The following is a 72,089-nucleotide window of genomic DNA, read 5'->3' on the forward strand; positions in this document are numbered from 1 at the left end:
ACGACTAATTCAATGACTAATTTTCCGTGCACGTAGTATTAGCTGGTATCTTACACACTGTTATCCGGTATGTTCGCTACTGTTTTTCATACTTTAAATTTACTGGTGTGACATTGTTGAACTCAATCCATGAGAAATAGTTAAAAATGAAAAACCGGGTAGTATTACAAAAGCATGAGGATAATTCGACCATTGCCTTGTAATTGGTACAGAATGTATTTCCTACAGAATAAAAAAACTACAGCACAGAGAATAAAACTCATATGTAGCCGGTGAAACCCTACCTTTTGTGAGTTAGTACACGCACATTTTTAAACAAACGTACGTAAAAAGGAGGAATTCAGACATTAAATAAATAAAAAACAAACAATCGTTAGCAACAAAGGTGTCTGATAATCTGCAGGCGTAAAGCTGGGCCTTCAGAAGGTATCTCAAAGAATAGTTATCTCCATTGAAGTAATAGAGACGCCTCGGTCAGCTAGAAAAAAAGGTTTATGTTTCCTTAGCAAGAGCGATTCGTGTGCATTGTTTTTCTCGCTAAAGGTAATAAAGGCCCGCCACATTTGCTACACAACACAGACAAACAAAAGCCTATGTACTTGATGATCTACAACCCACTTCATAACTCAGTACTCCAGTTCACTCTTTCTCACATCTGGATTTCATGATGGGTGAGTTTTATTTTGTCGCGAAAGGTAATGAAGGCCCACAATATTTGTCACCTTTCTCACCGTGTTCCGGGGGCACAAATGACAACTCTTTCTTTCATGGATTTCTGAACTTTTCGAAGCACTTTTCCCCATCTTTTGTATACTTTTTACCTGTTATAAAACTGTTTTCTGACGCCCATGTTATAGTAAATTTAATCTAAATTAGCTTACCTAACATTTCTGACAGTTCACACAATACTAAAAGACTTTCTTTGCAGTTGGATATAGTAGTTAGAATTCGAAACTATCGTATTGCTCGATCGTTACATGACTTGTTCGAACAGTCATTGTACGGCAGTCGACTTCTAAGTCGAAGCTAGCTTGATTAACTTTTTCTGTTCTACCGCAGTTGGCTGTTCATTCTAAAAAAACACACGTAAAAATGCTTCCTTGTCAAAGACAGCTATTACTATGTGGTACCCTTTGTATATTTGTCATTTGTATTACACAGTGACATATATCAATTATCATGTATGCAAAACCTATGTTCCGTGGAACGCAAAACGTATGTCAACTGTAAAATATTTCATTTCATCGTTTTCTCCACTTCACAGAGGATTTTTCCTCTATACATTCAAACACAATATATTTAACGTGTTTGTCGTGTTAAATGTGAAAGAAGTTCGCTGCATTTTTGTCACTAACAAAGCCCAAGGTGGCCAACAGCTCCTCGCAGTAATTCATACTGAATGTAGGGAAATGTAGGGCCAACATTGCGGCTAACATTCCAATGGGAAAAGAAGGACGCTGTCGTTGTTATCTTCTCAAGTTAACAAAGGTATTTGAAAGTACGTGGATCTTTTAAATTCTTCACGCCTGGCATAAGAAAATAACATATAAATTTGACACCAGGACATCATGCAAGGGACTAAGAAATGCACTGGCGATGACTTTAATGATATTTTTTACACTAAGGATAAAGCGCATTATGGGTCGCAGGGAAATCTAGGCAGCTTAGCCTATTCAGAAGAATTGTAGATTGATTTACCAAAGTTAAAGTCAAAATTCATTAACAATGGCATGCGAATGCAATTATTTACAATGGAGGGAACAAAAAGATTTCAGTGACTGTATTTGGCGGAAAGCAGGGTGAATGTAAACTGAATAAATTCTTGTCAAGAGGAAATTAACTTTTCTGTGCATGCCCAGCTTTTACTTGTCTTTGTAATCTGTCCCCAGTTTTAGATTGTGGATGTTTCCGGACAATTTGCAGATAGAACCGCTCCCTATTCAGGGGTATGGTTTGATGTTCAGATTACAAGAAACAAAAAGCAGTAACATAGGTCTTATGTTCTGTGACTGGGTGTAAATATTCCACATTTCAGTGTCAGTTTCAAAATATTCTAAATTTTGAGTGTCGATTAAAGCAAAATAAATAAGTTGTTTACAGATATAGAAATATCAGATGACAATATATCAAAAATCTCTTCATACCGAACATTGGCGAAGTTACAAAGTGGCTTGGAACCAGACAACTAATCGACACTAATGCGTATCAATCTCTTACATCACCACCTCATCCGGAAAGTAAAAGGTCGGCTAGTTTTCAGCATTAGAACGCGCAAAGACTTGTATGTCTGACATAAAGATTTGACATTTCTGTTCCCAAAAGGCATTTTGAGCATAACAATCTTGGCTTACTGTAAATAGAACGTGGGTATACCATCTTCATAAATTGGATAGAACAGCATTACTATCTGCACTGATCAATAATAAAATCTCGGAGCGTCTGAGCTGTGTCTGAGAATATGAGATATGTATGGATCCGTGTCAGCCAGCCTGATCTTATTGTAATAAAATACCGTAATGTAATAAATATTAAACCACGACTAGCACTTGCTACCCGTCATGTAACGTAATCAAATTATGAGTAGCAAATGCTTCCAATGGTGTAAACATTGTATCGTATTACAATATGAATAATAATTACCCATTTTATGGCCATTATGTAGGACAATTTACTTGCTGCTACGCTAGTCTAATACATTTTCTTTTGTTTAAAAAGAATTCTTTTTGTAAATAAGTAATTATCTGTTCAAGGCAGAGTTTACTGCTGGTGTGACATGCGGTGCCATTAGACCGGGCTATTGTCTGGGTAGGTAATCTAAGCTGTTGGTCGTCCATGTGGATCAGAATCTCTTAGTCTGTGAGGGTGTATGTTTGCCTCCACCACCAGCTGATAACTATATAGGGGGTTTGCAATAATTGCGGGTACCTGTCGAAATGCTATGGTTTCCACCTGACTCTGGCCCGTTTCCCACCCCTATACCTTTGAAAAGGAACAATAGAAAATTCGTTTATAATTGTGAAGAAACCTATCCCTGGTTTATTAATACACAAGGTCTTGATATTGGAAATTACTGAAACATTTGTGCAGGTAGAGTCCGCATTGGTTTGTTTTGGTAAATTTGAAAGTAGAGTCCGGATGTCCAAAAATTCTACCATTCTCCAACATTTCCAAAAATAAATTAAAACAGCTAAGAAAACCTTAAAAGAAATGACCGGACATCATGTTGCTTAGTTTTGATTCATATATATTGTTTCATGTGTGTGCATTCGTGGTGTGCATTGACTGGACCACTGGTACATCCAGTCTGAAATGAAACTCTATTATTGCACTAAGTACCAGAGTAGTAAAAATCATTACCCAATTGTAATTAACCATAAGCATACACATGTTTATATTATGGAGGAGATGTATGCTAAGTTTCATGGTTGCGTAGAGAAAATCTGAGTCCATGGCAAAGCACTATTACACAAAGTCCTAAATGGAGTTAATTATACAAATGATAGCCTGATTGCCACTAAATTTAAGCAAGCACAAGGTTGTACGGTAGGTTTCGTCAACAATGGCCTAGTAGTTTGAAAGGAGTCCGGATACATGCAATAGTCCTAAATAGGGGTAATTATGAAAACAATTAACCCGACTACCGTTAAACTTCAGCATGGACAAGTTCAGATAACATCTTTCAGTGCTGGGAGCGGGGGGGGGGGGGGCTATAAATATGTCATTTACATCATAAAATCTACACGTAGGTAATAAAAATACAGCATTATGGAAAAGCGCCAGATGTGTTTAACAGAAAGTGTTTTTACAGAATTTAACATCAGGTCTACCTTGACAAGATCAAAGAGAAGAAAACAATGTTCAGAAGCTTGGCTGGGTTGGCCTACCCATAGTGTAACACACTCAACATATTGTACAGAATGCACATTGGGAAGGTTACCCATATTATAATAGTTCTTACACGATGTTACCTTCGTATGATAATGTTACACTGTGGGTAGCTCATGCTACTTATAATGTATAAATGATACGTTACAGGTGGAAGTTATTACATTAAGCGATTTATTGTAGCATGGCTGTACACAATGGTAGTTACTAAGCGTACAGGAGATCAAGGGAAAGAACAGGAGCTTAACTTACCTGTCATGCCTGTTTCTGGAGAGAACCAGTGCTGCTGGTTGGGCATTCCATTTGACATTTGTGTGATGAAGACCATAAAATCAATAATGTGGTCTGAAGTCAACATTCTCGGCATTACTTATCCATTTATCAGCCTGTATGGCAGGGTCGTACACCGACGTACATTGACATAGACCTACACAAGAGATCATGCTGGAGATATAACAAAACTCTGTGCATAGCGTACTGCACAGAGAGAAAAACCAGAGAGTGTGAGTGAGAGTGTGATAGATTGCAAATGGTCACACGTAACAGCTGAAACGCCGTCTCTTTTCAATTTACCTTGGTTAGGCTTTTACTCCAACTGTTCATGAAAATGCATAAATGTATCACCATGGCTTACGTACGTCCTACAGGAATTCAAAAATGACTGATGTGGAATCACACGCTGCGGGGCTTGAGCATCTCAAAAATACAGAGCACGATCGCGAAGAAGAAAAAACTCACATCTTACCCCGAAAACAGTAACGCCATACCTTCAGAGAGATTGTATTTTCAGCCAAAAAACAGCATATGACAGTGACATATCCGCACAGTGTGACAAAGTTATCAATCATTAGTACGAAAACATCGAGAAGAAGTAGCATGTTTTTTTCAGTCTAGTCAGGTTCCCTATGCATGGAAAATGACGAGAGGTCACTTTTCAGCAGGAAGAAAAAAAAACATGAAAAATTTCCAAGATTTTAGTATTGTCACGTACCCAACATGCACATAATAAATAAGCAAGACCCCATGGGCGTAGTTTTATCCAGTGCTGCTTTCCAAACTGTTGATCAGTTTCCCTTCTCACAAACCTGACTGGTGTCGTGTTACACTGTAAAACTTCTGACTGCGCTGTTAAACCTCAGTTTAGAAAATAAATACAAATTAGACAAGGTAAATATACCAGGAAGCAGATGATCCGGAAACATTTGTGTAAATCGCCAATTCAACCTTTCGTTGTTTCGACATGCCACTAATCATGGGGGTTTCACGGCATCTGCAATTCGCATATTCCCAATGATTAGTCTACAGCTGTATCTTCCTGTCATGTTTGTATAAATGTTCCATTAGAAAAAATATATGCACAATTGACGAAAACAAGTATCTATTACAAATATGTAGTGTTTTTTTTCTGTTATTCTGGTGACCACATCTGGAACACACATATATCAAGGTTATAATTTGTGTTCGAGCTGGTAATGTATTTGCACGAATCCATGTAAACATGAGAAATGTCAGACAGTGTCAGCATCATAATCTAGCCCAACATCGGAGAAATACAAAATGCAATATCAATATCATAAAAGCATGCTTCCATAACGGGTTTAATACTACAGTCGCATGAATAGAAGTGTGTATGTATAGCAGTTTTCATTAATGTCAGTCAGAAAGACACACATTTTGTAATATTAATGGACCAAATCCATTAAATCATAAATTCTATTTTTGACATGGGTATTAACACTGTTTACATTGCCTCTAATCCAGATCTAATCGCAGTTAACGAATGCATTCTAAGACGGTGTTTTAGAAATTTGTTATAATTTAATTTACAATCTTCAAAGATTCATTGTAAAATTGTTGGGCTTAATGTGCTTCATTTTTCCCCACTGGTAACATCAAGGGCGATTTACTGATGCATGGTTTTTGAGAAAAATTATAAGCTGTACTTTCAACGGAGAATGTGGACATTCTGGAATCAAGGGCTCACTATAAATTGTCATGGGAGTCACACCACTCTATATATCGGACAATACATTCGCAAGGGAAATATACAACTGACTTGCTTTCAACAGCAAATGAAAATATATGTTGAGATCGAGGTATATAGCTATGTTCCTTAGAAGATGGTTTTTCTTCGGGATGTTAGGACATGAGTTTAAATATGTGTTGTCGTAGTTTTGAAGTAATTCAAGAAACGCATAAATTCTTGAAATGTATAAAAGAATTCATATTCAAAATAAAAAAAATGTATTTTCCTAACATCGTCTTACTTTCGCTAAGTTGCCTCAGTGAAGCAGCACTAGATAAAAGAGCGGTGGAAATCCGTGCTGCAACAAGGAGGCACATTGCATGCACTCTGAGGATTCCTTTGTCGTCATATGACTGAAAAATTGTTAAGTACAAAAGTCCATTACCCAGAAGTATGCAACATCCCTATAGCTGGTCTCCACGGCACAGTAAACATGTTATGCCATCTGTAGAAGCTCGTGCCACCTGCTAGTCTTACACCAGGTGGAGAAATATGCCAACCTCTTGGGTGGAAATTGTGAACTGAATCATGGGAAATCTAATTATAAACCGCTGCTACACGAACTGGCCACACCTTGAAACCGAAACTCCGTATTTAAAACTACGATTTCGACAATCATTGTTGGAATGCAGTTATATACCAATGGGATATATTTATATTTCCAAAGAACTCTAAAACAATTACTATCCAAAAACATAGTTGTCCTTTTACAAAACTCTCGTTTGCCGTAATTTTTAAAAGTCTATTTCAACTACAACCACGTTTGGATCCCACCATGCATCAGCCGTTTGTCAAAAGTTAACTGCACAACAGAGAGAAAAATGCATGGCTGCGCAATTACGTCATATAATGTGTTAGCGATGGAAGAAAAATACAGTGTTACATTTAATAAACAGGGAGTTAGTTTTATGTGTTTCATAGGTGAGGTCGGTAAATCAGTGTTCAATATTAAAACCTCACAACAGACCGAGAATCACAGGCTACCCGTACCTCATACTTGGATTATATCGCACACAAAACCATATACAGGGTTAAACAATATCCTCCATCAAAGCGATGGTCTAACATTTCCTTTAGCTTTTTATGACGTATAGAACGAGACATTTTGAATTCATTTGTTTTCAAAGTTTCACAATCTACAAAGAATGGATCTATCTAGACAAAACATTATTGGTAGTGTCAACATGAGCGGGTTTTTGGCTTGGAACTAATGGCCCCGGACAATGGCAAGAGAGCTGGATATAGGTGTTTTGTTTATGATTTGCTATTGGCAATGTAAAACATGAGGAAGATAACTTGGGCAACATGATAACGTGTGTCAATATAAAATGCGTCATTGACAATTCTCTGATGTATATAAATCTCATTACAGGAGAATGGTATCACACTCGGATTTATTTATGTAGGCCTATTGTCTGGAGAACCCACTCATCACAATATTTCATATTACTTAAAAGTCCAATCAACACAGTTTTAAGTTCTACTATCAGTAGCTAAGAATGCATATATTAAAATGAACCACGAATATGTCAGTATGAACTTGAGCAAGGATCAACCAGTCCCATAACAAATCAAACCCGTAGCCCGCATAATTTAATACGTAATACATAATTTCTGTACCAACAACGAATGCGAAGGCCGCATTGTGTATAGAAAAGAAACAAAATTCGTTGCATCGAGGTGATGCTCGACCGAATTGATTCTTTCAGCGACACGCCCACGACGTGTAGGCCTACTGACGCAGATTCGTTGACAATCGGTTTTCATCTTTAACATCTAATGACACAGTGACGTGTAAGCATCTAATGACACAGTGACGTGTAAGGGACAGCCTTTCTACATTTCCAGTAAATGAACTAAAAGTGTGTCCAGGTCCAAATTGCAAATTTTGCCCGATTTTGATAGTTTGGTTGGTCATAGCAAGATGCTCCAAGGTTTGTTTGGAAGGTGGGAGGCATCCTAATGGCAAACGTGCATATTTTAGCAGCAAAACTAAAGTTTCATGACACTTACATGTCTTTCTTTCCTTAAAATGCTCGTTTAGGAGCAAACGTTTACGGGTTATATAGTACAAATCGATAGAAACGTGGGGCCGTGTACAATTCGTTATTATATGTCTCTGGACGACCGATAAACTGCAGTGGATGTTGTATACATCTGTTCCTAAAGGCCCATATACATGCAGGTACCAAATCAGTAAAGGGCTCCATTTTTTTCCAGCTAAATGACCAGTATTATTGGTTTAATTTATTGGATCTCATCTAATGTTGACCACGATGCCAACATTTCATGTATTCAATGGGTCATGCATGCTGTATGAGGAAATCAACGTCAAGAGACAATCATTCAGCAACCACACGCACGTTGGCATATGTGAACACTTTAGATTCACCTACATGTATCATCCATGTTTGTCTATCACATTGCATGTTTGTCGATTATTGGTCAAAACCATCAGTTATTTGCTTATCGAGCACAGATGTGGCCCCTAACTAGCTTGGATAATGGTTTACATAATGGTGATTTTCGATCAGAAACATTTAAAAGGTTATTGTTTAACCTGTTTAAGTATCATTTGTATACAATTCATCCACTCTAAATTCTTGATTAATTTTAAGATTGTAGCTTCCATCACGGTTCTGAACAGAACATCCCAAAAGCGAACTGGCAAAGTAAACGTCCTAAAACCAAGGAGAACCATGCAAAATGCAAAACAACTACACACAGAAATCGAGGAGATACCTTATTTATAGCTTCTGTTCTGAGTGCTCTTGTTATTTCTTGATATTTATAATAAGTACATGTATGTACACGACTATATGCACCGTGTTTGAATAATTTTCATGCAGTCCTTAAGAAAAATATTATTATTGCACGACGAACACACAAAGGTCGGGTACACAAATGTTATTGCAGTGCGATTATACACAACAGACTACTAACAGTCATAAGATGAAATGTATATGGTGTATTGGTCTGTATAAACCATACACAAACTACAGGCTTGGGCCGTTGACCCTGTATACAAGCGAGAGTTCATACGAGCGACGACCAACAGCTGTTGTGGGTTGATTCTAAATCATGTTGATTGGGACCATTGTGCCTGGAACACACAAGCAATCCCACCTGGCCGGAAGGACAAATGGTCAATTGTTGTCAAGTAACAGCCACCATCACGTATCGATCCACTTCATAACCCCTCAAATTCTAACATAACATAGCTATTGCGGGAAAATCTAGTGACGGGTAATTTTCAGCAAAACAACTCCAGTAATCAATAATTTTTAGGGCAACAGCATCGAAACCACCATACCAAGGACATTTGCTTGAGTAACAAGTCATCCTGGCAAGTGCCACAAGGCAACGCTCCGCCATCTTGCCAACAGGCAGTTTATCTTTCCACTCACAAAGAATGACATTGATTAAGTGACATGTAACTACTGGGAACGGGGTCATATCGAAGGTCACTCCACCAAGAATCACCAAGATTGGAATCCAATAGGCACCATTAGCCTGTAGAGTTGGATTGTATGCTAATCTTCCCCCGGGTTGGACCGAAAGCTGATAAAATCTCCCGCTGCCCACAGGGTCTAACTTTGAGCATCCCATATTTCTGTCAAAGATCACCCGTGTTGCCAGTGTTTGAACCTGGCAAATACAATTTTTATTGTCTAGCTATGAGTCATTCGCGTCAACAACTGACTAAAATTAATACCAAGACTGTATCTCTCTTTTGTTGTGCATATGAGACATACTAGTGTATATGCCTACACATGTGAATATAAGCAATGCACTTCTTCACCACGCACAGTTGCTTCTCTTGTTTTCTCTGGCCAGAATGAGAACAGGCTTATATTGCTAGCGCACTTGTTGAACACTTGTGGCGGTAAAACATTTCACCCTCATTACGACTTATCACGAGATACCAAATCTCAGATATGACATGGAATAATTCACCTTTAGATCCATGAAATCGGATGTTTTATGAAAAGTAATCAATGAACAGGTGATTGTTTCTACGTTCAATTCTTCAAAAGTCTGGATGATAACAATTTTTCAACTTGTAAGGTGCATGTTAGAAAATAACATTTAACAAAAAATAGTGCACTTTAGCATCATGGTAGATAATGGGTAAAATCCTGGTTGTTGAATTTTGAACGGGTCGTTTCGCAGAATGTAACATTTATTTCTTGTATTTGTTTTCTTTCACGTTCATCTCAATATCTTGAAGTATACCATATTGATGTAGGTCAGGTTATGGAATTCTGGTAAATGACAATGTTGTATCAAACATACGAACTCCTGGTACCGCAACTGTAAATAATAAATCTGGGCTAGTTGTTATTTTCTGACGCGCATTTATACATTTGAGGGTTGAATGGTTCCCACTGCGGTGGTGATACCAAACAGCCTTTGCTCTGTAAAGGCAATATGCACATCTCCCTGGGATACGTCATCATCGCTTATTTGACGTTCCACATCTGTGTTAGAAAAAAACAGTCTGTTTGCAAAGCGGCATAATTAGTTGAGGTGTTGGAAAAGAAATGCCTGTCGTTTTGTATAGATATTACTTGGAACAACACAGCGCCGCACTCGCTAATAAAGTCATTAATATGTGGGCGACTGATTGATGGCTAAAAACGGAATGTCTTGTTAAAAATGTACCACATGTATAATATCCTGGAAGAGGAAAAAATGGCGATGTAGACGTCTAAGAATAGCTTTCTCTTAGTTTACAAAAATATGCGTGGAATATGTTTTATAGAGAATAAATAGATGGAAAAAACGTTTCAAATTGCACGGAAGTCAGAAGAAAACCTGTCGAGAGCGTTCCTTGAGGACCGTCACAATGCGCCAAATGATTCTGTCAAGATCTTCGAATTTTGACATATCTTAACAACTTTGATATAATTGTGACACACCACAGAAGAAATCATACAGCATGATTGTGTAATTTTGAGCTTATTTAAAAATGTGAACTAAAAAAGCCAACGTCTGATAATTTTTATCAGAAAATAAATGAATAAACGTAAAATAATGGTTTTACACCACATGAGCAGCAATGGAAATATCAACGTATTAGTTTCTTTCTACTATTCATATATCTTTTATTAATACAAAATAAATACCACAAAGTCAGACATGGCAAAAACACACTTGTTCTGAATATACACACCTGTTCGCACATTTCTTCATTTCATTTAAGGAGGACTATTTGTTTGAATGTTGTCAAACATCACACCTAGAAATTTTTCACTTATAAATATGATGGTCGACAATTTTGGGTTTGGAGGGGGTGGGGTGGCGGATACGTTAAGTAGCCCGGATTAAACCACTAACCTTTAACAAGTTATAGAATGACTGTCTTTCCCACGTGCGACGTACACTTATGCACACCATATTGGTGGAAATTGAGTGGCGTTCAACGAACAATGGACTGTCCAAAAGGTCACCAAGTTGCCCCCAAATCCGGCGTTGAACCCGCGCCTCCTTTGCCCTCGCGATGCAAAAGACAAATATAGAAATTTATGCTAATCGTTGTATGACTTCTAATTCAACTAATGATACATGCTACCTCTGTATTGCCTAACCTTTAATCTTTGTTGGCCCTATTTGTCTCCCTTGAAATAAGAACACGAATCCGGCTAAGAGGTCATATTCACGTAACCGGTTTAATGGAACGTTTAATAGGCTCTGGGCTGTACATGTATGTTCAGCGTTAAGATGTAATAAAGATCTGTTTGCATAGTTATCACCATACTACGACCAGAAAAATATAATGCAATCGAGTTCTTATTATGCGTTCTGCAGTTCCCCTGTGGCCTAGTGGTTAACAATTACGCAGTATTCTCTCACCAATGCTGTCTCTTTGAGTTCAAGTCTAACTCATACTGGCTACCTCTCCGGTCGTACGTAGGAAGAACTTCCAGAAATTTAAAACATGCAATATTCATTTCTTTGGTCAGCAAGTGTTAGGATTTGTCCATAAAAGGTTTTACTATACAGGACATAGACTCGTGTAAGGTGGTCGAACATCTGCCGCAGAGATCCTTGACAGCTGGGTATTCTTGGAGGAATATGGCTCCAGTAGCCAATTCGCAATTTCTTTCCTTCCCCAACTCAAATTTCTTTGCCACTTAACACCGTGTCATGTCTAACTTGGAATACACACAATTCCAGCGGTTGGTAAGGGCATATATGGTTATAGGCACCTCAATATGGAAGTGTGTATATAAAGTGATGTGTGGATAATTATACAGGTTGTATTACTTACAGCTGTATATCGCTGGCTATTCTGTCACGTACGTAGTTTATTAACAACCCATTTGCTATCAGTAGCCTCTCTCTTGCTCTTATTCTCATACATTGTTATACAAGTGGGATTCAAACATCCGGCGAAAGAGGTTCCCCTGCATTCTACAAGGCAGAGCAGCTTGGTTTCATTTTCCGTCGGCTTAATTCGAAACTCATTGGCAGAAACTGAATGACTGATGGTTTTCACTTAGAGTGTATTCTCCTTCGGATTTACATCACTTTTTTGCAGTATTTAGAAAGAGATGGAGGATACTTAATCATGGTAAATGCATAAAAGAGGAGTTCAGAGCAGTAAAACGTTACCTGAGTTAAATTTTCTGAACACTTATTTCTTTCTTTCCAGCCAATGCATAATTGATTCCTGGAAATTTCTCTAGAAACAAGGGCGATAAATTTGAATGTTGCATTGGCTAGAATTGTTAGATTATGCAGATCCTGGCCGCTAATCAGGGTACTAAAGTTAACGAGAAACAGCTCTTGACCCAGATGAGCGTTGTTATTATCACGCACCCGGGACGAAGAGTCCAAACTACTTGATTTAGATCGCGACTACCGGAGCAGTCCCTTGCATTCGTTTTGACCTCTTTCTTGGAGGTCAATAGTGCACGGTTGCAGTACGTTATATATTCATTTCATTGGTGCTCCTCGCACTACTGGTTTTTTTTACACTTATAAGACGCTTGTAGCCTGGGACAAATCACCACCTTTCGCCGTGTTACTGACAAACGTCCTGAAAGCTGGACTGCCACGGGACATTCGAAAGCTGGGTTCGAGCCTGCGATTCATCGATCAGAGCTTTGACTAATACGCCAGCGCCTGTTTTGTGGCTCATGTAAACGGCGTCATAACTCATCAGTTTGTAAATACTTTTATCACCCGTTCGTTGCCGTTAATTTCTATCCTGCTGTCGCTGGTGGGTCCGGCTAGTCTCAAGTCATTAAACAATGCGTTTATTCATATTTTGTTTTTATACTTATTCATTTAGTTAACCTCCAAGAAACTCCAACACATAGAAACATGAAAAAAAATAACATTTTGAGGACAGGATTGTGGCCTTGTGCTGGTTATTTCGCAAAAAGAGCAAGGATCTAATGGGATTTTTCCAGTCAGAAACTCCACTTAAAATACACTTACGGCTTGAGCATTCATTACGGAGCCTAGCCACATTCCTTTTCTACTATCGAAAGAAAGGCAGGCTTTACGCAGTCAACTTCCATTCCTTAGGCTTTTTTGTGTTAATACTTTTTACCTTGTAATTTCCATTGAACTCTTTTTCATTATTTTCTGCTTGCCGGTAATAATTTTTACATAAGAATTTGACAATTCGCTTTACTGTAAAACACATTTAAGTTCATCATTACGATAAATCTGCGTGCAAAGTATAAAATGTTTGATAAATTATAACAGAACACAACACTAGCTAAGCGCGCGTATATATCAACTCATGTATATGGAAGATTTCTGAAATAGCAGGCTCTTCTGCGTACATGCCCAGAGCACGATATGCTATCGCACTTCTAATTGTATGTCTTTTCTGTTATAAAGAAATAAATAAAAAGGTTAGAGATTAATACACATCAGCACTGAAACCAGGCCACACTATAAAGGGTTTCCGTGATCAAACCAATTAGCCCACGGCATGAGTAAACCATGGTCAAACGCAAAAGAGCAGATGGTGCATGCATGCTGATCACTTCAATGATGCAGTAATAGCAGTTTATGGATAGATTTCAGATAGATACCTTTCGATAAAGCTGAATCTTCAGTGGATGTTTAAAGGTTAGCCCATATCCAACACATACGAATAAGCAGAAATCTCTACACTGACAAAAGCAAATATTTATCATTTAAACATATCTTTGCACCAGAAAAAAAGCATGCTTAACAAATTAATGCCTTTCAGTAAATGTCGGGCTCATACCTATACTATTTAGAGCGTTAAAATGATTCCAAAGTTTCAAAAAGTTATAAATTGATCCGTTTTATACTTTTTAGGAAATTCCTAAACTATTTTAATGGTTACACCTACACACACTATAATAAATGCTTACTTTAATAGTGTTAAAAGGTGCAGTATTTTATAAATACGTGCAGTATTTTATAAATACTCACGTTTATAGTCTACAAGCAAAGATTTATGAATGATTTATGGGTTTAATGCTTAAACGGAGTTATTAAAGTTTTTAATGTATATGATCAACATTATATAGCGTTCTTATTATCAATTGTTGGATAAACATGTTTAATTCTTGAAGTATTAAACATGTTACAATTAAACATTAAGTACGTTTAATATCTGTTGTAAAGCGATGTTTAAATGTTAAACATTTGTTTTTTCAGTGTAAAGACCAATGCCTCATGCAAGGGTAAACAAGAGACAGTTAACTAAACTGGGCCACAAAAGAGTTACACGTATAACTTTTTATCCATTGTGTAAAAATTGTCTGCATTTGGTCATGTTTGATTTCATTAAATACATGCGGAAAGTATAAGAAAACAATGAATGGTGGATACGAGGAGCAATATCGTACCAAAATTAGGGTACCAAAATCCATACGTCAAAACTGCAAAAGCTTAGAATAATAAACCTGACAATAGACAGTTATAATATTTATTTATTTATTGGATTGGTGTTTTACGGCGAACTCAAGAATATTTCATGGTGGGAAGAAAGGGGCAGAACCCGGAAGAAACCCACGACCATCCGCAAGTTGTTACCAGAACTTCCCACGTACGGCTGGAGAGGAAGCAAGCATGAGCTGGACTTGAACTCATGACCACATTGGTGAGAGGCTCCTGGGTCATTGCGCCGCTCTCGCGTGCTAACCCCCTCGGTCACCAAATTATAGTATAAAAGTTGTGGAGGAAGCATGTGCATTGACAGAACATTAGCTAACCATACAAACTTTAATCAAAAGGAAGTTAAACGCGTTTAACTACATTTACAGAAAGACAGCTGATCACATCTGCCAGTTTATTACACAGTTCTTTTTATTAGAATAAATGGATGAAATATGTGTGTCTTTGAGAGCTTACATTGGAATAGATGTTTCTACAGCTTGATTATGTTTAGCTACACTGAAAGAACTTTGAAAGTATAAGCTCTGGGCTGCGTAAATGGGAGAAAAGTTTGACTTCTTGTTGACATCAACAGTAATATTGATATTCAGATGCAGAATATTCTTAATTAAGTAGCACGTGAATCCATTAGACCCACTGATTAACTTCAGATAGTGAACTTTGCAGGTCACTCCGAGAAAGGACTTTAAACAGATCGATGGCAAACATCAATATTTCGACATCGAGAATCATGAGGATTATTTACAAGGCAACAACTGTTGAGGTCTTATGTACATTTGTCATATACATGTATAGACCTACAGTGAATTGCTATCACTATTAAAAACAAAACAGTTCTAAAAACAGTTCTTAAAAACAATAGTCGTAGCAACCGCAATATTAATAACAATGATAGCAATACCAGCCCAAGCTCAATGTATTGCTACCATTATCGGTGATATTGTTACTGTTACTGCTATTGCCTAATAGAACTGTTTTATTCTTAATTAAAGGTCAAGATCAAGGATTTTTGACTTGCTTTCAGATTTTTCTAGATCCTCTTTCATGACCATAAAATCCTCGCATATTTAAATTAATTTTAATATATTCCATTAATGAAGAAATTTATAAAACGGGAGTGACGCACGTGGTGCAAGTAAGCAGTACAAGAACATAATTCTATGTCAGCATATACACTGTCTGGCTATGAGGCAGAGGAGTGCTGTAGCTATCTGCCAAATACATGTGCGTATTAAGGGCACACCTAGCACAACGGACGTCGTATACATACGTAGCCTAGCCGTAAACCCTAACATAGGCTCATATACATGCAGGCCTTCAGCAGTGAAAGCATAGATTTTTTTTACATAATTTAGCTTTAAATGCAGGAAGTCACCTGTATATGTTATAACTCATTTTAATATGCGTTTTTATAACGGAATATGGCCAACTTTCAAAAACCATATGGTGTCTGACGATCTTACGTACCTAACTTCAGCTAAATCCCACCCAAGCCGTGTAACGTATATTCAACGATGGTCAAGTCATTTGATGTAGGCTTAATAATTTAAATCAGCTACACCATAATATAACTTTTTATCAATGAAGGCATTTACTTATATATCTAGATGCTTAGTTCGAGAAATTTCACCTAGATGGTCTTCTGTTCCTACGTCTTGGTTTTGGGCGAAGGAGGTAGGGATCAGGCCAATGGACTGACAAATATATATCATATATGCATGGATATACACGAATGATGAAGTAATCTTCTTGTTCTGCTGGTACATTTATCTACTGCCCTTATTAATTTTCTGTTTGGTTGATTTTATTGATACGGTTTGTACTTTATGTCTGCTGACACTATCATCTGATTATCTCAATAAAATACTATTTCGCCGCTGTTATTCCATAATACGTGGAAAACACAAATCCATAAAAGGCGGTGTGAGAACGGATTCGGCATCCACTTTTGTACTTATATATATATATATAGGTGAATGGTATATATGATAAATATGATTTAAAGTTTTCTTATCCGAGCCAAGTAGCACCAAGGCCCGAGCCTTTTTTTATTCGAATGTGGCCTATGTGCCAAATTTGAAAGAATGCATTTCTTGTACAAATTTCAGGCACTCTTAAGAATGAGTTTGTCTCCTCGGTTAATAAGATGATCAACGAATGCAAGGGTGGGGGTGGGGTGGGAGGGGGAGCGTTGATACATGAAACTTCTAAGAAAACTTCAGCTTCAAGTAACTACCATGGCAACCATCACTGTAGGCATTACGTCGCCATACTAGTTGCGTGCTCTTAACGCTAAGAAGGTTTCATGTATGTGGGCCCAGGTCTATATAACTCGATCAAGTTAGACCTCCTAGAAATAAGGCCTCGCTGTGCTATGCACTGTAAGGTGTGTATAGATGTAAACGGACAACGAGTTAAATTATGTCAGTCCACTTGCGTTCAACCTGAACGTCTATGCCAACGTCTATGCTAACTTAGATGCCAAGGGTAATGATCGCTAGCTAAAATACGGCAGACAAAACAATATACAGTCTAAGGCTAGCTTAGCTACTGAGTCAGAGATGCCCGAGAAAGATGTAATTTGTGCCATAGTGTGCGCTAGACAACAATCAACATGTCCACGTGATGGACTAAGTGTTGCTTAATTGTCTTTGATATGATGAATGTGTATATATTTTGGCATATAGCTACAGCACACCTCTGTTTCATCGACAGACAGTGTATGCTGACAGTATAGGTGTGTATTGATTTTGTACCTCCTACACGCACCACGTGCTTCACTTCCATTTAAGAAATTAGTTAATTAATCTCTTAAATTAAATCTGATTTAAGAGTGCCCGGGTTTTGTCTTCTTGAAATAAGATGTAGAAACAAGTGAAATGTAGATCTGCCTGAGCTGAGTATTCTATTCTTGTTCAGTGGCACATTGCCTTTGATGACAATCTGTGGGAAAGTTGAGAATTTAATACTTATGTATTACAGTAGAGCAACGGCCATTCCAGCTAGGACCCGAGTAGCCATTGCGTGGGAAAAGGTATCTCGTGCTTTTTCTCGTGAGCATAAGGATGGATAACTGAGCCAATGCAAAACCGCCCGTTTTTACATCCTATAATCTGGCTAAACGCATAAAACACCATTCGGTCGATATTTACATTCCACACTGGGTGAAAATCTCAAGCGAAGAGGTATACATATAGCTTGATCCACGATCCTCAGATTTAGTCAACAACCAGTTACAGCACATGTATAATATTGTACAGTAATCCAGGGACTGTGCGGGGCAGTTTTAGTATATGGCTAGTGTATCTTAGTCCATATGTACTCTTTACTTCTCGTGCTTCCAAGCCAACCATCCGTAGCAACAGACTGTAGATTTGGGGCAATCTGGAACAGATATAACAAAAGTCTTCAGACATTAACTGAAAGAAAAAGTGCTGGGATTAACTCGTGTCTGCTATCAGAGTGCTAATCTATGTATCCCTTCTGTCACGGCTGAATGTCTGCCTAAACACAGATGTTGAAGATCATCCAAAACGCATGGATCGTATATGCGAGAAATGATTGAACAATGATAAGGTTTAAGGCTACGCTAACAGTATTTCCGACAAATCGACGCGATTATATGTTACAAGCAGGAATGATACCATTAAAAATAGTAACAATCAGTAATCAGACGGCCTCTAAATCAGCCAAAATAAAAAAAAACTCATATGCAAAATAGTTCATAACCTTAACTACAAATGATTTGCAGAACATACACATTCTATATTTTCATTTTGTCGGGTGGAATGATCGCACGTGTGATGAACAACATGTTTGCAGCGATATTGACTGAACATCGGATACACTGAGCCGCCAACCGTCTGTGACGATTTGTAGCCGTCATAGCTGTATTAAATGTCACGCGATAAGCCACAATGTGCGCGATTTCCAGCCGAGCTAATAAACAGGGCGTAGGATGTAATCAATAATACCGCACTGTATAATTTATCAGGCCTGTGATCTAAAATCGATTCCCTGTGTCTTTACTCCGTACAATACTTACCACCAGATTTGTTTACTTCCCCTGTTAATTAAGCGTAGTCACATATTTTCATACAATTTTTTGTTATCCCTATAAAAATTTCTTGTTTGTTCTTTGTTGTTTTAGTTTTTTGTTTTGTTTTTTATTTTTTTTTTATTTATTTTTATTTTTATTTGTTTTTGCTAATTTAGCTCTTTGTCAGTTTTGCTTACTAACCTCAAGGTTTTTGTCAAGGACATCTCTGGCGTCAATTTATACTGTGGACGTAGACGATTAAGTCCGGCGCTTAAGCTGTGGAATCACCGGGCGGTCAGGCGAAAGAAGGGGACTGGCAATCTAACTCAATAAACAGGTTAATAAGAGAAACCCGTTGGTCACTCACGTCAGGCGAATTGGCTGCCGTTAGCCGTGGGCGACCTGAACAGGCTGCGAGAGCCGTGAGTGCATGGTTATGCATTTTTCCGTTGAGTTAGTTTCGTACACCATGCACCATAATATCTAGTGTACTCATGGCGCCATATCCTGCAATTTAGGTCACTGGCCTATGAAATTGGCCAATCACATGGCCTTTAATCTACGGACAGTGGTGAGCAAGTGTGAAGCTGTTTCTGAAGATAAACCCCGCGTTCCCGCGTACCTCCAGCCGAGCAGTTAAAGTTTCCGACAGAAAAGGGACTTTATGTTGTATTAAATCGTAGACACGTCACTCGACAGAGTGACGCCTTTGTTGTATAACACTAACATTTGAACATTGGTTCTGTGCGCTGGCAAAGCGGTGAATTGACAGGAGGTTACTTATAATAGAGGCAATGTATAAACCGCCCTGCAGTCACAGTGTGGTTTGCTGGAAACTGTCCAGGTGTGTTATTGCTGGTGTTGGAATATTAACACATCAGTCTTGTATGTTTTAGTCACTTTTTACGCCGATATGTCGACCAGTCCATTAGCTCTCAATGAATACTGGAAATAATGAACGGAATGTAACGGATTTTTGCCAATTAACTACTCAATGAATAAACCCAGTTGAATCAACGAACCATTAAATCAACAACTTGAAGAAGCCATTAATCAATCAAAGGAGCGAGCCTCTAATCAAATCATCCTGTCTCAATCACTCAATCGTCCCTCATCTCAAAAGAGCTGATACAGTGCCAGTATCCGTGCATCCCTATTGAGTCCGTGCGCCCATTAACCTCTTTTTTGTTTGTATTGCCTGACGCAGGTTAAAATGTTCTTTCTGTCTAATTATATAAAGGTATTTTCTAGCAGAAGACTGGACCTAATGACGCCACAATTATTGTGAGTATTCACGGTATTTAGACACCCAAAATGACGCCCCAACAGTGTACCGAAGGCTGATCTTTGTGGAATCGGTGGGGGTGTATATAGCATTTTTTGACTCTAGCTTTAACCCGCATGATGTTCCATCTCACTTGAAAAGAAACTCATTGACAGTAAAAAAAAAACTGTATGTGTCTGTGTTAATAGATGTCTTGCAAACTGCTGACTACCTTGAGGTCTATATTCTAGCACTACGGGGCAGGGTTAATCAAGTCTACCCCACTGGGCACAGTTCCGGGATGTAACGGCTAGGAATTATACCCTTTCCTCTAGATGTCCCGGCTATGTGACTATTAAGGAGGCCTGTAAGATTAATCATTGGGTATGTGTTCTGAACAGTGGGGGTGTTTTTTTTGGTCTTTTTTTTTAAATAATGGAAAAGGAACAGTGCGACAGAGGAAGGATGAAAACAAGGCTGTGTCGAAAGTAACACATATACCAGATAGCCTATTTGCGCTTGCAAAACAGGGATACATCTGATTGGCCATTTGAACGACCAATTGGCTTGTTTCAGGGAAATCCAGCCATAAGCCCAGGGTAACCGGCGAGCGGACTCTCCGTATACGCCCCAGGGAAACCAAGTCTATACATGTACCTCTGCGAAGATTGATTGAGATTAGGGAACCAACTGGCTGATGCGTGAGGCCCACTCGCGGCGATTCTGTCTACATTGTGTAATTGTCTCCGCGGAGAAGATACCTTGTTCTCCAGACCTATGTCAGTGTATTGATAAGCCGTGAATCTCAAGAGTAGTCAAATCAGTGTTGTTTATGGACACATTTATACGACAAGTGATTGCATATGGTGTCTCGTGACGCATGTCCTCCGAGGACGGTTAAATGCCATAACCGCGATGATCTATGGAACGCTCAAGGAGTGCAGTGCAGTAGTGAAGACGACACGATTTTATATAAGCAATCACTTGGGGTGTAAAGGAAGCTAAATTAGCTCTGAAGCAATCCAGAAAGCATCATCTCTGAGTGAATGCCGGTAATATGGCGATGCACTGATCATAAGAAGCAATCAGTGCAGCGTGGGTGAACTCACGAGGGCCCCTCATGATAGTCACGCGTTAACTGTTAACACACATCCCTCCGACAGATTGATTGCGTGGATAAAATAGTATGAAGTTGTGAGTGGGTTCAAATTTAAGTACCGACGTTTTTGCCAACGGTTTTATGTAGAGAAACTTGCCCGTCACAGCGGCGTGCTGCAAAGCTCCTTGAACTCAGCACCGTTTCTCACATTCTCTAGACACGAAAACCGCCATATGGGTTAACCACGCGTTTCCGTATGCTTTGGCAGGAAGCCCTGATTAATTATATCACCACACCACCTCAGGGATGACGGCAAATCGCCTATAACAGACACCATGTTGACTGTCCACGACAATCGTCTGACCATTACTAATCGTTGGCAGGGTCTATTACGGCCTGGTATTTTCATGCTGTGGATAGAAATGAGGGTAGGGTTAATAAAACTCACTACCTAACCTATAATACTTATAACAAATCACATCTCAATTTTAAGGTTGTGGTGTTAAGAGACAGTTTACTGTCCTTTTAAATGTTCGACTTGCACACGTACAGATGCCGCAAATTATGAAAATTTACATATAATTCTTTCCAACATTTCCGTCTTAATTACCATGTTGGGTGTAAATTACGAGATACTTTACTGTCATTTCGAAGGCTTGGTGACACGCATATACCGATATCACAAAGAATTATAATTCCGATGCTAATGGAACCCATGTATCCGCTTGTGGAATTCACTGTTCAAAACGGACACGGTATTTCAGATAGAGAGTGCAATGAAAATGAAGACAGCTGCTGTGAAAACGGTCGGTTGAAAAATCTAATTGATACACACTAGCATGCATATGAGTATTTATGCCAGATTAGCATATAACGCAACACAGAGCCATTTACGCCAGATTAGCATATAACACGCCACAGAGACATTGACGCCAGATTAGCACATAACGCGCCACAGAGCCATTTACTCCAGATTAGCACATAACGCGCCACAAAGGCATTGACGCCTGATTAGCACATAACACGCGACAGAGCCATTTACGCCAGTTTAGCATATAACGCACCACGGAGCCATTTACTCCAGATTAGCACATAACGCGCCACAAAGACATTGACGCCAGTTTAGCACATAACACGCCACAGAGCCATTTACGCCAGATTAGCATATAACGCTGTAGACTAACTTCAAACGTACACTAAATTATAAAGCAAGCGTGATATAAGATAAAACACTGTTATCCTTTGAAGTGTGCATCTAATCATGCATTATTGATATATGCCTACTTGCCGCATTGAAGACAGATTCCAGGATGTGCTGAAAGAGGGTATTAGTGCTAAACGCCTATGGCTTCACATAAGTAGTACAAACAGAGTGCCTCTACAATGAAGCTAACATGAAAAATCCCAATGCTTTCAAGGTGCGCTGCCTGTTAAAATCGGTTTTGTAACTTAACACCTAGCTTCCCCCTTTCGTACCCATCACGTGCTATGATGCCCCTCCCTGTGTGCTTGCTTACCCACTTCATGCTATCAAATAATTATCATGTATTTCATTTATTAGATGATTGGAGATAAGAGTAACTCGTCGCATCTGCCGGTCTAGGTTAGCACTGGCGCTGCCGAGACTAGCGATATACTCGTACAGGACTTCTGCTCAGCGCGCATGCACAGCTCCGTAAACGCACCGTTGTGCTTCGCACCGATAGACTGCTCTGAGCCAGTCAGTTACCCGCATGGATAGATAGATCCTGTTCCTGTCGGCTCTCTTAAAGTTCGTCGATTGTAGTCGGAGTAGACTGGTCTCGGAGAAACCGAACTGAGCCTTCCAGAGGAGCTCCCTATGAAGGCTGAGGAAGAACTACGATACCTGAGTCCGAGGAATATAACTTCTGCTGTAGGAAATGGGACAGCGGTGTTGTGGCACTGGCAAGCCGGGGCTAGTAGAGCGGAGAGTATGTTTACGGAAAACTCTACAACGATGGCCCCCATGGATGTCCAGGAATTATTGCTCAGTAGTATGGGCGCCAAGCGAAAAGACATTGGATCTGTGATAATTCTTACTTGTGTTTACTCCCTGATATTCTTAACAGGAGTGATTGGAAATGTAAGCACTTGTGTGGTTATTCTGCGGAATAGCTATATGCATACCTCAACAAACTACTATTTATTTAACCTGGCCATTTCAGATGTTCTCACTCTTTTCATAGGTAGGTACACATTGATCTTTTCTTTGTGACATTGACTAAAATTCATAAAAACTATTCTGTATCCTTAATATGAAAAAGCAAGAAATAGTTGCATGGTGCGAAATAGATGCCCTGCATATAATGGTTGTGTTGGATAAAGACATTAATGCCGTTTGAATGTGTCGATAAATACTCCGATTTACCTTTGGCGTTTTAACGGATTTGCGGTTTAAGGTTTGGATAGGCGGTTGGATTGTGGTGGAACCATTTACAGATGCCATAGACTGCTGAAGAGTAATTATACCACACCTCCAGTGAATTGTCTGCTGGCTGCGCGCTACCATTATTTATTGTATGGAAATAATCCCCAACGGTAGCACCTGATGGGTTTAGAAGCTCTAGGAGCGTGTTCAATTGTATTGCTTCGAGGAAGGTAAACTGGTACAGAGGGTAAATTGATCACCGTTTCTCCATCATACCTCTTCCTAAATACTAACACGTCTTCTTTAGAACTGACCAAATGAAGGATAATAGCAACACTACAGCCTTGTGTGAACGGAAACAGACCTATCCCAGAGCGCCAAACAAAGAAGGCGCGCACAAATTTAATGGGTCGACAGCGCCACACAAAACAGCACCTGCATCGGGCACTTGGGGAACTAAGCAAGCAAATGGGCAAGATGTTTTTGTTTTTTTTTCATACTTAGATACCACGTATGTACAGATCTGGTCAGTAAGACGGGGAACAGATGTTTCGCTAGGGTTTTGAAAATTTCGTTTTGCTTCTTTCTCTTTGCTCTATTTTCAACATCGCTTTGACGACAGGACCACCTTGTAAGACTTCACATGGAATTTTTTTTGCCATGTTGCTAGTCCTTGTTCCGTGTCTGTCCACTCGGAAGCAATTATGAGACTATACGTCCATCTGTAGATGACCATCTGTTTCATATAAACGTCTCGTACATCTACGAGGATCTAGTCCAAGTAAATTGGATGGTGGTCACAGTGGCTTTAAAAGTAACATCAATTAACTTCGCATTGCCCCTCTTTCCAGTAAGGGCAAGATTTACTTCTTTCAATGGCCCTTTTGCGCTACTTAGGGTGAATGGGATTGTGAGAGAGACGCGATTTCTTAAGGGTGTTTAACACTTTACCAGCTGCCAGACGTCCGTGAGAGTAAAAGACTTTAATGTGAAGTGCGAGCTGCAGGGAAGGCGAAATTACGACATGGTCTTTCATTGATCCAGGCAAGAAGATGATGCGACCATAAACGCAATTTTTACAGCCCATTAAAGAAAATCGCAAATTACAAAAGACATCTCCTGCATAAAATTGAAAAAAAAAAAACAAGAGAAGAAGAATGATTCGAGCAACGCTGACGACGTCTCCCTATACCTATACGCTGTGTGCTCTGATTTATTTACACTTTTTCCCCAATGCGTGGCGCAGTGGTCATTGACGAAACCACCATTGTCAGGTGGGCAGTTTAAGAGGCCGGGAAGCACATTAGTGTGGTGGTGACCTGGTGAAAATCTCATCAAAGACGGCTCATGGCGTAGCCTCTAGCCACTTTATATACCAGCAGCGAACAGAAGCTAAATGGGTACACCCCTTTGAAATGATTTGCACGTAGCAGTTTCTCTGACAATACGAAGTAAGATTCATCATATAGACAACTGAAAGCTGTGCATAATAATACTGTTATTTATTTTTTTTTCAAATTTTTTTAAGTGTTGAAAGGCCTTTAAATATTTTAGTACTATAGTGGGCTCTATGAGTCATACAGACAGTATCCAAGAATTCTGCCGTCACATACTTTTTTTTCCTGATGTTGACGAGAAGGAAGGAATTTTTGAAAATACTATTTCAGTAATGTTTTACTCTTGGATATGAAGAGTTATTTCACAATTCAGCATCGTAAATAGAATTGGATAACTTCCTGTGACATCAAAGTTCCTAAAATTTGAAAGAATGGTCCATAAAACCCACCTCAGAATATAAATGTTTGAACGTCCTGAAATCTTTTCCTTAAAATATAAAAAAATAAATGAAACTATATTTATGCATAGCTGTAAGCGGTCTATTCAGTGATGCCTACTTCGATTTTAGTGGTCTTTTCCTTTAAATGATGCTCTTTTCCTCTAACTGTGCAAGGCCTACAGCTCTGTAATATCAGCGGCATGTCAAACGCTCAAGTAAATTTGCAATGCAAAAGAAAAATTAAAAACACAATTCTAGTTCTCTCTCGAAGATGAGTCTAAATATTCATTTGTTTTTAACCAATTCTACTTTCCTATCGCAGAGGAGTTCAATTTTCAGTTTATTTTCATTTTGTATTCCTTTATTAAAAATCAGACAGCTCCTCTGCATTCTGTACCATCATGAAGTAAATATCGTTGAGATTTAAAGTTTGTCTACCACTGATCGCATCATATAGAAAACAATAACAAACATATACGAGGGCTTGAGCAAAATGCTGTGCGCATCAGAGGAAACAATCTTCGTCCGTCCACCCACGCTGAAATAGGCTTAATCACTTGACTACTATACGTGCTGAGGGAAAACTCCACTTAAATCGCAGTTATGCACCCTTTAGTCGTAATAGCAGAGATATCCGGCGACGTCGTGTTTAACAGAAGACGTTCTAACTGACAGCTGTCTCTCTCCAGATTAAGTAGCCTCTTATGACAATCGTGACAGCAATGGCTTTCAGCGTATTTGCCTTTATTTTAAATTGATCACTTATGTCTCTTCCAAGCTAGCACATCAAGGCTATGTTTATTGAAAACCCTTGACACATTGTTAATCAGCAGTTCATTTAGCGTATATGTGTGACATGAGAAGAAAGACGAGAACCCAGCATATAACCGTATGAAAAAGAAAAGTTCACTAAGCCAAACACAATCTTGAAAAAATGCATTGCAAAAGAACAAGATTTTTTTCGAACTGCTTTCACAGGATTTAAGGTTCGGGGTAATGTGTTTTAAAGTAAAATTTCCTCAAATAGATACTGATCACTGAAAAAGGTTTTTTCTTCAATTTATAAAGGCCAGAATTTCATGATGTCTTTTCTTTAACATTTGTTGTGTATGTAAACCATGAATTTTATGATGTCCTCTTTTGAAAACAAAATGTCTTAAATACCCGCACTTATTTATTGCAGCTTGTCTTGGGAAGGTGTACAGATCTGTCGTTAAGTCTGCAGGAATTTAATTTTGTTATTGTGAAGATGAAAGCAAATATTTGTTTAATGAACAATGTATTTCTTGTCAACCATGCGTTACGGGTGTTATTTATGATTAGTTATGACTTTTAAACGACGTCTGTGGTGAACGTGATGTGTAAAATCTCAAGATCTGCATTATACTCCATTTCACTTTTTAATTGTACGCCTTGATGCGATATATCCGTTTGCGGACAGCATGTAACATCAGTATTTGTCCATGTCTTTAATATGATAGATTCCATTAACAGATGACGTAGTTTTGACCACGTACACACTTATTCTAGGATGACATAGAACGGGTCTACAACGTGCAACTTATAAAACATGGAATGGAGTACAGTCAAACACATGTGTAATAGGTTATCTGCTAATATGTGTCGATTGTGGTTTCCTCGACGTTGACATTTCCCATTCTCTCGAGAAAAGCTCCTGTCAACATATATTGCTAGCACTATGATGTAGTGGCACAGAAAGTCAACAAAATCAGCAAAATTTTGCGTTATTTACAAAAACACACATGACAGTACACGTGACTAAAATCCTCCAATATGGTACTTTTTGACATGGCTGGCTTCTTGCTACGGATGTTGAGGACGATGTTTAACTAACTGTTTAACTTATGCTGGCTTCCTCTCCGGCCGTACGTGGGAGCAATCTGCGGATGGTCGTGGGTTTCCTCCGGGCGCTGCCCGGTTTCCACCCACCATATGGCTGGCCGCAGTCGTATAAGTGAAATATTCTGGAGTACGGTGTAAAACACCAAACAAATAAATAAATAAATAAATGAATACAGTTTTCTTGAAACATTAAGGTCTGAATGATTCTGTCAGGCCATGACACTTTGAATAAGGGAACTCCTATGTTTGGCTCAGCGTTAATTTAACGCTGACTGGCAAGTTTTGGATCTCGTAAAGAGGATTGTCATATTCCTGACAGCGTGCTGTGCTTTCTCTCCAGCTTGTTCCGCTCACAAACGTGGCTATTGTCATACTAGCGAAATACTTTTGACAACGGCTGAAAAGTACTCAAGTTTAAAAAGAAAAATGTATCTTTAATAGGTTTGCAGCAAAAGATTGTTGCATGAAAGTGGCACAGCCTAAATGTATGCTCTGGAAGAATAACGCCAACCTTTTACTACACTATAATTAACACCCCATAATCTGTCGCAAATTCCGTTATGTGCATCAGGTTTTGGCATTATTGTTTTCTTTATGATGTACCGATTAATGCAACCTGTTTTTTTTTTTTCAATCTGTCTTGGTTACTATTATACAACGTCTGCATGACTTCTTGTTATACCATTTATACTCGCCAAGACACATTAACTGTTATTCTTTTTCTGTATTAACAGCTCTTCCGCCGGAGTTATACGCTATTTGGGAAGCATATCCCTGGAGGTTTGGTGAGCCTTTTTGCATTGTGAAATCCTTTCTGTCGGAAATGACGTACTACTCTTCGGTGTTAACGCTGACAGCGTTTACGGTGGAAAGGTACGTGGCTATATGTCACCCAATACGGTCTCAGACATTGTCCGGTCTGTCCCGTGCTGTGAAGGCAATTATCATTACCTGGATTTTGGCTTGCCTATGTGCTTTGCCGTACGCCATATGTACCAGAGTGTTTTATTACGTCACTGATCATTCTGGAGAAGAGCTGAAGGAATCCTTACTGTGTAACATTCCACAAGTCTGGATCGAGGAAATGAAGTTTGTGTTTCAAGTGTCTACTTTTGCCTTCTTCGTTGGGCCAATGACGTTAATTACGGTGCTGTACATACAAATTGGCAGGAAGATACACAAGTCGGAAGTGTGCACTAATACAGCTGATAGGACCGCCATCACCGCTGCCTTCAGAGCTCGAAGGGCTGTTCTGCGAATGTTAGGTGTGTTTATGTGTTGTTTGTATAATTTGTTTCTTCCCTTGTTAGAGTGATTCCTTTTCATTGCGACAAATTGAAACTTCCTTCTCACTTTTTTATTTTTTCTTTCTGTGCGGCAAAACTGAGATAATGCTATACAGCAGAAGAGAGAAAAGGAAAAAATCAAAGAAATGAAGCAGTCATCAGTAGAGATTGCGCTAAAACAAATATCTGAAAATAAGTGTGCGTTCATTACTTTTACAGATTCATTTTTTTACTGAAGTAAACGCTGTCAAATGTTTGAATTGAAAATGCAATTGGACATATGCTTTATTCATCTATTTCTTTTTTCCCAGTTGCTGTTGTAGTAGCGTTCTTTATTTGCTGGGCACCATTCCACGCCCAGCGACTAATGACGCTCTACATTAAACGAGACGACTGGAACGAAGAACTAATAGTGGTGCAAAGCCATCTGTTTTATGTATCAGGTACGTCAAGCGGTGTTTGCAACGTTGGAACCTTGCTTTACTTTAAGCTGGTTCTCAACATTACCTGTGTTTACATGTGCAGATGTCAGTACTAACAGAGCGCGTTCGCCCTCTTTCTGTGCCCTCATCGCTCAACAAAGTATTCAATATTATCGAAGCGTTCCCTTAGAACAAAGTGGCCATAAATCACTCACAAATAGTAAACAAGTCTTGCCATCCGAATTAAGGGGTTTCTGGACCACTTCCTATGTTTGCGTCAGTGTGGTTCAAGCTTTATCTGTTATAATACAATTCATTAAACAGCACACTCCCTATATTTGGAAAGCAGAGAGATCACTAATAATTTGTACGTTCATGTTTACGACAGACCAGGTCCCAGTTTCACATACATGTCGCTCATGTACGATAATCGCACATATAGGACAATGGTACGATAAATGTACGATAAAAATTGTCGTACGCCGCTTAGTGTGTCTGGGCCCAGGGTCCTATTATTGCATAAAGTGAAGCGGTAGATGACCCTCAACGGCAATATCAACAATATATAGGCTCAGGTATTTACCAGCATTGTAACATTTTGCGATATTTTACGAAACTATATCAATATTTAGAATTACGCACTCCATTGTGAAAAAGAGGGGATTGCAGTTGTTGTTATATGACCTGTCATATAAGCTGTCACTTGAAAAACGGTGTTGTGTATATCTCTACTCGCACTGACGTGTGGATTCGATGAATGCCTACAGGTGCATCGAGTCATGTGGTATGGAATGTACTCATGGTGTCAGCGGAAAGTTAATAATATATCGGAATACAGGATACTGACCTCTGTTATTCAATATCCTCTGGTAGATTCATGTTAAAAACTTTTGCAGTTTCATGCATTCCTCGCATGATCCATCACTAACACTAAACGTTGAAGATGACAAGTATAATAAGAAAAAGACGTGAAACTAAAATAGCCTTATTAAATTTTTAAAAAAAGGAAGAAAAAAATCTGAACAATTACCCTGCTATAGGTCGTGGAGTATTGATGTGTCAGCCATCAGTTGGGTTAAAATGTGCATTAATACTACAGTTCATGAATTGGCTCGACGACGCCTGACTCTCGAGCTCGTTTCAGGCAATGTGCGAGTTTGACAGATCTTTCTTCGGACTGTATTGTTCCTGTGAGATGACTGATCAGCTTCCGCGATTTGAGCCTCTATAACAATCAAACAGCACTGGAATTGCTAAAATACAATTACTAAATTCCCGAATACTCTGTCAGAAGTCACGTTGTTTTCTTTATGGATCTCCCGTCGGAGCGCTTAAATGTGAAATGCGATTTTATTCATCTTACAACGGGTTCTGTACTGAATTATACATAAAAAGCTACAAGAGAAACTACAACAGTGTGAAATTCATAACAGTAGATCGATCTTTTCAGATAGTCGCTGTTACCGGCGCCAGAATTCAGAAGAAATCCATCTATTTCTTTTGCGATGTGATTGCTACGATGCTAAGCCGACCACAATGGTTTAAGAATGAAAGGCTTCAAGAGTCAACAGGGTCGATTGAATCAGGTTTCTGAGAACGACTTTACCTGTGTTCACAACACTATCTTCTCGTTTGTAAGGTTTTCATCATTCACAAGTGAAATGACCTATTTCTCATTCGAATGGGCGTGGAAGATTCACATAGTTCGTTGATAACGGGCCACAATCCCAAATCGTGAATCACAGTAATTCGATACATATCGGTCTAGAGGAGCTCTGAGATACTAACTTGGAAACATGTCTCAAATTTTGTCCTGATAGACACAAGTATCACTGCATTTTTTTATTGTTGTGGCCCTGGTATTGTACCTCGTTAAGTTGATTGCTTTAATAGTGCCACACCCACCTTTCCCGCGCAAAATAAGAAGATGCACCCTCCCTTTCTGGAAAAAGAAGCACGTAAGCAGACATTGCTATGGCCAATGGCCATGCCAAAGCATGTATTCCAGTACATACTGTGAAATATTTCAAACTTCATTGTGTGATTCTTGCAACGCACAACATGTAAATTGACGAAATGCAATGTAATATCCATTAACATGTAACCCCGGGGGAATGTTTTAAATACATTTCTGTAGAGTTGCAGCGCTCGCCCAAAATAATGCCTGAGCTAAATCCATCATATGTGGTGGTGGCTCATCGACTGTATTAGAAAGTGTATTCTAATTGTCATTTGTATCATTAATGGCATGGTATTCGTAATGAAGTTTTTATTCTACCAGATAGAACATTCGTGAAACTGATCATGCCTTTTAAAAGAGTTACAGTATACGTGCAGGAAAGCCTTTGATCGGGCAATAAATTCACTTCGCCGCGTTTCTTGTGGAAAAATTTATTTCTAAAAAATAATGGAATGTTGTCAAACAAGTTCTACTTTTAGACATGCATGATCAAGAAAAGACGAACGTATGTATTCTGTGGGTTTTCCACGTCGTTACAGCTCGGACTGAAATATCTGCATGCTTAAACCAACAAATGGCGAACATAGAGGAAACAGCGTAAACAGTTTACCACCTGTATAGTTTGTTAAGGCATGTTGCCAGCCATGGCACAGTAAATAGCCATACTTCTCCTCGTCACTGCATAAGGCAAGACGGCTAGGCAATGATTACCTTACCTATTAGCCAAGACTTCAGTATATATTATTTCCTCAAGGAAATAAAGGTGTAGTTTATCAACAGGAGAGAGTAAACTGTTGGTTCCACGGGGATGGTATTTTGTGTGTTTCCTAAAACGCCTTTTAGTCATGAAGGCGTTGGTAATTTGAGTGTAGTTTTAATTAGCTATATGCCCAAGTACTCACATTCCTTTATCATGTGGTAGTCATATGCTTCCCTGCATCACTGAAAACTTCTGTTTGCTTCTCTCTTACATGTTACCAGCTTTATTTATTATTTATAAAATATTTTTCATGTATTCCTGTGGTGACGGGGGTTTAAGTTACTTTCGAAATAGCACATGTGATTATCGACTTGGAACGCCTTGCATGGTTTACAAGTGGTGTACGAATGCTGGACTTCATACTTTGATTTACACTCTACATAGGCTCTGTAGGCTTCAGCAGCTATAGCCTCTACACTCTCCGTACTCCAGTATATGTTTTATGCTCTAGTAGTCATAAGCTCTATTACACTGGTAGTCATAGGCTCTATACTCAATCCAACATAATCGCTATACTGTATGTGCATGGTCTCTCCACTGTGCTGTTCAGTGCGCTAGGCAAAAGAGACCTTATGACACCTGATCCCAGCAGGAATAACCTGAGAAATGCAATCAAACTCGTAGTGGCGTGTGTGTCATCCTCGTTATCTGGAGTATTTTGTAGTCAGGAGCAGCTTGCATTCATTAGAGCCGGTGAGCCACCTACGACAATGCAATCTGAGCGGTCAAACAAATGCCCAGATTGCAATGTCAGGAAGGAACACCTATTGTCCTCTTCGTCTCTACGCCGTTCTTTGCATCTCCCTAACCCCCTCCACCCCCTCCCCACCCCCTCAGTATCTGCGTTTGTCCGAGAAAACCAGGCATGATATCACATTTTAAAGCACAAATGAGTGTAACAAACAAAGTAACAAACAATAATTTCATAGACATATACACCAGGTGGCATAACTTTGACATTTGCGATAAGAAGACTCTTCGTCGTACGCAGTGATGAAACTAGTATATTATACTCTCCTACCCCAAGCACACGCACTCAAAATAGTATTTTAAACAGTTGTAGGGTTAACCCGACTTTGGCGTAAAGTTGCATGTTTTCTATTTTGTGTTGTCATACTTCCTTTTTATACGAGGGAATTATGTCTATGGTGTTTCAGATCAAGATAAAGAACATTCCGTTGTTAAACGGAGTATTTCTATTTAACTTGAAAATGTACCAAATCCAGCAAAATAAAAATCCTGCCTAGTGCATCTAACTATTTCTCTGGTTGTAATGCATTTTTATATACTTGGGCAAATGGAGTTTGTGCAGGTTATCAGTTTAATCCGCATAAAAGGATCTTAGGAAGGTGATGGCCTGGACGTGCTCCTCGGATCTGTACTTCGGGCAGTTATTGGATTGACCGAGTCGGAGACTGGTTGGCCCCTTGGTGATTGACTCCCAGTCAGAGAGTTGTGCTAACTCCGGGGAGAAATGAAGCACACCGTAATCTGCGATGATTAAATGTGAATCTCCGACCACGCTTGAGTGGAATGCCAGATGAAGACTTGTCTGTATTACATAAACGATAGTAATCCTTAGGATTGTACCTATGAGAATTTGATACGGTTTTGAAGGGATTGCTCATGCCTAATGCCCAGGTTGAATCTGAGGATGGTGGTTATGGCGGCTGATTTAGCTAAGAGCAGTTGAGGAGAGATCGGTGGACACGCTGCCAAGTCTAATGCAGGAATATGATCCCAGACACTTCCTCCGTGGGTGGAAACTGTGGTAGCTTTGCACAGCTGTCGTTCTTAAGCAGGTTTCCCCCCGCCCCCCAGCCCAAGTTAAGTTCTTGATATTTGCCTCCCGCCGTCTCGCAGGTTAAACAAGGCAGACGTACGAACGTTCCTACATGTATACAAACAATACGCCTTGCTCTTAAGGATATGATGAATGATTAATGTGCGTCACTTGATTACAGACTCAACCTTACATTGTGGTTTTATAGTCATGTGGGTATTTACGAATCCCTTGTCCAAAACATGGATTTAGATGCATCTATAACAAAACAGACGATACGCCACAAGTTACACCTGGTTGGCGTAACGGTTGTTCGAAAGTCCCTAAAGATATGCGTGCAGCTCTGTAGCTGGACACTAGAGGTTCTCGCATGATGGCTTAAACTCACACACTTTCTGGCTAACAGTAGCAGTCCCCAAATGTTCTGTTCGGCGACGTTATAATATACATTCATCATCAGTAAGTGTTCGGTAATAGAATAATCGGCCACAAGAGTCCAAGACTGTGTTTACCACACACCACTTTGTCTTCCGAATAAATGACAGCTCAGGTTTCAAGTGGACCATCACCGTTAAACGCCATCCACATCGGTTGAGTTTTCACCCGTAGTCCACCACCAGAAGATCAACGAAATGGTATTGCTATTGACATGGGACCACATCGCTGACGTTGTGCGATTTTATTCAGCCGTCTACCCCTCAGTCATTGTAGATATTGTCATGGGTAATGGGCACAAGGGTAACGAGCCAATGTATTCCAACGAATTTTTCAAGCTGTATTTGCGAATGATAGATAAATGGTAAATTTTAAACAAAATTCTGGTATTGGTTTACAATACTGACAGTGAAAAAGGCAAAGCATTAATATTTTGTTATGTATGCACTTATTGTCCGTCAATAAACACACCACACTTTTGAAAAATACACCTCTGAATAAAAACATGTAACGTTTGGTGATTAAGATGTATATTGTTAGATTTAAGCATTCTGATACAAAATTTTAAAACGCCCGTTTTCAGAATTTTATCCTCTGTGACTTTAGCGTTATACCAGAGTATGTCATTCTGCATTTTCAGCATGGCTGCAAAAGGTATATTTTGGAGGAGCTCGCATCTGTTAAGTACTAAATCAACTACATAGAGCAGTTTTCATTCAGGACAGTGCTTTCCGTGTAGACAGCACGCCTGCAGGTTTTCAACACTGTAAACAAGGTTTCGTGCGCTCGCTCTCAGCGGTCAATTCTTTGTCGGATCGCATAGAGAAATGCTCGAAGGTTGATCCCTCTAGAGCCCTGGGACGGGTTTCTATATCCACAAGGTTTCGTGTTAACGTCAGAGCTTGATTTATTTGGCTAGCCCCTTCTCTTGTGCTCCGAGAGTATTTGGTATACATGTTTGATATACTAACCAGCTAATAAAGATGAAGCCCGCGTTTATTTCCAGTCGGTTGCCCGGATAGCTTTAAGAAGCGGTGTCTATCAACCCAAGCATTATATATGTATCTCTTCAGCCTGGGTATAAAGTTCCATGTGGAAAACGGTGTCCATGTTTGTAAACATATGCTTTTGTCTCTCTTCCCACTCTAGGGCACGTGCTTCCTTAGACGAGACACCACTGTGTTGAGCATGACTTGTAGGGACATAATTTGTCAAGTAACTCGCTGCTGTGTCCTTTGAGGCTTTAATCTTGGCTTGATGTCTGAGGCAAGGTGGCTGATTTGATTTCCGCCTGAACTCGGACTTGACCCGTTTTTCTGAATAACATTGTTGGTGAAGTACTCATTGCATTTTGGTTCGTTAAGGATTCTATCAGTGGTCAGCTGTAAGTTTTGTCACACCAGTACAAACTGACACTTCTCGTCAGCTAAGCATCTGAAAATGGAACACTTCAAATAGTCATACAATCCACCACAAATCCATTCAAAAGTAGAGTATTTATGATGAGTCGGTATATCAGTCTCCATTGGAAATGGCACTTTTTTGGCAAAATTTTATTGCAATCTATAAATATATAGCAGAAATATGAGACACCAGTGACACGCGACAGAGAGAACGTCATAAAGCCAAGCACGGACATCTATGTTTGCAGGTGTGGTAATAAGCTATATTTGGGTAGAGTTTTTTGATTCATTGTCATACTCCATGTCCCATGGAAATGAACGAGAAACCAGCATAGGTGGCTTATGTAGTTCCCTGCATGACAAAACCTACAATGGCGAAGTTGTGACAATGTACCACAGCTAAACTCGAGAAGAACTTAAATAGCTTCGAGCATGAATTTCAGAATATGTATTATTTACCGTGACATTTGAAGGATTGCCTACATGTTAGGTCATGTAAATCAAAAACATGCCGATAGAGCTTTCATGTGCAGTTCATGTTTATCACTGTCAGTCATCATTATTTTGTTAGTGAATTTCTGTTCAGTTTGTGCACTATCATTGCAATGAATTTTAGTGGAATTTCATCACCAATAAATTATGCCATTACCAATTAGCTTAATTGAATGCGTACATGTGAGTGCACAGTTCTTTTCCATCCTATCTAGGATGCAAGCATCCCTCGTATGCATATATGTATACTGTTGTTACAGTAATGTATCCCCTTCGCTTTCCTAAAGCCGTGGTGCACTTGACCTTTCATTTCTCATATGGTACCAAATCTCTTTTAATCAGCACCAGTCTTTTGTGACCCTGATGGATTAACTGAACTACACTGTTTAATTCCCGGTGGAAACTCGCCGAGAAATCTTTCCGGGTGATTACCGCAGTGCTCTGGGGAAAACCTGATGCGTCATGTACAGCCATCAAGCACTTCAAGCATCTCTCAGACAATGTTGTGAGCTTATATCTCGTTCAGTCAGCCGTGTAACGCGCTCATTCTTGTTTTCTGCTACAGCTTGGAATACGGAAACACTTCACGTCAAAGGTACACACGGTTACCTATTTAGCTGACAAAGCTGTTACATTTTTTCTTCCATTCATTCCATTGCTGCCTTTCTCTTACGCTGCGATTAAGCTGTTCGCTTTGAGAAGTTACGATTAAAAAAAACCATGAGAACTCCAGAAGAGTCCTTAGAAAAGGTGAATAGGTGACATAAACTACAGTCTGACAGGTTGGGTAGCAGAAGTTGACCAGACATGGACACGTCATTTCTGAATGATCTGATCAGTGGGTGAAATAGCGATTTTGATGGGAGGGCTGTGTTTATACTCTTGCCTACGTTAGTTTGATATAGAGAGCGTCGATTTTACACCGAGGAGAAATGAGCTGTCTGGTTCGACTTTAAGGGGCCACAGGACAATGTGCTGCGTACCAGCATGAGGTGATCCACAGAGATGAGTAGAGACTCCCATAGCAATTACATTTTTTCCGCAGTTAAGAATCTGGTTGATTCTGTACAGGTTCATTTCAATCTCACCATACGTTTTTCAGGGTAAATTCTTGGCACCAGTTCTTTCTCTGCTCGCGCCGTCAGAATCATGTACCCCGGAGTTCATTATAGAAGGTTTATAGAGCTAGTTCCATATACACGGAATCTGACAAGATAGCCGCAACACTAAACATATGATTACAGAGAAAATACGCTGCGCGCTGCGAGAAATTGGCATCATTTCCACTACTTAAGCTGTCCCATCTGCAAAGGAACAGTCATGTTACTGGCATGAGCAACATGTACAGGGGTTTTCAAAACAAAATAAATCCACTAATTATCAACCAAATTTACAACGTGATGTCTTACGCCCCTGTTGCGAGGAGCCTTCTGAATCTCGTTTTGTAAGATGAGGTGGCAAATGACCTCCACAGGGTCTCGCATCGTACGCAATGTAATGATTAATGGGAAAGACCCAGAGTGCATATTTAATGAAGACATGGCATAAGAGAGAACGATTATCTTAAAGGTAATATATAAGGGAAAAGATGAACAGCACAAACGCACTAATCTCATTTTATATCGCCAACTGCGGTAAATAACGCTAATAACGCTAAAACGTACGCTTAGCAGAACGTCACTGATTGTCGCTATTTTCATGGAGGATATCAAATTATGCTGATTATATCGAACAGCGAATTCAGTCCAGCGAAAATAATGAATTGGGTAAAAATCGAAGTGATTATTGTAAAACGCTAAGCCTGATCGCTATTATGCTAGATAGGAATGCTATGTTTATCGAACACGGTCCCTGAGCATGATGTGATTAAGCCCAGGTATAGTCTCAAAACTGCCTGTGATCACACAATGCTCCCATCAAAAGTTACTCAGACGAGGATTCAAGAGGCAACTCTTCCTTTATACTCGGGAGAGAGCCTTCAGGATACAAGAATCTGAATGGAATGAAGAACTGTACCGATTTATTTACTACTGCATCGTTGGTACGGTGAAATACTTATAAATATGTGCGGCTAAGCTGTTTGTTGAACCCATTCATAAGCTGGATTTGCACAAAACTTTACGACGCGATTCGGCTCAAGAAGACTGTTGCGCTGGGTCCTATGTGTTCTAAATAACAGCGCGTTTACCTGTATGTGTACCTGACGATACTGCTTTCATCTGTAAAAGGCTCAGTGCACTTATGTACTGCCACCAATACATCGTGCTCTTTGGCTGAAACCTAGACGGATTTTAAACCTATCCTGACGTTTATTTATACTGAACGGGTAAGCATGTTCCAGTTTACGTACACGGCTTGGCATGCTTTTGACTGCAACCGCCTGCTTGTAAAATTCGCCCTATTGTTTTATGGGCATGGTTCGGCTTGTTTCACACCCAAACGCGCGGCTGTGTGGAATGGGAATCTATCATGTAGGCGCTTACAGAAATATCACATTTCCCTTGCTTTTGCTCTTGATGTACATCAACATTCCGTGTTGGTTTTCAAAACAATTCTCTTGCAAAATCCAGTATCCACCTATCCCTAATTTTCAGAAATATTTTACAGGCCGTTCGAGGAACTGAGCTATGCACAACTTTTCCCATAACATCAAGATAGCAGAGTGATGTTATTTTTCAGGACTATCAATCATTGGGAGGCCTGCTCATCCTACTCATTTTATAAAATCGTATGCTATACTTGTTCCTTTTCGGTTTGTTTTTGGCACTGAAGTGTTGTTAATTGTAGTGTTTATAAAATATTCATACGGATATTGGACACCACAGCTGCCTGATGGAAACTCCTCAGTTACTTTATTTGGGTCGTGTCATACGTTAAATTTGAGTAACTTTCATATCTTGCAAGTCTATCCTTTGTTGTCTTCGCAGATAGCCGTTTATCTTTAGCTCTTATGTGGAACGTAGTAAATGCAGATTGCGTGTCTCGGCCACATTTATACGTTTACAGATCACAGTACATCATATGTATATATGCATTACATGTATTTCAAGTAAATATATGAGTTAAAATAAAATTTAAGTTATCACTCAAACTTGCATGTTCGTGTTCGGTTTGGGTATTGTGGCACAATGAACTGTTTAAACTGTCCAGTTTTCAAGATTTTTTACGTCGTTTTAGAAATAATTTGGAGATTATACACCAGATGCCAGGGGAGCCGGTTAGTAACATTCAATTTTCTTTTTAAAAGAGGGTATATTTATGGCTGCTCTGAGTGAGTTCCCAACCCGCCTTTCGCCGAAGAACGCCGGTTCAAATTGATTTAAAACACAAAATAGATTGCTCAGCGATGTTTCAAATAGAGCAGTATTTACTTAATAGGAATTCTTTGACCGTTGAGGAACGGCAAAAGCCCATCTTTCTCTTGCTGTGGCATAATGGGATCACGGGTTGTTGGCCGGGGAAAGAAATGTATCAAATGGGGCACTTCTTCGGGTTTTCATTGATTCGGTGCACTTAGGTCGACGTACTTCAGCTGATGGCCAAATTCAATGGAACAAGCGGTGAAATTCGTATTGATTCTATGCCTAGGCATATATGGATAGCAATCCATATGTCATAAACACCACTCGATAGGTCTCGTACGAGGATTATCCAGCTCTGTTAATCATGATTGTAAAGCCATTGATGTCAGTATCACCTATACAAGATCATCTCTCCGTATAAAAGCAACGTATAAACACACTCGCATGTGTGCAGTCGCCCGTTGGAATCGACCAGTAAGTGGCAATAGACTGGCAGTCAAATTCTCAATTCCTTACACCCAAGCTGGGCCAATTACCGAACATTCAGTCGGATGAATGGGTTTTAAATTAGCCACAGAAGCGACAGAAGACGTCGAAAGAAAATTACTCAAACCAGATTACCAGACTTGAAGCTGAGTTGAGCACTGTGACATTAATATCCGCATCCCATCTTTGTTCGAATTCTATTCCCGGTTTTGAGTCCAACGCAATAAGATATGGTCATTTTGAACGCAATAATGTAAACAAATAAGTGTAATTATGACATCACAAGCAAGATGTATGGTAACTTTGGAGCTTTGATTTCTTGTTTAATATAACGAATACTAGGATGTTGGATTTTGCATAATCAGTTCCATAATGTTCAAATAGCGTGCAGAAAAAAAATCATTCACTGCCTTAGATAGAAAGCAATTTCAAAGTTTATAGAATTTATTTTCGCTAAAAGCTGCAAATTATTGTCTGCTAATAACCAATCTTAGCATCAATTTATTTATTTATTTATTTGATTGGTGTTTTACGCCGTACTCAAGAATATTTCACTTATACGACGGCGGCCAGCATTATGGTGAGTGGAAACCTGGCAGAGCTGCACTTGAACTCACAGCGACCGCATTGGTGAGAGACTTCTGGGTCATTACGCTGCGCTAGCGCGCTAACCAACTGAGCTATGGAAGCCACTCTTAGCATCAAGCACACTTTATTGAAATGATTGGCGACACCACTGTAGCCCAGTCTGTGTGTACCTCGGGTTTATGTCTAGAGTTTAATTTTCAGTAGATTCTAAAAGCTATTTAGGGACTAAATATATATATATATATATATATATATATATATATATATATATATATATATATATGTAAATGGTGCTTATTTCCTTTGCATTATTTACTGTAGCGCGCGTATTAGTGCATCAACAAGTTGTGTATTTCACAACACATGTTACATGCGGTGTTGATTTCAAGTCGATTTCACATGTTTTATTTACAAGTCCTTCTTTATCTTTTCAGGCATTCTGTATTTCTTCAGCTCAACTGTAAATCCCATTCTCTACAACCTCCTATCCCGAAAGTACCGTCAGGCCTTCAAGCGGACGTTATGTCGTTGTTGTATCGACATGGAGGGCCTTCCGTCGTTTTATAAACTGAAAGCCAAGTTTAACATTCGGCAGGCAGAAAACCCCGATTCTCACAGCAGTGTGCGTTACTTGTATCCAGAGAAACCAATACTGGTAGCTACTTACAACAACAATAACGAAAATAGAAAACAGGAGATTGTTCCAAGAAAATGCGTCCCGAGTTCCAAGGAGACATATATCAAGTTGACTACAAAAGGTGGATCGGGCGAGTCATCGAGCGGTTCAAGCAGCGGCCATGCCCACTCGGACGGACGCCTACATTACCACTGTAGACACAAAATGTCTTGCTGCCGTCGACATTGTCAGGGGCTTGATCCGCAACTGGGTCGCCAGTACTTGTCTCGTTCCTTTAACAATATTTATTATTGTGACACAGAGTCGAAACGTCCCAAGAGGCGAACACGAGACCAAAAGCGGTTGCCAGTGGCTACATTCGACAGCACCTGTCAGTGCCGGGACTGGCGAATAGATGCCACCATGTTGTGATCTAGAGTAGTAGGAGTTTTGTACAAAGATGATGTATATTATATTTGTATGTGGGTTGCCACTGGCATCATGTCATTTGCTCAAAATGAGTCTTTCAGTAGGTTCTCTTAATGTCTCATCTTGCCGTGTTTGTTTTCCAAACATCTGATCGCTTTGCTCGCCTTTTTCAAGTTTCTCGTCATGGAGAAGTGTATATTTTTGTTGTAAGAGTGGAATCCAGTTCCAGACTGTTTTTGATCACTAACTTAACGCATTCAAGCCGGACATTGTTTTGAGGTGGAATTAATATTCTTAAAAGTTAAAGTGAACTTTGTGCAGACCAACCGGTGAAAGTGACACTTATTTATATATGTGGGTTGTCTATTCGAATTACAAACTGTATTTTTATGAGGCAGTGTTTGCTTGAGTTATGTTCATATTCCAACAGTGTTTCTTTTAGTGTAATGAGAAGTGCACTGTCTAACACATATTTCAGCCCTCTAGGTCATACTAAATGCATATCTTGCTCAAGCCGAATTTTCTGGCTAGTATAATCTCGTGTGCCTTTTGCGGGTCCTGAATGGGTAATCTTTCACACCCAAGGCAATTTGCGCCAAAGCTGTGTTGTCCACTATCCATACCTGAAATGTTTTTCTGTGAGCAGACTTTTAACGTATATTGCTCGTGCAATATAAGTTGTGCACGATCCGGTTCCTCATATACAGTTCTTCAGACCGAAAGTTTGGACCAAAAAAGTATACAGAATACTAACAGACAAAATGTATTATTAAAACAAACAGAGAACAACTGGAATTTTGGAACCCAAAGACTTACATTTGGCTCGAGGCGCAAAGTGAATTATTGACTGCATCGATCTGAACTGTGTGCATCTTTTGAAAAAAGCAAACACCTGCCCAGTTTAACATAGTTTAACGACAATAACTGACTACGGTCTACATTACTGGCCGCTACGGCGTGGAAAGTTGCGCGCGCGCTGAGCTAGACAGACTTTCACACAGTATTCGGTCTAGGTTATGCAGCTATCCATTATCGTAAATTTCAGACCTGACCTGCCTGGTTAAACACCTGCTACCAGATTTTGGGTATAGAGATGCAATACGTTACTTTCAATTAGTAGTTTCCAAACATAAAAGCTGGAAGCAAAACGATACCGGTGATCATTTGTCAATATATGGAGTCAAAACTGCGATTGGAAGACCTGCGACATGTGAGAATTGGATGCGGTAACTCGATAGGAATTTATTGAGAATGAACAGCCATGATACGTATCTGCGGCTGCTCCAGACAGAAGCAAGATTTATTAACTGAGGAAGAACCTGTCCCATGCCTGGTAAACAAATAGTATCTCCATTTGATTGACGAATTCTTCTATCACGTCTGCCATTTTTATCGATTCAAGACATGAGAAAAAAACTCATTATGACCAAAGCCATATTCTTTTCGTACAACACTAGTAATGAGAAAAACGTTTAACGAGGGTAGACAGAATCTAGTTTCAGAAATATATCAACCAGTTGAAGAGCACAGCCGATCAGCATCAAAATACATAAGCCTTTTCACTTAAAAAAAATGTTCACCAGAAAGTCTTACACTGGCTTAACACCTACAAAGATGTTAAGTGGTTCCAGAGAAGCACGCATGACAGCGGATTACTTTACTACAGTGGCAGGAAAACAATCACCGATAAATCATCTCACAACTTAACGTAGGACTTGGTTTTACAACGGTCAGTTTCATGTTTTGACTTAAAAACTAGGCACTGATTACGCTCAGAATGCCCGGAAATATATCACTTAATTTTTTCAGAACATTCCCACTGGATGCTCTAAGTTAACAACATGCCATCTACTGGCCTTGAGAGCACTGTTGGTAGAGCGTCCGTTTCGGGAGGCGGCAGATCCAAGGTCAGTCATGGGTCGGGCCATGCCTAAGACCTTAAGAAAGGAAGAGAACAACTGGTTGACCCATATCAGTATAGTTGCTCAGGCTTGCCTTCGGTAAGTCGTCTCAGTGAAGCAGCACTTGATGAAAGAGCGGTGGAAATCCATCGTTCAACCAGGAGGGCCTCCCTGGCTCAGTTGATTGCCGTGCTAGGGCAGCGTAAAAGCGGTCGCTGTGAGTTCAAGTCCAGCTCATGCTGTCTTTTTCTCCGGCTGTACGTGTGAAGGTCTACCAGCAACCTGAGGATGATGTACAACCCCGGGCTCTGCCCGGTTTCCTCTCATCATAATGCTGGCCGCCGTCGTATAAGTGAAATATTTTTGAGTACAGCGTAAAAACACCAATCAAATCATGATCACATTCAACAAGGAGGCATATTACATGCACTCTAAGCACTCCTTCGTCATCATATGACTGAACAATTGCTAAGTACCACGTTAAACCCCAAGCCCTCACTCACTCACCCAATATGCGACCTGTACAAGGGACTTACATAAGGAGGAATATAGCATATAACTAAAAATGTCTCTTCCGTCCAAGGTGCCTTTTATAAATATTACAAACGTCTGCTTGGTGCTATGCTCAAACAGCGAGGGTATAGTTTCGGATTTTTTCCCAAATCCTGCTACGTGAAGCCTTCTGGTAAACCGAGGTAATCTGTCATTGTGAAACTGTTCATGCTTAAACAGTTGCGCACACGGGCACATCTTTGTTTTGCATGTGGGTCACTAAACCTGCAAATTCGCATGCAGTTATCTCTGAGAAAAACAAGAATCAATGCGCAAATTTTTAAACTCTCTAGCGCAAAACATTTTCATTGCAACAATGTTGGTATTTTTGACTTAAGTCTTAATACATTTGATAAGTATGGGCCCTGTTCTTTTATGTTTGGTGCTTTTATATCAAGTTGATGTAGAATTCACAGCTTAAACGAAAAGACAACACTAACATGAAGTATATGTCACATTCAATTCCACTGAACTCTGTCGAAGAAACTAGTTCGATTTATTTTTTTACAATTTTTTGACCTAGTAAATTGCCTTCGAAACCTTGGATTCTAAATGGCCTTTTCTGAACGCATTGGGATCAGTGACGTCACATCAGCAGCAATCCCATTCTAACCTGTGAACTCAAGCTGCGCATGCAAGGAATTGGAAGCTGTTAACATCCAAAAAGAAACGTCCAGTCAAGCTTAAAATGGGTTCAGATTTTATACGGCGGGAGAGTTTAGGATTACTTTAAGCCATGGTAACAAACTCTTTTCTTCGGTAAGCTTCAAAGGGATGCTGTTGTACATCAAAGTCTCGACAGAGGATGTAATTGGGGGAGACGTCTGATGAAATAATTATATCACATTCGGTGTAAAAGTTCTCTGAGGAGACCTGGCATCCGCTAAGTCCAACATATCTGTCGAGCTGACCTTTGGTAAACTTCACTGTAACCAGTCACAATGACTGCCTGTAATCATCTTGTCGGAAGCATCAGCCACGTGGAAAGATAAGGCGGTGCTTTGGAACAATGCATAGGTAAAACATTACCATTTGCAGGTAGACTCTAACCCACGAACACAATATTTGTCGCTTGTTTGTCATGAACAAACTCACTGAATGAACAAATGACGACAATGACACAAAAATGAAACTAAATAAGCAGAAGGTATACCGCTGTGTTTTCCCTAAAACACAGTGCACGTTGGGGTACAACGGGCATTTTTCATTATTTTCCCCATTCGATTGTTCAAAAACTACAATTTATTTTAACATCTACTGCATCTAAAGCGGTATATTATAGAAAGACTGGTGTTTGTACCGTACTGGAGCATATTTCCACTCAGGTGACAAGAGTCATTTTATGGGTGAACGTAACCAGATTGAAGACCATGCCGGGACAAAACCATTGACCTTTGGCAAGTAACTGACAAACTGTTCTACTGTTAGCAGAATTTCTCATTACGAGCAAAGGCTATGTATGTTTGACATATTAATAGGATTGAAGTAACCACGCCAGACCAGTTAAACTGACTTATCAACGCTGGTGATTGTTGCTACGAAAACATTTAGGAAAGGCGAGGCAGAGTCATGTAAGTTATATGCCCATCATACTTAATATAATCCAGCAAAAATTGTATCAGCAATGCCACTAACCACATGGAGCGAGACGTACCTCGGTGAGTAAGCTTAACGACATACCAGTTCTGAGACCTGACCATGTGAACAGTAAATTTCTGGAATCTGCTGCTCTCATTGGTGTGTACGTCTGTATAATTGGGGTTTAATGTCGTACTTAACAATTTTTTAGCCAAGTGACGACGAGAAGTCATGAAATGTCTGTACATATATTGTGTCTTCTTGTGGCAGGACGATGCCCTCAGTGGTAGCAGGGGCTTTGGTGATAATAAGCAGTATCTTGTTAGTGATTGTATTCCAGTAGTATGACCTTAATTTCTGTTCTGAGGGAAAGTTGGTCAATAAATTGCCCAAAGGTATTGCGTTTATTCTGGTGACGGCGGTTCCCAAAAGTTAAAAACTTATAAAACTTCTTTACCAAAAATATTCTTGTGGTATGGCGTTAAATAGCAATGAAATAAATGAATAAACATCCATTATAAAGTTGAAACTCCTTTTTTTATTACCTGTGGGATTTTTAAAACTGCATAGATTCAACGTTGAGGACTTGGATGCGTTGGCGTTGGAACTGCTGGTCATCATGGTTTTACGTAGCACCTCGCCGGTGTATACCATACCACTCAGTGGTAATACGATTGTACATAGAGTTGAGAAATGTCTACTCAGGTGAAATCGGTTTCTCTCATGCCTAACGACGCTCATAGAAGCTGAACGCAAAGTACAAAAGCTCTGAAAAAACAAACAGCACTTGTGTGTATGATGTAACACGACAAATAGAAGATTTCTTCTCTCCAGAGTCAAACAAAGCCATCACGTCTCCATCCGTGTTTCAAGACGTGGACATCTCCAAGTGTCTGCTTAAGCTTATCACACATGCTGGATTAAAGCAAGTTTAATATTCATTGTGTCATCTGGATTACTTTAATAAACTGACAGGTTACATAACCAAGGTAGTTAACGTGTCATGGGATTCCGCCTCCCCTCGGGATTTGCCTGACAGGAAAAAGAGCTGACGTTTGTCTTGGGAAGACACTTACTTGAGGCTGTGCTAGGCTTCTTAGACTTCATCCTTCCCACAACGTGTTTTTGCATTTCATGGGATTTATAAATAGGTCTTTGCTTTCACATTACAAATGACAAATGTGGAAGGTTTTATGCTTGAATCTACGACATTTTGACACTTGACATTTGGACACACTACATGTCGACCTACCATATTTCGGCGCACATCACTTTACGCACATAAGTTCTAATACATTTCAACACACGAACATTTTCTAATTTATTTGTTAACACGACACACATTATATGCACACACTCATCACGCATAGGTATTTGCGTGTAGATCGACAAATTAAGTTCCATTTCACATTGGCAGGTTTCAGTTCAAAACCAAGCGCTATCTGAAGGCATAATATTGTAATTTTAAATATTTCCCCAATGTGAATAATGCTTCCCCAAGTATTAGAATTACAATTGGCGTGATTGTGTGTTTTCTGTGTTTGTATGCATCACACTTCAATCAAGTATAAAGAACATAAAAAGACATGACTGCTATGACGATTATGAAACAATCAAATATTACATTTCAGAAAGGACAGCACAAATACAACTAAACCCTGAGCAGATATGTGATATGTGCAACAAACAATTGATTTTCAAATAACACAACATTGGCAACCATTAGTTACGATGTACACAACATCCAACATCATGTAGAAAAATGCTTCAAACAAGTGATTTTTGATGATAAAAATCTACCAAACGATCAAATATATTACCTATATTGTATGTGTTGCCACTCAACAGTTTCCCTTAACCAGAACGGTTCAAGAATCTTGTGGCCTTTGTTTTTCTTTGGTACATGTCCAGTTCTTTTAGATGGGTGTGGTGTTTTACGCCAGAATTTAGTGTCACTAATTACGACAACCAACAGAATAACAAAATAAAAAAAGAGGACCGGATAGTATCGATTTTCTTCGTTTTAAGCAGCCACTCCAACCTGATAGAGTCTCGGGAGTGGAAAACATGTCAGCATTGCATCCACACATCTGTGAACAAAAAAATGTTCATTAGTAAAATGGAGACCCTGTCAGTCATCACTCAGTGCCTGACATATAAGACTTACTGACAAAATGCTAGATGTCGCCAGTTACGTGTTGCTTTTTGTCACCTATCACACTGTCCACTCTGTTCTAATTTTATTATTTATGCTGTGGTCTTTTGTATTAAAAGAGATTATATGACATATGATTAAAATCAGACAAACTAAACAATATCTATAGCTACATGTTGATGTGATTCAAAGTCTGTCCACAGGAAGAAAGCCCCGGATCAACGAATGGCAAGGTTCTCTATGGGTACTATGTATCAAAAAATTCCCTGTTTCTGGTCAATGGAGAAAGGATTTCTTGACATTCACGATTATTATTTACGCCAATCTGAAACCAGAAACTATTAATTATATCAATAGCGCATGTTATACCATATGTCTGGAAACCAAAACAACAACAACAACAAAAAATAAAACTCAAAGAAGACTGTGATAAAATATACTGTATTTTATGTGGGATTGTTATTTAAACCTATCAGAAGAGGAATCTGTATCTATGGTTGTAATACGAATATAAATCTTTGCGTCGAAACAGACATTCGCACACCAGCCGTCAATCAATAAGTACATTCCCAAAAACGACGTATAACACAAACCACCATAGAACTAAAATAGTTTATGAAGTACGAAAACGGGACGGAATCACGCAAAGAGAAGCAGTCAATAATTTTCAATGATGTTGGAAAGACGCAAGGTATGTCCTAGGCGACTGGCTGAATCAGGATTAAAACTCGTGTATCATAGAAGAATATCGGTTGTCGATAACCAAATATGTATCTCAGTCGCGCTTTTATTGCAACTGTTTATATATCCAAAGGGGTGATCTAATTCAACACGATAAACATACTGCCCCTAGCCTCGAGTTCAGCGGAATTAGACACAATCGTGAAGCAGAGTGCCAGATATTCTGGGCCCTTTGTCGATATTTACTTACAAGAGAATTATACTCATTGTAGAACTCCAGAAACTTACAGTGAAAGCGTTTGATGGAATAACCTTGACACACTAGTTTTTGCAGAAATACTTGTGACTTTGACTGAAATCGTCACTCCACACACAGGATCTAACAAATGCTTCAAGCAAGGCCAGATATGTATACACCATATGCAGAACCTTTCGGTATATTGCTGTCCAAGTAAGGATAAGTTAGAATGTCAAAACTGAAACTATCCCTCTTTTCGTAAAGTCTGCGAGAGCGGAGTCCGTTTTGGTTTGTGTACAGACATAGGTCCAGATAAGAAGAACCGTCTGGAGAATCTGTGATTTCCTTTAAACCCAGTGAAAGTGGATAAATATCTTTCATGGCCTTCGATATGTATGGATTGTTTAAAGCCAGCAGATCACAATGTACCGTTTAGTGAACGAGAAAGGTCAAGCTTGGTGAGGATTTCTCCTTAATAGTTTCTGCACATAGTCGTATCCATGAGAATAGTTATCAGTCGGCCAATAGTGGGGCACAATTGGTACCTATGCACTGTTGATATATGTTTTCTTCGAATTTCACATAGATATTATTAATGAGAAATTTAAGCAACTCAATGAACTTGGAAACATTTCATGAATGGTAACCCTTGTATGTTGTGGAACTGAAGAAGGCTTTGTTGTCTCTGACGTTAATATAGCGGTGACCGGTTTTATTTAACACTGGAACAATTAGACATTTAGAGTTTTTAAGAATTCACATACAGTTGAAGCCTGACGGTTACGCTGCTGGCAATCGGTTTGGTAAATTCAACTATTTACGAGGTTAATCAGTTGGTAGAATTAGAATTACCATTTAGTCGTGAAGTAAGTTAGCACATTTGACACGTTCCGTGGTAAGACGATTTTCGGATTCGACTATTCGGCTATTTCCATAGCAGCCCGGTTTTCAGATTCCATTATTTGCGGGATATAGGGGTTTAGAGATCTTAGTCTTTGCGACGGATTTTAAGCCCCATATCACGAAAAGGAAGCAAGGGAGAATTAAGCACAATTTATGTGTATCATGAGGAAGCCTTGATGTACCAGACCCTGGGGATTAGTTTTTCAGTAGAATACTTCGTAGAAATCCCACAAAATATGGCTTATACTTTACATTAGATTACTAAGTAAAAGTAATTATCTTGCCACTGTTCTTCTTTGCTAACTAGAATAAGCGATTTATGTTGTCTATCAATGTCAGCTTTCCCGAAAAAACCTGATAAAAGATAATAGGATTTCTGAATGCTGTGAAAACGTGTATTTTGGATGAAGAAACTTCTAGGAATCAGAGAAAGCTCCCTAATATTCCTTAGCCGATTCCGTTAAAAAAATTGTATAAAGTCGTTTTTACTCTTTCAGGCCATACCGTAGGAGCAACTTTGGGGTGTAGTTTTGTGCAAGGTAATCAGAATTTGGACATACAATTTTAATGAAATATACAATCGTTGGTTACAGATTCAACAGAAAACTCTATCGTTCTGTAAACAGGATTTTGCCGTGGGTGGCCGATAAGGTGGCGCTTATAATAGGAAACATTCGTTAATACAACACAAAATATCAATGAAACACACTGTGAGAAGGATTTGGTAAATTCGATCAAACACATTTTGGCACAGAAAAATTAAAGCGTCGAAATGACTAGATTAGGGTCAGGTTTTTTTGGGTCGCCAGAACAGGGCCAAAGAAACCATTATAAAATTGGTTAAAACAGCCAGAACTATGATGGGTCGCCAGAATAGGGTCAAAGTATCCATTAGTTTTGGTCGAAACAACCAAAATTATTCAGGTCGCATTTTCATTGGTCATCAAAATAGGGTCATGGTAAACCCTATTAACAAAATCGTATTTGTTGCTTTTACCAATCCTTTAATGATTACTTTGACCCTGTTCTGGTGACCAAAGGATATCTAACCCTTTAATATTTGGTCGCCCCATTATTTGGTCGGACGCGTCTAAACCAACATTTGTTTCGTCGAATTTACCAGATCCTTCTACTAGTGCAGACTAAAAAAATTCACATAATGTCATGGAAAGAAAAGCCCATGAGTAATACTATAGAGCAGTATCACATTTAAAGTCTCTTACGAATAATAAATAAGATTTCGGGTGTCACTCATAAACAATATGATCCAGATTTTGTCTTCAAGCTCATGTTCAGTATACTCTATTTTATATATAGTTTGACAATTTTCAAATGACACAATTGCATGGATCCTGATTTATCAGAGGTATTTGGACACTTTAGAGTTTTTTTTTAACTTCTAATCAGACAATATTGAGCGTTGAGACAAATGGTCATTTCAAGGCTTTAAGGTGCTCCTGAAAGTACACGTTTACATACATACTTAATATGTGGAGAATTACAGACTGATCCCAGTGTAGAAAGTACTGTCCTTCGTCAAACGTCTATCAAACCATATAGGGTAAATTCGCAGGTAGGCCAGCGGGTAATATATTTGAACACGCAACATCATAAATGGGCCAAAGGGCTACCATATGCAACCAGCAGTGGAATGTAGTTAACTCACATGAAGGTGCCTGAAGGTGCACCTAATTTTAAATTAATTAACACTATACTTCCATTATCTATGGTTGTCATACATAACTGGTGAAGGCGGGGGGGGGGCTATAATGACAAATTATACTGACCCAAAATGAGTAAATAGTACTTGCGATGGCTTGGGGAAACCTTTGCTCGAGGCGTTACCATGGATTGCTATGTGTTCATTTCATAATCATCAAGCGTTTTGAAGGTTTTGGATCTACGGTCTATTTCAATGAGAGCTCACGGCAGTCATGATCTGTTTGAGTTAGAGTTTATATGAATCATTTTAATTAACTTCCCAATGTTATGAATTGCCATAACGTTAATGGTCTTTGATCAATTACCATTTGCGGAAAACTAGCCTGATCAAAGCCTCATTTATGTGAAAACCTAAAATGGGAATGCAGTACCAGCTTTCACTTCACACAAATGACGAACACATGCGAAGTATTAAGCATACATAATACTTCTATTAGGGTTTTTGTTGACATAATAATTGGAAAGTTATTCTGTCGGAGTGCACATAGTCCAAACGCCCCCCTTAGGTTTGTCCCTTAGATTCTGTAATCTGGATTATCTTAATAATTGTCCGGTTACATAACCGATGTTGTTTAAGTGTACTTTGATTGAGTCTCCCATTGGGATTTGCCTGACAGGATAACGACCACTTGGGACCACACTTACATGAGGACCTTTTAGGTCTCTTGGAATTCATCCTTCCCTCTCTCCCGACAACGTGTTTCTGTACCTCACGGGGCTACATGAATGTGTCTTTACTGTCATATCACAAAATGTGCAGGGTTTTAAACTGAATTCCACAAGGCGTATTATCAGCTCAAGGACATTTAAAAAAAAATATTTGTCAATAAGCCACACATCATATGCTCACTCGCTGCGTGTAGATCTTTGTGTGTGGATAGACAAATTTACCTCCATTTCACACAGGCAGGTTTCAGTTCAAAACCAAACCATATCTGAGAGAGAATGATACTTTAGCTATATTAAGTTTTAGATTCTTTCTTCTTTCAATAATGTTTTCCCAAGTATTAGTATAACAGTTTGCTTTGGTACATATATACATTAAACAAATTCAAAAAGTTCAATAAATTATAGACATAGTAGCATGTATAGACAGTATTAGAAAAATACTTCAAACAAGTGATGTTGATGACAAAAATGTACCATACGGCCACATACCATACCTACGTTGTGTATGTTTTGTCTGACCACTCGACAATTTCCTTTGAGCATTAAGGTACAAGAATCAAGTAGCTGTGTGACGCCTAGCGGTAAGGACATCAACACGGTTGAATGACATATATAAGCAATAGTTTAGAATGTATGGTGTTTTCCACCGGAATTTAGTATGATCAGTCACGACCACCAACTGAATAACACGACATAAGACGACCGGATTGTATCGATTTCCCTGCCTTATGTTATATGCTTTTTAATAAAACCACTCCAATCTGATAGTGTCCCGGGAGTGGAAAACTTGTCAGCATTACATCCACACACCTGCGAACAAAGAAACTGTTCGTTAATAAAGTGGATATATCAGTGCTTGATATATGACTGACTGACGAAGTGCCAGATTTCACCATTAACCTGTTGCCCATTGTGAACTATAACACACACTGTCGACACATGGTGGAGGTAAAAAAAAATAAAATAAAATAAACCTTAAAGTGACGTGGGATAAACTACATTACATACTATGTGAGGCTGATGTTAAAAGATATCTGAAGAGGAGTCTTTTTCTATGGTTCCAATACGGATAAAAAGATTATGCTGCTGGCTATTCGACTATTTGAGTGATTAGTGAGTTGGTAGATTGTTTGCGTGGGTAGTGAGTTGGTAGATTGCTTGCATGACTAGTGAGTTGGCAAATTTTTTGTGTGGGTCGTGAGTTGGTAGATTGCTTGCATGACTGGTGAGTTGGTAGATTGCTTGCATGTGTCGTGAGCTGGTAGATTGCTTGCGTGGGTAGTGAGTTAGTAGATTGCTTGCGTGACCAGTGAGTTGGTAGATTGCTTGCATGTGTTGTGAGCTGGTAGATTGCTTGCGTGGGTAGTGAGTTAGTAGATTGCTTGCGTGACTACTGAGTTGGTAGATTGCTTGCATGTGTCGTGAGCTGGTAGATTGCTTGCGTGGGTAGTGAGTTAGCAGATTGCTTGCGTGACTACTGAGTTGGTAGACTGCTTGCGTTACTAGTGAGCTGGTAGATTGCTTGCGTGACTATTGAGTTGGTAGATTGCTTGCGCGACTAGTGAGTGTCACTTTCGCCTCATTGCCTTTTCAGTATATTGACAGCTGTGGCAATTTGCCAGGTAGATTTGCAGATTAGAATTTTGGGCGAGCGAAGAGGCAGAAAATATTATTTGCGTTTCAAGTGGGTAAGTGGTTTCAAGTACTATATAAAATAATCTTGTCACTTTGCTTCCTTGCCAATCAGAATAAGAGATTTATCTGTTTTGTAACGCTGTTAGTTTCCCCGAAAAACCTTGATAAAAATAATAGGGCTGTTTTAATCATTGTGAAACGTGTTATCTAGATATAAGAACGCCTTGGAATCAATCAAAGCTCCCTACTATTCCTTCCTACTATAGACTTTCAGGCTACAATGTAGTGATAACTTCGGGTTGTTCTTTCGGGCTAACGTTAACAGAATCTGCAAAAACCATTAAAATAAGGAATACAAACACTGGTTACTGTCTAATAAGAAAATCCAATTACTCTTAGGACAGCATATTGCCATGGTTACCTGTAAGGTGACGCTTATACATGTACATGTTATAAGAGAAAACATAATATACAGCACAAAATACCAACCAAATACTCGTACATTAAATTAAATTTATATAGTTTTATAGACAGAATTACACATGGGCAATACTTGAGACCCTCCGGTATCCCCTTTAAATACATAGATTTTGGAGTGTCACACATAAAAACTAACCCAAATTCTCTCTTCAAATCCATGGCCAATATGCTCTTTTTCACCTTTAGTTCAACATTTTTCAAGTGACAAATTTCGTATGATTCTGTTTAATTCATTCAGCTCATCGATCTTCTTAGTTCCATAGTTCTTGCCACTATTTTAACAGACCAAAATTAAGTGTTGTGATAAAAAGGATCATTTCAAAGCTTTCATGTGCTTCTGAAAGTGCATGCTGACGTGCCAAACTGTAGGTGAAATTATAGTGTGTGTTGAGAATACATAGTTGATGACAGTAAGGAAAGTACTGTCCTTCGTCAGTCGTCCATCAAACTATACCGCTTAAATGTGAAACTCAACCAGCGAGAAATATATTTTAACACGCAACATCATATATTGGCCAAAGGGCAATCTGCAGCCAGCAGTGCCAGGGAATGGTGAAGTAGTTAACTCACATCGAACCTGAGAGTGCACCTAATTTTAAATTAACACAACACTTCCATTATCTAATATCCAAAACTGCAGGTTATACCGGCAAATCTGACCGAAATGAATAAATAATACTTGTAATGGCTTAGGGAAACCTTTGCTACAGGCGTTATCAGGGATTGCTATGTGTTCATGCTTCATGACTACATCAAGCCTTTCGAAGGTTTTGGATCTGCGGTCTATTTCATTGATGGCCCACGGCAGTCATGATCTCTTTACTTTGGAGATTATATGAGGCATTTTAATTATCTTCCTATGGTGTTACGGATTGCCATAACGTTAATATCCTTGATAAATTACCATTTGCCGAAAACTAACCTGATCAACGCCCCAAGAGGGTTGTTTCAAATAATGAAACTATATTGTTGAATTTCATGTTTATACTCAAATTGATCGTCTTTACTTATATAACGTGGGGGACATGTACAATGTCATAACCTTCATTCGTCAATCGTTTAGCTCGTTTCTGCCTTGTCATCTTATAGCCAAATGACGATGGGAAGCTAAGTTGAACTCACTATAGTGGTGGCTTCATCGACTGGGGTAAACCTCGATTTCAATTCAAATATATTTAAGACGACAGTGTCTCCTTGTAGGAGAGGGGTCCCACTTTCAGTATTGCTATTGTCTTGTGCTGCCCCCGTGGACCGTTATGACAGAGACACCAGATACGATACTCAAAACTCACAGTATACCGACACCCTGATCACCCATATTTTGTGTATATCTGTATGCTGAGCGCTAATACAGGGTGCCAGGAATACCAAGTTTATGGACGATCAATTTTGAATTGAACCCGGTGGTAACACCTCGGCCAATATAATGTATGACAGGCGCTGTACACATCTGAAAGACGCCTGTCCCTTGCAGCGATATTTTGCATAACAAAAAAAATGGCATCTAAAGTTTAAATGTAATTTCGCTTTGTCCGTAGTATCCTCAGTGCACAAGATTTGTCCTACATAGGGAAATACTCAGTTCCTCTGTCAGATTTACATTTTCATGATTTAATCGTACATCATCTTAAGATTTTAAAAAAATACGGTGCAGTTGTGAAAGAATATGCCTCACTGTTTGCTTTTCACAGACTGATGTACAACAGTAATGGCATGGCAGCATTGATTTTTACTGATACTTGAGTTAAAAATCAATTTTCAGTAGATATAATTTGTACGTACGCGTGCAGTTAAATAAACGATTAATGTTTTTGCCTGAGGCCATATGAAATTGGAAATGGTGTGAAAACCATTAAACGATTGGCACGCTGAGGGTAGATATGGTTGCCCAACACCCGGAGTTATGGAGAATGGGAGACTCGAGGACGAGCTACACAGACGGTCCAAATGACAGCAGAACGCAGTCCATATGTCTAAGCGTCCTTTCGTAAGTTGTTTTCAAGTTAAAGGGATCATATATTACATGGATCATGTTCGATTTGACATCGATGAGCATCCACTCCATTGGGATGGTAACAGATAGCTTCCGGGGATGCTGTACATTAAATTACGCTTAAACACACATTTTTACTTGCATACGAATGTCTCCAATTTAGATTCATTCCATTGATTTTATAATTGTTTAATGTTATATTCAGTATTGCTTCGTATTTATACTGTCAATGAGCGTTTTTCGGAACAGCTCTGGAAAACTTCTTTGAGAATGCATTCACATTTAGTATCTGACTTTATACTGAGATTAACGCCATACTTAACCAAATTTCACTTACACCATGTTAGCCTGTTTAACTGGTAGAGCAATGTGGAGTGCATAGCTTTCCAATATGTGACCTACGTATTTACGCACTACAGCAGGTAGAAGCCAAAGTAATCTCTTCAACTAACGCTAGACTGGGGTTGCAATGTCATAATTATACTAGGAGATAAACCTCTTACTATATATATAAAAAAAACAATTGTTTTGAATATATCAAACTGTGATCAAACAACGTTACACGGGAATGCACTTCTTAAGACTAAAGTTACCCGTGTATTAATCATATGCGTAACACACATTACGTATTGTTAAATTGTTATACAAATAAAAACAACTCGGTTGGATTCATTGATTCATTCAATGATCAGTGTTCATTTAATATTTTACATATATAATTGCGGCCAGGTTCATGGGTGGAGAAAACTGGAAATCCCAGTACATATGTAGCGCGAAGTTTAAAAAACACAGTCAAAACAACGACAGATGGGCAACTCAGATGGAAAGAAATGACATGAAGCAATAGTTCTGAAAGATTGAATGCTTGAGGTTTTAGCAATATACCAAAGGGTCCTGCATATGGCGTATACATATCTCGCCTTGTAGCATTTGTCAGATCTTGCGTTAATTATGATGGCTTTAATCTGCGTCACAAGTTGCTAGTTCAAAGACTAGTTTGTCAAGGATACTCCACCAAACACTTTCATTCTAAATTTCTCAAATTTTACAATGAGTATAACACTCTCGTTGGCAGGTATGGACAGAGCGTTCAGAATCTCTGTCGATCTGCATTGTGATCAACCACATAGAAGGCGTTGTTATCCCTATGTACATATCTATCACGTACATGGTATTTAACAACATAGATGGCGCTGTTTGCCCAGTGTAACCGTCTATCTTGTGTGTCATGTGTAACATCATAGATGGTGCCTCTTGTAGCATGAGATCTTTACATATTAACGGGAAAGACGTAATCGTCCGTTACTTTTGAATCATAATCTGATCGGTTAGGGTGTGTAATGCTTGTCATTTTCAAACTGTATCTAATACCGCTTAACCTGGGGCTAGGGGCCGTAAAGGTAGCCATGCTAATTACATCAGCATGATGCATTTATGAACAGTTGCAATTAAAGCGCGACTGAGATACCTGTTTAACTGTTATTTGACCTGGAACTCATTCACGGACTAAGAATTTGAACTTTGATATGGAATTCATGCCTGGAATATTCATTGTCTGCCCGGCATCATTGAAAACTGATGACAGCTTCTCGGTATGTGTTACCGGCTTTATTTCTTCTTTGTATAATTTCTTACATACCTTTGTCTTTGGGAGTTAGTGTTAAACGTTGTTTTGGAAATGGATCTTGCGATTATCGATTAGGTGTGTGTACATATACTGTGTCATCTTGTGACAGAGCGAGCCCATGCTGCCAAAGTGTTGCTGCCACTAAAGTATCATGCTGAAGACACCTGACGTGACCCCCACGCAGTCACATTATACTGACACCGGGCCAAGCAGTCCTGTTTCCTTGCTCTAACCTCTCACTGCTGAACTCCAAGCGAGGGCTCAAGAAATATCATTTTTAAAATCTTTGGTGTGACCAGGCTTTATAGGATGTACTGCTCATGTAAATGCTTAAATAATAGTAAATTACACGCCCCCTAGCCGATTTTTTCTGCCGAATTAGGTAAAAAAGATTGATTGATGTTAGTTGCTATTGATAGGACGTTACTGCTCTATAATTACTCAAAATGCTCTGTTCTCATCACATTAAACATGAAACTACATTGCAGCAATGTGGCCGGCGTCACAGACAAGTCTCAAATGGTAACGGTTATACGAAAGATTGACAATGAGTCAGTCTGCACAGTAATGAAGTTAAAGACGTATGGTATATATAGCAAACCCAGAGCATGGAGAACAATATCTGGAAAATGGGCAGACGTAACCGGTGAAATACATTCTCTTATCAATTTACCTCAGTTTGGGTTTTAAAACTGAAGCAAATGTAATTAGGTAGTACATGTATGCAGGTGCCAGATTCAATAGAATTTTAAATCGTTCATTTTATTCTGTCGATCTCACCATGATAGCAACCATCAATTATGCTCCGATTAAATCATCCTGATTATCATTAAAAACAAAATGTTCCAAGCGCAATGCCAAATGTCACGATTTAGTATAGTTTTCGTAAAAAGTTTGCATCAAAAGAAAGAATGCGCAAAACAAGCATCATGGTGGATATTTTTGTTAAATGTAAACATGACAACACTGTATCATTTCAGCTTGGTGAAAAAAAGCGTGCAGAAAGAGGTGCGTGCAGAAAGTGTTAATTCGCTAGACTGACTGACGTGCGGGGTTTTCCTTTTTCAAATGCTCTTTCCTTTGAAGGGGATGAAATGAGTTTGAAATTGGCATATTCCGCGAATGTATCCTCAGAGCTATACCGAGTCTAGCACTAGTCAAATCTGGACAGATCACGAATGAAATCTGTGTGATGAGCCAAGAAGAATGATTAACGGCCGGCTAAATGGTGACTCTCTCTCTCAAAGCTCAGCGTTCCGGATGCTGATTTCCTGACACAGGTCATCTTGGTTAACCCGGAGTGCGCAGAAAGGATAACCGAGTCCGAGTGGGCAAGAGATACGCCAGGTAAATCGATGAAGTGGTCAACAGAAAACGAAGGGAGCATCTTCGTATACGTATTCGATAAGAATTCGGATTATTGTATACCTATGATCACAAGATTTTTGAGCAACCCGTGCTACTGAAGCAACATGTGTGCCATAGAACTGTTCAGTAGAACTGCGACTTTTTAGCACTTTTCGTTCTCCTTGTGTTGTTTGCATCGTTATGTATTTTACCAATGCCGAAAACTACACATAATTACAGCAACCACGAGTCTTGTGCACGAGTCTGTCCCAAAATATTGACCGTGCATGACCTTCGACTGATCCGCGCACTGGATATCAGGAAAGCTAACATCAGTATTAGTTGGCTGCTTCTGTAAATTGGACGTCAGGTACTTGATCTCCTTGGCGCCATGTATATCAGAGCATAACAAATATAGGCAACAAATCAAACATACATGTCAATTGGTGTGAAACTAATAAAATAACCTAACACATAATTTGCTACATGGGACCGAAAGCCGCATATAGAACAAGAGATAAGATAGATGGACAAGGAATTCCGTGAAGACATGATGGACACGCCATTCCGTGAAGACATGATGGACACGCCATTCCGTAAACACATGATGGAATCAGTATTCCTTGAAGATATCACGCGCAACTCCCTCGACTACATTCATACTTGGACAGATCTATCTGTAATAATAATTCCCCCAACATTGACGGACACATGCTGTGCATAGTTAAAACTCAATCTGGACAGAATATGTCATCGTTAGCATTTTTTCATCATCTGCACCTTTCGCCCTCCTGTATATACTATTCCACAAAAGAGAAAGCTTTCTAATTTCAAAACATGTTTGTTTTTTGCACCTCCAGTGGTATACTATTGCCCTGTTTTTGTGTCATGCTGTTATTTAATAAACTGTTAAACGTCCCAAGGGGGAAGGAGTCGATGAGCCCGAGGGTATTTACTTCCATATGGATATGAACACCGCAGGCATTAGAGGGCCGCGTATGGAAAATTAAGCTAATAATTGTTTAGACTTATGTAATAAATCCTCCTCTAAAAGAGCAATAATAGGCTTATAGGGTAGTTAAGAAAGCATATTTTCGAAAAAATGCGATACGTAATAGATATTTTGCACAGCCGTTCTGAAAATGCAGCTGTGTTAATGCCGAGCAACTATTTCAGGGGACCCTGACGCTAAAGCTCGCCCAAGAGATGCGTAAACGAGATGTACCATCAACTCAGGTCATCCACCTTAACCCAGGTGGTGGGACTGTATCACTTTGAAACGGATGTATTTCTCTTCTTACGACTGGATTTCTAATCTTGCCGTCTTTTACATATAGAATCACATTGGCATGGAGACAATATATAACTGAAGAAATGATTGTCCTCCCCTTCGTGTGTGTGACAGATGGCATTTTACTGGCAAGCAAAATTTGCAAGAAGAATGCGCTTTTCCTCTTTTAATGGCGGCTTCTATCTGTACATCGCCTATGATAAATCACCGCTAAATACACATCGCGCAAATAGACACGTTATTGGTATTTTTAACGCACCATCAAGAGATCTAATCAACTCGGTAACAGTAAAACTACATGTGTGTATATGGGGCCAACTAATATTTGCGTGTGGGGCACCGAACACTAACGGGACATATGTTTTTCACCAATACAGTAAAGTGTCATTTTGCTCAAAGCATCCAAAGAAACATTAAACATACATGGAAACATGAGTGATTTCAATTGTAGGGTTTGTTAATTGCAAATTTTCACAGAGAATGGAGGGAGGCTCAGCGAGAGGTAGTGCAGTTTGATTCATAACCAACAAGCTAAGATGAAATAGCAAATGATGATAATTGGCTGCTAGATTCCTTGAGATTACATGAAAGAGAAAGCTACGTTACAGTTTCATGTGTTCTTGCACGAGCATTTTACGTTCTAATGATTTATTTCACCTTCCGATTTCGGTAGATTAAATGCATAACATAAAGTACTTACAAGACCAGTTGCTGATGTCTTCTTTTAAAAAGCAATTCAATCTAATGCAATGAGATTTTCGCACATACAATATGGCATACAATGGGACATTTCCCTCCTACCATGGAAGAGAGTATACATGTCGGATGCCAGCTACCTCTACAGAACCTTGATATTTTCTGCCAGCCCTTCCGGAAGTTTTAATCAATAATTCTGATTCGTCGCTTTTTTTCGCTCCCTGGCTATTTCCTTGGCTGACTAACGTGTGGCTCTGCTTACTAACCCGTCTGTTTACACATACGCATGTACCAGCAGCAGTCACTGTGTGCTTGCTGGCTTTTTGAAATCAATATTAAAAAATAATTCCTAATTTAATTTAAGTGTATTAGTGATTCAGTTGTTGATATTTTTAATACTCTTTCCAGTGTATAAAAAAGTCTTAGTGACGCACGTTCTTACCAAGTCGTCCAGCAGGTCTTTTGGAACTGACTGGGTGAAGAACATGGTAACCCTTAAATACTACCTCAGTAGTTTAGTTTGGATTGTGTTCAACATTGGCGCGCCCAAATCCAACCCGCACTGTTTCTTCTGTGGTATCTGCCGAAGGTCAACGGTTTATTCCAGGCTCTCCGGTTTCCTGCACTCATAAACATACAAACGGCCACGTAGGTGAAAAATCATAGAAATTATGAATTTTGGGGAAAAAATCAAGCAATAAATTTATTTACACCTGCAATGATTCCAGTGGCTCCTGTTGAGTAATTAACGAATATGAATACTTTGATGACATAAGACGAGACAGGTTCATTCGTTTATTTTACAGAACCTCAACATTCCCCAGACAGAATTCACCGGGTAAAGGTATACCCCATCACGCGGAGGTTCTACATGTACATTAGGTACAACCCATTAAACCGTCTACACTTTATTGTTTGTAGTCTTCTTTGTGACTAGATACCAGTACCTTGCACCGCAAGATAAATATGGCATAACCAAATGTAATTTTTTCTCATCAGTGCTTTAGTGATTTGCGATGTTAAAATAATTCAAAATCATTATTGTCACCAATAGCACATTCTTCTCCTGGAGTTACAAACAATTGTACTGCAAAGTACATGTAATGTCCTAACGAAGTCGATAACCAACATGATAACGAACTCTTTCTGAAGCAGATAGACGTGTGTAGAGAAAATGTCCTAGTTCAAAATAATGTAATATGGCAACTTACTTCATAGCCCTAAAGCATGAATTATTTTTCCATTCTTTTATTTTGTAACTCGTGATTTATTAAAAACAGTCAGTTTATAATTTTACGTATACGCTGCACACGTAGAAATTTCCACGCTTTGTAGCACAAAAAAGTCCCATTGACATCATTATCAACTTCCTGTATGTTGCTCTTGTGTCAAATAAACCTTTTTCTCGTTTCTCCGCCCTAACTAGACAAAGTAAGCGTCTGTTATCCTTTCGGATTATACATCGGTTTTTCAAAACAAATCCATATATCTTGTTTTATGTTTGAGTCATTAATTAAAAAAATTATACCAGCATGTAAGCATTGTCATAGTGAATTATCTGTTCGCGTTGATGGCAAAAACGCTGGTGAAACTGAATTCAGAATTAATCATTCCGTCAACATCTGACATTCACATGTTCTGTAGAATCAATCAGGAGGTTGGAGACATCTTCATGTCATCGTGGGATGTGGACGAGTCCATTCCTTGGTCGCTGGTAGTTGAAGAATAAATGCGCCTGATGTGACCATGATTTTACGGGATATACTAGGATGTAACAGGCTAGTCGTGGGGACAAGTACTACAAAAATGAGCATTTACACACTCACCGTTCCTGTTTGTTCCCTTTATACACATTACATTCATTTCCTGTAATTTGGGAATATCGACATTAGGTTGTAAGTCTACCATTCCTGGGCAAACGTAAGAATCATAGAACATACAGCTGTGAGCAAGACGATCCGAAATACCATCTCGACGTGTAGTTTGTCACTTTAAAGCTGTGCACCGATAAAATAAACCGTTATGCAAAAAATGGGACAAAATGTTCCCTAACAAATTAACAAACTGACGGATATACGGTTTGACATATACCGCATGCTTGTATTCTTACCTGGGTACTGAAGGACAAGTCTATAGACAAGGCTGATGCCCTATAAGGTTTAGAGCTTTCCAAGGACAGATGGCTTTATTCACGAATCATTCCGAGAGGCCAGTGCTCAAATTCCTTTATTACCGTACAAAAATGGACTAATGCAGTCTGAAATGTCAACTGGCTAACACGTTGTCCGCAGGTGTTTGTATAACCTTGTGACAATTTATCCAGATACTAATAAAAAACATCCCGCGGCTTTTAATTTCCCCAAAAGTAACGAAACAAAAATGCGCAATGGCGCTAAATAAGCATTTATCGAAACCGTCTAACGGCTGTTGATCATACAATAGGTTTTTTTCTCGGAGCAATATAACGTATTAAAAGTACTCAGATATTTTTAATGATATATGTCTAGCCGGGAATTCGTGATCGTTTGCCTTATAAAAATTCATTCCATTCCGTTTATTAAATGCACTGTTTTTTTGTTATCAAAAAAAATATGCATACATACATAAATAAATTAGTTTATATGGCGACTCCTTTCCATGGAATGATTTGCGCCAAGACAATAAGATATGTTTCAAGAAGTTATGCTGTTCTAATTAACACTGGTCAATCGATAGAGAACAACTGCCTCATTAGTGTGGCCTACACTCTGTGGATCCTACATACATAATTTCCCACAGCTTAAAAACTAAATTTGCATTTTTCGGTGGACCAAGTATAGTCCCAGGAATTGAGATAACAATTCCAACGTCTACAAGGTCAGAAAGGAACATTTGTCTTTGAGCAGTGTACTGCGGGCACACGAGTAAAACATGATAGATGGTCTCTTCAGCCTGACAAATAATACACAGATCCGAAACTCTTACCTTGGTTTTTTTAAAGTGGTTGTTAACTGGGAGATGTTCTAACCCAAGTTAAAAACACAAGATTTCTGCTAGAAAAGGAAAAATGAAAGTTTTTATGACGTTTGATAAACAACCCTTCTCTGAAGCATCCCACTCAGTTTGCAATAGCTTAAATGATAATGACTTTACTTCATTTCCAACCTCGGATATAGAGTGAGTGAGTGCTTAGGGTTTAAAGTCGTACTCAACAATTTTTCAGTCATATGACGACGAAGGAATCATTAGGGTGCATGTACGTGTAATGTACCTCCTTGTTGCAGGACGGATTCCCACCGCTCTTTTATTTAGTGCTGTTTCACTGAGACGACTTACCGAAGGCAAGTAAGCCGCCCCGCCCGAGCCATTATACTGACACGGGTCAACCAGTCGTTGCACTATTCCCTTCATGCTGAACGCCAAGCGAGGAAGTTACAACTTCCTCTTTTAAAGTCTGAGGTGTGACTCGATCAAGGATTGATCCTGGATCTACCGGTCTCGAAGCGGACGCTCTACCAACTGTGCTATCCGGGCCGGTCGGATATAGACAGTTTGAGAATCGTCAAGGTTTACATTGGCTCTTTTGACGGCCTAACTTCTCGTTCAGTCCTAGGCACTCCAGAATGCCCTGGAACTCAAGCTAAATGAATGACAAGACAAGTAAAGAATAGTGAAGGTGACAGATAAACCACTTCGTATAGGCTAAGAGCTTATATTTGTTTATTTATTTGATTGATGTTTTACGCCGTGCTAAAAAAGTTATAGATTCTGCGCTTAAAATTTACATATAATTTTACTGCTGCGATTTGTGCCACTGATTTGCTACTAAAGTACCTCAAGCAAATGTTTTCAAAATTTGCATTTGTTTGTATTACACGGAAGTACATATCTAGAGGCGCAATTCATGAAATGGGTGTTTGTCTTTTTTCTTCATCCATATAATTTAATTGTCAAGTCTTGGACTATTGCATTTCTTTATTTTTTAAAGAGTGTATGAGTCTCAAAGGAGCTTTCAGGGCACAAAATCACTTTTCTCTTTCACTGCCTGTGGTTGAATAGGCGAGACAGTCTTACAGACCTTGCAAGCCTGAAGTGTCAGGGATAAAGATTAGGCATTTACATCAACAGCACAGGAAATGGAATAGTTATTTGTGGAAACCTATTAATATGAAATATATTCTTTCTTAAGCGGTGTGTTATTCTGAGCTTAATCTTTACCCATGGGAATACTTATGTCATATCGACCTGACATACATCGGTTGAAAGTTCTACTCCCCGACAACGTCTAACCGGATTCCCCGCTATCCTATACATAGATAAAAGCAATGGAAATGTTAACATTTGCGCCAGTGTGGCCTCCTTTTACAAATCTCCGTCTATAGCAGGCTTAAGCTGTTTATTGAATCAATTTTTCCTTCTTATTCTTTAATTTGGGTTTAGCTAATATGAAAGACGATTGTGTCCAACAGTGGCCTGATTTTGGGTAGCGGGAACCAGAATCCAGTGTTACTACCAATGGTCAACAGCCTCTTGGCTGCATCAGGCTTAAAGACCATATATCATTGTGTGAGACAGTTTGCTTTACCATTGCCTTGTCCTTTTCCGAATGACATCACCGCTAAAACAGTTTAATAATGCACAGCCTGAAATAAAGTACACATGACCATTTTACGCGCTTAATGAAACATCAGTCCAGGAAGTAGCTCAGCGTGAGAAACTCACAACGACAAGGAGCGGATTTAAATTGCACGTGTCATTAGCTGGGAGTGCCAACTAAAAACCCATGGCTGATGATATCGATGTCCTGCTCAATACCTTAAAGAGTCAGCATTTACTGGAATAGAATTCTCATTTACATGTCCGTGGATGAAGAAGGTCAGTGCGTTTGAAAATCCTGACGGGTCGGTATAACCACAAACACGACTAGGCCTGGTTACTTCCAGCGTGCCAGCGCTTTCCGGTAGACTGTAAACTGACATGCCCGATATGTCCTCAGTGACTCAGACAAAGGTCGGTTGAAACTAATTTACCTATCAAAATACCATATGCCCCCGAGGCGTTGCACTTTTCAGGTCAGTTCCTATCATCAAGACTTCATCATTAACTGAATGACTGACTAGTTTGTGGGAAAACTTTTCTGCCATGAGAAATTACAGAAGTTTGTCAGAAATTGTTATTAAGTCCATTCTGATTTATTTATTTATTTGACTGGAATCTTGCGCGGCACTCAAGAATGTTTCACTTATAAGGCCGGCATTATAGCGGGAGGAAACCGGGCAGGGTCAGAGAGAAAGCCACAACAATCAAAAGATTACTGACAGGCCAGAGAGTGCGACGAGAATGGAAGCCAGCATAAACTGGATTTGAACTCACATTGATCACACTGGTGAGAGGCTTCGGGGTAATTATGCCGCGCTAGCAGGCTATCAACTAGGCCATGGAGTGCGCTCTTACTTTTCTTCTACAATATCACCATTTAAACACATATAATTTGTCGGAGCAATGAACTCCTGTATAAAATGAGTGTAACCGCTTATTTTTCGTTAGTTTATGTTGACTGTTTTACTGTCATGAGATCGGATTGCATTTAATTAAAGTTTAATCAAAACGTTGATTGTTTCCATATTGCATCGTCGTAAATTTTAGTCATTCAAGAAGATATCCAATTTTCGGTTTCCACTGTTGTTCCGGAGACAGTGACCTAATTTTTGGAGGTCACATAGCATATAAAGATTATGGTATTGAATGATGTATAACAGCAACTGTATTTTAAAGGGCATCTGTCCTGTTTAAAGTGCCCTTTTTCCGAGAAAAGTGCATTTAAGTTTTTAGATTGTGAATTAAATGTGGGTATGATGGTCCATATTTCAATAAAATAATGATAAGGTTTTTCACGGGCTCCATACTGTGTTTTTAACTGTATTACTGTAAATCAAAAATCATAATACACGTATAATAAAAATCATTATTATTCTACAGCATTTCCATTACGTCCATCATAAAATCCTTATACTTATTTGCAGAAAGTCTTTAAAAATGAGTACACGGAATTTGTAATGGAGCTTTCGGTCGTATTTGCGATGATGCTATATGTAGTTAATTCTACCTTAAAATTTCTATAAAACCCGTGGAAGCTGGATTTTAAATTCCTTAATCATTTGTCAAGGCCACATTGGTTTGAGGGAACAACATTTTAGATGGCAATATTTCCCTGAATCGACGGCGACCAGCATTATTGTTGGAGGAAATCTATGGTCATCCACAGGTGGTCCAGCCTAATCTAATTCATGCCAAATCTGTCTAGTCTATTCTGTGTGCTCAATTCTGCCTTTGAGATGACGTTCAGTGGAAAAACTCGTGACGTACATGTAGTACTCCTTCATTGCTGGAGAACAATGGTCATCTACGTTTAGAACGGAGTCACCATTGCGTGGGAAATGGAACTCCATATTACAACACCTTTTCAAAATATGTTCGTGACTTTCTAGCCATTTTAACAGGTACAACTTCATAAGCACGTTGAAAATGAACTGGCCGTTAGCAAATACATACCATGGTGTTTTTCTGGAACGTATTTCCCCCTTGATTAACCTACTGAAAGTGCCTGAAGTGATTATGTCTTGTTAATTACCGTTGTGGCATGGCTCTTTCAAAATGGTGGCATTCTATAGGATTATGTCCATCGTTAACTTTATATTGACTTTCATCACTGGTAGCAATGGACAGTATATCTGTCTCAAAGAAACCAAGACACCATATCGTGGACTATTAGTCTTGAGCTTCATTAAGCTACTATTAGTGCAACTGGGTGTTCAAAACATTATAAGATTTAATATGACTTGGGTACTGAGGTGGGCGTAATCAGGTTGAAGTTCTCCAAATCCCTTGGCGTTGGAGGCCAACGTGATGGACTTTGGCCGTAGACGAGTTGGAGGGGGTAATAGGCAATCGGTTTGCAAATAAGAAGTAATTAAAGTTGCGCTCTCTCCGGATTTGACCAATATTTGTTCACCTGATTTTTTATTCGCACCACGACGTACTTGACAACAGGCGATGGGATTACTCCGCATCCTAACAGCTGGGAGTCCTAACTATAGCACTATCGTACCAAGTACCGAGTACTATCCCATAACGTGTCTTCATACTATAAAGGTGAAAACAGGCTTCATCTGATGAAAAAGCTTGTGACGTACGAATAACGAAAAACACTGGATCAGAACAAGAACATTCAAAATTGTGGAGGACTAGAAACACTCCAATAAACAATGCATAAAATGCTACATTCGTTGAAAGGCACTGGCCTTTATAGTTAAACGTTCTGTTCCGGCATAATGAAGTCCTACTGGATTTATAGACAATGGGCTCATTGTCGCAGCAGGGCTTTCCTTGGAACTAAACCAGACCTGTTAGGACATGGCCAACCGAATCAATTTGAAAACAAACGTAAATGAACAAGCCATGATAATCCAGCATCTAAATGTGTTGACAACAGGAAATCATTTAGCGGCTGTTACAGACTATGTGGGGTTTCACTACTGTACTATTTGCACCTTATTACAAAGTAATAAGGGAAATTGAAAAGCTGCACACGGCGGAAAACGATGACAGGCGTGTCTTGGTTTGCTATACTGAATGCTCTTATGAAAACGCATTTCACATATCGAACTTTGAAAACAGTTAATGTTAATATTGATCTGCATGTTTTGTTTTTCTATATTTCCTGTCCTAGAATAAAAAAGATCTTTTGATTTCAAACTCGTTTGCTGGAGCCAAAAAGCGAATCCACAGTTGTACTATGGAGTTTTTTTCTGTCCTGTTGCCATTTTAATAAGCCTACTACAACGTGACATATAGAAAGGGATCGATCAAAACATGGCCTGCTTTTCAATGGGCTTTTTTATTCAATATTTTTACTTGTATATAACGGGTATTATCGATGTTAAAAGGCTGAAGCATATGTTTTTAGCAGAACAGTGATTACGTTTTTCAACGTCACCTGAAATTTGTCTGAATAAGATGACGATGAGACCGTAAGCTAAAGGTATTTTCAGTTGTCTGTAATGTGAATATGAACACCTCTGGCATTATAAGACCGACAGTGGAACTGTTACTAGTCATTTTGTTTTTAAATTTATGCAATATCTCATCTTGCAACAGCAGTGTCGTGAATAAAACATCTTTTCAAAAACATCAAGTCACTCACAGGTCGTCATTCTAGATAGTGGAACTGCCCTGATTTAAAAGTTGTGGTCGCATTTCTATAGCTGCATGTCGATCGTTAACTTGTGCTTTTCAATACTTGTAACAAAATGGACAATACATCTGTCAAAAAGACAGGAAAACACTTTACTGTAAAGTATTAGTCTTTAGGTACTTTGAGCAAATAAAGTCTAATTCGGCGTTCAAAAGAACATAGGAGTCAATATGACGTAGGTGCTGTGGCGAGTGTATTTACTTAAAATCGAGTTGAAATCCTCCAATTCCCTCTGTTCAGTAGACGAACATGATGGACCTGGGGCGGTGGTTAAGCTGGGGGGGGGGGGGGGGAGCGCTCTACAGGCAATCAGTTCAAACGTTGCGGGTTTATCTCTTCGCGTTTATAACCGATCGAATTTTAACGGCAAGTAAACTTTCCATGAAATACTTGCTTTCCATGTTTTAATGGCGGCTGAAAAACAAAAGTGACCTTACACTTAATTTGCATAGCTCTGCTAACTAACCATTCTGTTCACACGTATACCCTTGCGCTTGTGTATTGTGGGGATGTTCCCATATTGCAACCGAACAGTAACGACAACAGTATGTAAATCTGTAGGTGTTCCGCTCGTGGAATTATTTGACATATGTCATTATATTGTTTCAACAGGCAACTTCTTCGCTTCACCTTGTAAGTCACCCACAGACCAGCTTTACCACGTCAGGTTTTTTTTTTGCGATATAGGAACTTACTTATCTTACCCCTTCTCAACATACACCACACAAAACTGCTCAGACAGAGATGTACCCTGGAGAGTAGAACTTGTACACCAGCTATGTCAAAGCTGAATACATGGTGATTAAACCGTATAAAACACTCTGGGTTTGTTTGTATCCAAATGTCTTCATTTGATGGCGACAAAACAGTCAACGAACAAACCTTCGCAAAAATGCGCGTTTTTACAACATTCTGAGAAATCTGGATGAGTTGCTGATGTTTTTCAACTCATCTAGTAACGAACGTTTGAGGGTAGTTACAGCATTACAAATCCCAATCGTCTATAGGATACGTTAAACTATCCAATATCCAATATCAAAATATACACTGCCACCAATAACATGTTCTTATTTTGTAATCAGAAACAAATGCATTACTATGGCCAGTCAAAAGCCCATGAGTACAACCAGCTCCTTCTAAAGCAGGACCACCTGTGTGAAGAAATTGTCCATGGGCATGCTGATGTAATACAACAATACGTTATTTTGCACTCCGCACGCTTGACGTTGATGAAGGAATCTCCTCGGTATTTTTTCCTTTATTTATGAATTCCAAATTTTATCATTTTATGTGCAAGTCGCACTGAGAGAGACGTCCACGCGATGTAATAAGGAAAAAGTCACATCGACATCATTATCAACTTCCGGCGTGATGCGCCAGTGTCATCAATCAACTTTTTACTAGTTCTCTTCAGCTATCTTTTTATAAGATTATGGGTAATTTTTATCAAAACAATGTCCACTTTACGTTTTCTGCTGAAATCATTAATCAAAAGTAAAACCAGGATATGAACAGTGTCCCGACTTAATTATCTGTTCGTGTTGAGGAGAAAAACGTCAGTGAAAGCTTGTTTATCTCTTTTGTTTAAATTTTGTTTGTCCTTGACACTGAATTCAGACGGATTAATTCCGTCGACACATGGCATTATGTCAGGTGATTGCAGACCACTCCATATCATTATGGCTATACAAAATTCCCTTCGTTCCAGTCGCTGGTCTGCAGCTGTATTGAAGAATAAGTGCGCGTGTATATTTATGGCATTACGAGATATTATGGATATAAAAGCCAGACTGTGGAGACAAGCATTAAGAAAATGATAACCATTGTTCTTGTCTAATTCCTTTATACTCATTATATTCATTTCCTGTAATTTGAGAATATGGTCCTGTATTAATTACCATAAGCAGAATCATGGAACATACAGCTGTGGGCGAAACGACTAGAAAAACCAACTTGATATGCACCTTACCATGTTGAAGCTTTGTGGCAAGTTTTAAAGTAGTATGATGAATCCTTGTGAAAAACGTACTGAAAATGTTTACTGACGGATCAACAACAAGAGTGGTGGACGGACTGAAAGACAACAGGGTAGAGGGATAGAAACAAGGCTCATGTGTTCAAGGCAGGCTTGGACAATATAACGCAGCTGTCAGGCAATATTTTACGCCGTTCATGCAGTCTTACTTTGGTACTGAAAGACAATTCTATAACTTGAGAGAAATACACACCCTATGCACAGTGAGGCTCAGCTCTGTTCAAAGGACGGGTGGCTTTATTTTTGAACTATTCCAAGAGGCCTGTTCTCATATTATTTTACTGCCATAAAATCAATGCACTGGTGTCGTCAACATGATGCTCACGGGTGTTTATGTCTATAAACTTACCCAGATCTTAATAAAAACCCCGTTAATCGTAATTCCACAAAAGGAAAAATAACCGTTTATCGAGAGCGCCACGGGGCTGTGAAAATATATTCGTGGTCTTGAGCGTTCGCCCATTGTTTGATAACTTGCATTGTTTGAGAACCTTCAGGAATTTGCTTTAAAAAAACACATCGATGGATCGCATTACTAAATGAAAGGTTTTTTTATTATGAAGAAAATATAGATTGTACGTCTAAAATGTAAATGTAATTTAACAGATGTCATTTTGTGCGATTGATTTGCTTTACAAGTGGCTAACGCAAACATCTAAACATTTATGCCTTACATGTACATGCCTTGGGACGCTTTTTTGAACTAAGTGTTTTTTCTCTTTAATCTTCCTTTCTCCAAAACAGAAATTAATCATCAAGCTTTTTCAGCATTCTGTGTACTTTTATATTTCTTTCATATTAAGACGTCTAGGATGATAACTTTTGTCACACAGAATCCACTTTCTCTGCACGTAACTTTGTGCGGTTTAGCCGTACAGAGGTTTACATGCATTGTAAGCCTGGATTATCAGTTAGAAAGAGAAAACGCACACATTTACACCGGTAGCACAAGAAATGGTATAGTTATCTGTGCAAACATATTCATATTGAACATATTTTTTCTTAAACGGCGTGTTATTCTGAGCTTAATCTTTATCCATATGAATCCCGATGTCACACCGACCTGACATACATCGGCTACAAATTGCCAATTGTACACCACTGATGCGGTTTACCGGCTTCCTCGCTTCCCTATAAACCCATCGAATCTATAG

At 39.1% G+C, this 72,089-nt stretch overlaps 1 protein-coding gene across 2 annotated transcripts; it reads left to right on the forward strand.

Moving 5' to 3' along the window:
• The first annotated feature begins 23,069 nt into the window (after positions 1-23,069).
• Positions 23,070-41,552, forward strand: LOC135461368 (pyrokinin-1 receptor-like). 2 transcript variants are annotated; one of them, XM_064738414.1, is made up of 4 exons: positions 23,070-23,415; positions 27,972-28,502; positions 28,835-28,966; positions 40,589-41,552. In XM_064738414.1, exons 1-4 carry the CDS (start codon positions 23,163-23,165, stop codon positions 41,200-41,202), a joined length of 1,530 nt encoding a protein of 509 aa, XP_064594484.1. In that variant the 5' UTR covers positions 23,070-23,162; the 3' UTR covers positions 41,203-41,552. The 2 variants fall into 2 exon arrangements, with proteins under 2 accessions (XP_064594484.1, XP_064594485.1); XM_064738415.1 differs by having other exon boundaries at positions 23,070-23,312.
• Positions 41,553-72,089: the final 30,537 nt, after the last annotated feature.

This window comes from Liolophura sinensis, chromosome 1 (genome assembly GCF_032854445.1).
Source record: "Liolophura sinensis isolate JHLJ2023 chromosome 1, CUHK_Ljap_v2, whole genome shotgun sequence".
Taxonomy (NCBI): domain Eukaryota; kingdom Metazoa; phylum Mollusca; class Polyplacophora; order Chitonida; family Chitonidae; genus Liolophura; species Liolophura sinensis.

What these genes read in the sequence shown, in the direction of transcription:
- LOC135461368 (XM_064738414.1), top strand. Translation starts at nt 23,163, where the DNA reads ATGTTTACGGAAAACTCTACAACGATGGCCCCCATGGATGTCCAGGAA. An exon ending in TGTTCTCACTCTTTTCATAG is followed by an intron (nt 23,416 to 27,971) that starts GTAGGTACACAT and finishes CTGTATTAACAG; the next exon opens with CTCTTCCGCCGGAGTTATAC. An exon ending in GGCTGTTCTGCGAATGTTAG is followed by an intron (nt 28,503 to 28,834) that starts GTGTGTTTATGT and finishes CTTTTTTCCCAG; the next exon opens with TTGCTGTTGTAGTAGCGTTC.